At 56.6% G+C, this 68,570-nt stretch overlaps 3 protein-coding genes and 1 long non-coding RNA gene across 8 annotated transcripts in view; 2 read left to right on the top strand and 2 right to left on the bottom strand.

Annotated features, from left to right (window-relative positions):
• Positions 1 to 1,877, bottom strand: part of CROCC2 (ciliary rootlet coiled-coil, rootletin family member 2) — an 81,666-nt gene extending 79,789 nt beyond the window's left edge. Inside the window, 2 exon segments of the mRNA XM_017860653.1 lie at positions 620 to 748; positions 1,661 to 1,877. Coding sequence (XP_017716142.1) covers positions 620 to 748; positions 1,661 to 1,877 — 346 coding nt within the window.
• A 9,114-nt stretch (positions 1,878 to 10,991) lies between these two features.
• MAB21L4 (mab-21 like 4) lies at positions 10,992 to 21,110 on the top strand. 4 transcript variants are annotated; one of them, XM_017860702.1, is made up of 6 exons: positions 10,992 to 11,084; positions 11,933 to 12,418; positions 16,095 to 16,320; positions 17,678 to 17,831; positions 19,153 to 19,509; positions 20,611 to 21,110. In XM_017860702.1, exons 2-6 carry the CDS (start codon positions 11,935 to 11,937, stop codon positions 20,701 to 20,703), a joined length of 1,314 nt encoding a protein of 437 aa, XP_017716191.1. In that variant the 5' UTR covers positions 10,992 to 11,084; positions 11,933 to 11,934; the 3' UTR covers positions 20,704 to 21,110. The 4 variants fall into 4 exon arrangements, with proteins under 4 accessions (XP_017716191.1, XP_017716192.1, XP_017716189.1 ...); XM_017860703.1 differs by lacking the exon at positions 10,992 to 11,084 and having other exon boundaries at positions 11,153 to 12,418; positions 19,291 to 19,509; XM_017860700.1 differs by lacking the exon at positions 10,992 to 11,084 and having other exon boundaries at positions 11,153 to 12,418.
• Positions 21,111 to 23,094: 1,984 nt separating this feature from the next.
• AGXT (alanine--glyoxylate aminotransferase) lies at positions 23,095 to 33,788 on the bottom strand. The gene is given in 13 exon segments (XM_017860652.1): positions 23,095 to 23,492; positions 24,055 to 24,183; positions 24,572 to 24,811; positions 24,813 to 25,063; positions 25,066 to 25,228; positions 26,011 to 26,096; positions 26,836 to 26,933; positions 27,988 to 28,072; positions 28,995 to 29,065; positions 30,262 to 30,362; positions 31,007 to 31,071; positions 32,334 to 32,526; positions 33,236 to 33,788. Coding segments are annotated over 13 exon segments (1,821 nt in total). The 5' UTR covers positions 33,467 to 33,788; the 3' UTR covers positions 23,095 to 23,384.
• Positions 33,789 to 40,922: 7,134 nt separating this feature from the next.
• Positions 40,923 to 43,684, top strand: LOC108521099 (uncharacterized). 2 transcript variants are annotated; one of them, XR_001883122.1, is made up of 3 exons: positions 40,923 to 40,959; positions 41,683 to 42,600; positions 42,996 to 43,684. It is a non-coding gene; the product is annotated as an uncharacterized LOC108521099 (long non-coding RNA). The 2 variants fall into 2 exon arrangements; XR_001883123.1 differs by having other exon boundaries at positions 40,950 to 41,035.
• Positions 43,685 to 68,570: the final 24,886 nt, after the last annotated feature.

The following is a 68,570-nucleotide window of genomic DNA, read 5'->3' as shown; positions in this document are numbered from 1 at the left end:
GGTAGAGGTCACCCCATGGCATCGCTTTGTCTCGTTGCATCACCTGATTCAAATATCCTGCCCTGAGTCCTCGTGCGGCCCTGTGTGTGAGCAAATCCTGTGTCTACCCTGTCACTCAGTCACCTGCACCAGCTGTGGCCACCTCTCTTTTCAGGTGACCTGTGCTGTTTGGATAGGGCCGTGTCAGCCTGCCGTGGCATAGTTTTGAGATGTTAAGAGCCGGGTTAACAAGCAACCGCAAGTAGGCCAGTTCGTCAGGGGTTCCCTGGGATCCCGAGGGGTCTGCTGGAGGTGGGGCCTGGCTGCAGGGGCCAGCAGCAGGTGATGGCAGCTCAGGGAGGAGGGATGTCTGAGGTGGGACGGCAGGCTGGGCTGTGGGAAGGAGGGAGGCCAGGGGAGAGGGACACGGGACAATTCCCAGCCACTGTTTGCACACACCAGGTGCTATGAAGACAGAACCAGAACATCTGGAAGCCACAACCGCCCACAAATGTGCAGCAACGGGAACACTGCCCCAGGGAGGCCCCGCTGGCCCCCACACTTTGCCACGGGAGGGCAGTGAAAGAGGTCCCAGAATGTCAGTGCCGAGGGCTGTCTGCCTGTCCCCACCCTGGTGTGCAGCCTGCAAGCCTGTGGCTGCCAGGGACGCTGGCCACCTGAACGTCCATAGCCAGCAGCGGCCCAGAGCTCTCTCCCCCCAGGCTTTCTCTCCAGGCTGGAGGCTGCCGGTGTGTGCGTACAGGTGTGCCTGCTTGCATCCGTGACTGCCTGCACGCTCGAGGCGAACACGTGAGCAAGTGGAAAGTGCCCCGGGAACCAGGAAGGTCCCGCCTGGCCACCCCTTCTGTGCCATGTCCAACCTGCTCTCAGGAGGGAGAAGGGAAGCGACCACCCCACTGACCTGGATCACGACGTCCAGCCCCAATGGGGGCTTTTGGGAGGCATCCCCATTGCCAGGTTCACTGGAGGCAGAGCTCATTGCAGGCTAGAACACAGGACCCCAGAGAAGGCCGGGCTCTGCTCCCCGGCAAATCTCCTCCAACTGGCCAGGGCCTTCCTTGGGGCACGGGCCCCACACCTGTGTGGCACCTGGCTCTGCAGTCCTGCGACCCAAGCCTGGGCACCCAGCTGCCCTCGCCCTGTGGGTGAGACAGTATGGCCAACTGAGCCCGTAGGCGTTGCTGTGGCAATCGGGACGCTGAGAGCTGGGTTTCCCTGGAAACAGGAGTGCAGGACCCTGTTGCTATGGGGACAAAGGAACGCTGTTGGCTGGAAGCAGATTTCCCCGGAGACCTGGAGACGCCCTGGGTGAAACTGTCTACCTGAGCAACGGCACCTGGGAGGAGCTGGCCTTTTCCCCCAGACACGCCCCCATCCCCCGCATTCGCTCCAACGGGAGCCGTGTGCTTGCTGGACACACGGCAGGCAGAGGCAGCACGTGGATCACTGGTCTCCCTTGATCTGGACTCACGAACTATGGCTTTTTAAAAACATTTGTCAAAGAATGTAGTGGTTGTCACAGGTGGTGGACTGAGGCCTGGGGAGGGACGCTGCCTGCCTGAGGGCAAAGGAAGCTCATCTTCCTGGCCTTGCACCTGTGAGTCCTCCTGGGGTCTGACTCCCACTAGAGCCCTTCAGAGTCATCTGCCTATGGACCCACCCTTGTCCCAGGAAGCTGCACCGTTTCCCACCCTCTGGAACCGGAAAGGACCGCCAGCCACCCTGTCTGGAGGAGAGCAGGCCCCGGTCTGCGTGCGTGGTAGCGGGTCTGCAGAGCTTGCCCACAGCTTCCCACCCCGGAGGCTGCCAGGAGCTGTTGGGATGCCAGGGCAGGGCAGCTTCCCATAGGTGAGGCAATGAGAGGGAAGCAGGGCCATGTCTGCCACCTCCAGGCCGGCTGTCCCTGCAGACCCAGAGCTCTGTGGCTCTGAGCCTGGGCCTCCCGGGGTCTCAGATGAAGTCAGGTGCCTGGCAGGCAGCCATGCCAGCGTTTCTGCCCCATTCCACTCCTCTGGGGCTCCTCATTCTGAGCTGGGACCTCCTTGAGCTGATGCTGGCAGGGGTCCCTCTGGGGAAGGGACAGCCACAAAGGTGGGCCCTGCAGCAGGAGTGGCTGCCCTCACGTGAAAGGCTGCCCTGTTCAGGGTCCTCTGGGGACGGGTACATCTCTGAGTCTCTCAGAGACCCGGGTTCTCGGAGCCAGCCCAGGAGACTGGGAGGCAACCTGCCCAGCAAGGCCACAGGGGCCTGGGCAGTGGAGGTGGATGCCAACTTGGGGGACCAGCATGTTTGTCCCTGGGGCTGCCGAGAGAGGGCTGAGGGCCCAGGCTACCTCCTCAGAGGCGAAATTCAAGAAGCAGAGGCACCTGTACTCTAAAGGAGCCCTCCTAGAGAAACGCCTGTGCTCTGTTCACCCCCACTCCTGAGGACAACCTCCAGGGTGGTCCTGCAGGGACAGGCCAGGCTCTCTGGCCAAACACGGCCCCATGGGCATCCGGGCTGGGCTTCACTGGACAGTCCCTGGGGGGCCAGGGGCCTGGTCAGTCCCTCTGAGCCTCGTGCTTCTGGCCCAAGCATGACCTCTGGCTCCAGGTCCAGACCCAGGACACCCACTCCATGGGCTGGGCCCCTCCCTGAGCAGCCTCCAGATCCCCCAGGCACCCAAGACTGCCTGTCGCCCACCCTCAGAGTCCTGGGCGGCCCAGTGGCCATGGAAAGCCCTGCCCTCGATGCTTCAGCCTGAGGTGGGAGGGGCAGTGTTAACCTGCTGGGGCTTCGCTGAACTTCCCTGAGGGGGGTTGGGGCTTAGAGGGTGTGGCCCTGGCCTCTGGTGAGAGTTCCTGCTGGGGGCAGGGTGGGTGGAGTGGGGAAGGGGCATCTGAGTGAACTTGTGGACGGTGGGGAGTGGCGAGGAGGCTGGGAGGCTGGTGTGATTTCCCATGAGGGCCTCTTCGATAGGTGGAGATAAGACCTCCCACGCCAGAAGCAAGTCCTGTGTCAGTCCTGACACAGATGCCCATGCTCAGGGGCAGGCCGGTGGCCTGAATGGGGGTGTTGGAGGGACGCCCTGACCTGAAGCTGTACATCCAGGCCAAAGGTGACGTGCACTGGGCCCAGCCAGGTGGAGGCACCCCGTGTGGCCTCTGCAGGTGACAGCTCTCAGGAGGGCTGGTGGCAGGGGCTCCCATCTGTTTTTAATTTTATTTTTATTTATTTATTTATTTTTGAGATGGAGTCTTGCTCTGTTGCCCAGACTGGAGTACAGTGGCATGATTTTGACTCACTGCAACCTCTGCCCCCCAGGTTCAAGTGATTCTCCTGCCTCAGCCTGTGGAGTAGCTGGGATTACAGGCACGTGCCACCATGCCCGGCTAGTTTTTGTATTTTTAGCAGAGACGGGGTTTCACCATGTTGACCAGGCTGGTCTTGAACTCCTGACCTCAAGCAATCCTCCCCTCTTGGCCTCTCAAGGTGCTGGATTATAGGTGTGAACCACTGCACCCGGCCCCGCCTGCATTTTAGAAATTCCTTCTGGCTGTGGAGTTGCCCCGGACAAGACCAAAGGTAAGGATGGGATTTTCTGGGTCCAGGTGGGCATCACCTGGGGCCTCTGTGCCATCTGGGGTGGGCATAGCCGCCTGCAGTTCAACCTCCCCCTGCCTGCGGCAGCTCCAAGTCCATGATTTTCCCAGATGACCTCCCGTGCCTCTTCCTCAGGCACTGGAGGGTTTGCCCAGGGAAGAGGGATTTCCTGGGAGAGTCCCAGTGAGCCATGAAGGTTGTTCCCTCCTCTTGGTGGGGCCCCAACCCAAGGCAGGCCCTCCTCGCCGCCCACCTCCTCGTAGCCTTGGGGTCCTGGCTGCTCCACCAGACACATCCTTGTTTCTTTGCCACCCAACGTCTCCCTTGACGCTGCTTCTCCCCCTTAACCCTGCCCCTCTGGCTGTGCAGGAAAGCCCCCGCCTGCTGGCCGTGGTCCCGATTCCCCCAGGACACTTTTCCAGGGAACGAGGGCTGGCCCAGCCCCGTGCACGCCTCCCAAGGCCTCACTGCTGGGCTCCATCATGGGGCTCCCAGACCAGGGCTGTGGCTGGACTAGAAGAAGAACCCACAGGGCAGGCCTTGGCCGGAGCCTGGCTGGGCCCCCAGGGAACGTCCTGGGACAGTGGAGGATGGGGTAGAGGGTCCTCCCCGGGTGCAGGCGCTCTGTGGGGTGGGTTCTCAGGGAGGGTGGGGCTCAGGGGGCCCTGCCCAGTCCTGACCCACAGCCTGATGGCGGCTGAGCTCTTGTTCTCTGGACCTCATGCCTCCCTCCCCGGGACTGCGGGAAGTACTCGGTACCCATGACTGTTCTGGTTGCGGTCCTCCTCGTCCTCCCCGAGCTGCCTGGCTTTCGGACGCTGAGGAAGAACCCTCCTGGGCTCAGAGGAACACCTGTCTGTAGATACATCATCGCCGGGTTTTGTCATTGTTCCCTTGAAACAGGAAACCTTGCTGGGGTTACAGCCTTATCTCCGTGGGGACAGTCCCCGATCCTGGCTGTGCTGGGCCCACGTGGGGACACAGGAACAGATGGCGAGCAGGCACAGACACACTGGCTGCCGGGCACCCACAGCCGGCCACGGGTGTCTTTTTCTGTCTAGCACCAGCAGGGGATGTGCCTCGGACAGAACCCAAGGAGACTGTGACCCAGGTCTGCCCCAGGGAGCCACGGAGCCACTCTTCTCAAGCAGTCACTGGCTGTCCTCTCAGACAGTCCGCTCTGCCAAGTGTGGACTCAGCTCTAGCCCTAGGGGGTGCAGAGTCACCGAATGAGCTGAGACAGTGACGGAAGGCAGGAAAGATTCCAGTGTGATTACGGCAGGATGGGCAGCCCTGGAGGCTGTGACGCTGGGACAGAGGGCGCCACATTCTGTCCACCGCCCACCCGCTCCGCCGAGCTGCCCTGCACATGAACTTTCTTCAGAGGGCATGGAAGTGCCACCCCATCCTGCACACAGCAGCGGAGTGGCACCATCCCACCCCCATCTGTCGGGCATGGACAGGAGGCCAGCTGAGGGCAGGGGTGGTGGCTGGCGAGGCAGGTGGTCTGATGCAGGAGAACAAAGCATTCGGCGTGATTGTCAAGGTCTCGTCCACTCTCCTGAGAGGGGAGGCCAGCTGGATACATGTACTGGGTTTTAGGGGGGGATCCAGATGGTTGTGGGGGCAGGCAGGTCCTGAGAGGTTCTGTGGGGTGGGAGAGAAGACCTTGCTCTTCACCCACCCTGTGTTTATCCACTTGAGGGGTTGCTGGTGGATGCTGCCATGGGCAGGCCCTGGGGGACCTGGGTCCTGGGAGAGGCTGCAGGGCTGGCTGGGGACCCTGCCTTCTGTCACTTTCTGTCAGCGTGGCAGAGGCTGAACACCACAGCACAGTGAAGAAAAGTGCCTGGGGAGGGGGCTCTTGCCTGGGGACCGGAGGAGGCTTGGGGCTACCACCCTGCCCACAGATCCAAAAATAAGAGCCCAAGCCATAAAGAGCTTAGAAGAAAATGTAGGGAAAAGCTTCATGACACAGGATTTGGCAGTGATTTCTTGGATATGACATCAAATGCACAGACAATCAAAGAAAAAAATAGATAAATTGAACAGCATCAGAATTTAAAACTTGTGCATCAAAGGACGCTATGAAGAAAGTGAAAACCCACAGAATGGGAGAAAATATTTACCAATCTTACATCTGATAAAGGATTAGTATTCGGAATGTGTAACGAATTCTGGCAGGGTGTGGTGGCTCACACCTGTAATCCCAGCACTTTGGGAGGCTGAGGCAGGTGGGTCACCTGAGGTCAGGAGTTCGAGACCAGCCTGGCCAACATGGCGAAACCCTGTCTCTACTAAAAAAATACAAAAAAATTGGCTGGGCATGATGGTACATGCCTGTCATCCCAGCTATGCAGGAGGCTGAGGCATGAGAATTGCTTGAACCCGGGAGGCGGAGGTCACAGTGAGCCGAATGGCACCACTGCACTGCAGCCTGAGCTGTGCCGTTGAGCTTCCCTCTTCCCGGGGTCCCTGCCCACCCCCTGTCCTGGGCTGAGCCTGCCTCCAGCTTCCTTCCTGCCTAAGAAAAATGAGTCTGCTCTAACATCTGCTCCCCACTGGCTTTTCCAGGTGAGGGATTAGCCCACCCTCAGCCCCAGGTAGCTCAGCTCCTCAGGGTGGTCCAAAGTAGCCCCCAGCCCATGACCCACAGGTGCATCTCCCCACCCCACCCACCCCACCACACACCTGACTGCTCCCCAGGTGAGCACACCCCAGCCCTCTCTGTCCACCTGGGGCTTAACTGCCCAACACCTCCTTCCTCCCCCAGCCCCTGCTCACCTGCGTGTAGGAGCCACAGGGCAAGGCAGGCTGTGTGTGTACACCAGAGCTCCCTGAGGCACAGGCTTCCTGCCTGCTACCCACTGCACTCCCACCGCACAGCATCCACACCCTCCCTCTGCCTCAGAGGAGGGAGGACAGCATGGGGGGACGCCTGCAGATACCTCCTTCTCTGAGAAGCAGACTGTGGGCCGCGGTGTTCCCTCTGGGCAGTGGTGGGAAGGACAGCCTATGGGCCAAGGGTGGAGGAAGGGTGAGGACTTAATTCCTGAGCTCTGCAAAAATGCTCCCGTCCTGTAACCTGGTGGAGGAGGCCTTCAAGAAATTGTCAGGGACTGAGAAGTCTTCACACCCTCAGGGGCTCTTTGCACCAGGTGCCGTGGGTGCTGTGGGCTGAGGCACAGTCTGCAGTCCGCTAACAGGGATGGTGAGTGACTCAGATGAGCCTGGGCCTGAGCGGGCAGCTCCTTAGACGCACCAGGGGACTGCAGGGGCAGGAAGAGGGTGAGGAGGGTGAGGGACGGCTGAGTGAGAAAGGGCGTGTGTGGGGGCAGGCGGTCTCTTCCTGTGGTCTCCACTGGGAAAACACCGTCCTGAGTGAAGCCAGGCAGGGTGCTGGCCATGGTCATGTCAGGTGGGGCGGGATTTCCCTCCTCCTCCCGGGGCCTCGCCTCCCTTCTCTGCAAGCCCTTGCCATGTTGGGGTTGTCATTCCTACCCAGTCTTTCCCTGGGCCAGGCAAGGGTTCCAGGGGAGCCCCAGGCAGGTGGGGGATCCCTGGAGAAGTGAGGTCTGCCGAACCTTCCCATGGCCTGAGCATCACGTGGGTCCTGCTGTGAAGTCCCAGCTGGAGCCACCTGGGATTCCACTGGGGATGCTCCTGGCAGCTGCTGCCTCCTCTGGCCTCGTCCTTTCCGTCCAGTCGGTTTCACTCCATGACTTGGACTTCCCAATCCCAGGGAACGAGCATGGCATGGCTTGGCCCAGGGCCACACGGGGTGCCCTGGTGGGGTTGGGCTGGCTTTGGTAGGAGGACTTGCTTCTCCCAGCAGTTATTTTCAATTTGCCAGCTCCTTCCTCACCTCCCTGGGGGTGACCACGGACACCTGCCTTCCCCAGGACAGGCTGGCTCAGTGGGCGGGGGCTGGACAGGCTCTCTAGGGCAGCCCCCATCACCCGCCCAGCCCAGGCCTCACACCCGGCTTCACCTCCCCGTTCCTGCAGCCCAACAGGGCTACTCCCATTCCCTAAAGCGGCCCAGTCCCTGTGCTTCCTCAGAACTTTCACCTTGAGTACCTGCCCATCCCACAGGGGACTCAAGCTGAGGCCCAGAGTGGCTCTTGGTGTTGTCCTGCCCCACTAGGTGGGGGCTGCAGAGGCCAGAGCAGGACAGGAAGCCCTGACCTTCTCAGCATGGGTGCTGCTGACAGCAGCTACGGCCCTGACCTTCTCAGCATGGGTGTTGCTGACAGCAGCTACGGCCCTGACCTTCTCAGCATGGGCAGTGCTTCAGAGGCAACAGTCCCTTCTTTGCTTTGCTCCTCCCAGTGGGGGTTCACCCCTACCGCTCAGAGCTGCTCTGAGGGGGCTTCCAGGCTTCGCAGTGGAAATACAGGGATCCCTGTTACAATCCAACTCCAGATCAACAACAATAAATGTTTGTGTGCCATGCAAGTTAGATTTGAACTTCAGATTAATCCTAACAACTGGGTGTCCTGCATTTTATTCGCCACCCGGGTGCAGAGTTAGGCCACGAAGGGGAGGCCTCAGGGGCCGGGCGTGTGGTCTGGGAGTCGGGGAGGCTGCAGGGGCCGGTCGTGTGCTCTGGGAGTAGAGGAGGCCGAAGGGGCCGGGCATGTGGTCTGGGAGTCAGGATGGGAGTTTGTGCCGCGTGGTGAGCATCGCCGCTTTATCCTGAAGCCCAGACGGGCCATGTCAGCGTGGAAACTGCTTCCCTGCAGAGGTGTCTGCATAAAGGGCGTCTGGTCTCTGGGCTGCTGGATTCTGTCTGAGAGCCTGTCTCCTGTGGATTCTTCACCGTCCATTGAGGACCTGGAGCCCAGGCCGGGCAGCGACTTGCTCAGGTCTCACAATGGTGCCAAGCTCATCCGCTCAAGTCTGACTTTTCTGCATCCGCACCTGAGCCTGAGCAGGCCTGGCAGGTACTCTGGTCACCTTGGCTGAATCGGACCACAGCGTCCTGGAGAGAAGGGCCCGATGCAGAAGAAGGGTCTCCTTCCCGGAGTACTTCCGGCGTTGGTGGCTGGTGTAGAACACAGATGGAGACTCCCATCTTGGTTGCTTTTGCATCCCTGTCCCTGAGGCTGCACAGAGCTGTGTCTGCTGTTCCCGAACAGGTGGCTGGGCTAGGGGAGGGGCAATGAGCATAGGTCCCTGCAGGCAGCGTCTCTCGGCTGGGCTCCTGGCATGTGGTCGTGTGGGGCTGCTGACTGCGGCTGGCTGAGGAACGGCCACCTCCTAGTCCCCAGAACCTGTGAACAGGACCTCATAAAGCACAGGAGACAGTGTGGCCTTATGTGGTAACAGACTGAACTGTGGGTGAATTGAGACCTGTGGGATGAGGAGATTATCTGGGACAGCCCAGTGGCCCTAAATGTTCTCCCCAGTGTCCTTGTAAGAGAAGCAGAAAGAGATAGCACAGCTGCCCATAGGAGAGGATCACGTGAGGACGGAGGCAGCAGAGATGGAGAGACGTGGTCAAGGAACGCGGCTGCACTGGAGCTGGGAGAGGCGGGAGCCACGCTTCCCTGGAGCCTCTGGAGGGAGCTCGGCCATGCAACACCGTGCTCTTGGACGTCTGCCTCCAGAGCTGTGAGAATTTGCTTCTGTCATTTTACCTCCGCTGTGGTCTGTCACAGCCCCGGAAACGCCCCTGCTGTGGGCTGCAGCTGCATGGAGCCTCCACAGCTCAGGGTGCGCCCCTGGTGCTTCCCTCGCTTCAGCCCAGGGACTCTGTTCAGGCCGGAATGTGTCCTTCCCACCCCGCCTTTTCCAGCACATCTGGGACTTCCTGAAATACAAGATCCATGCTGTGGCCCTGAGCGCTGCTGAGAGACTCAATCAATGCCCATCTGAGCATTTGCGGTTGCCACGGGTGCCAAGGAACCCCTTCTTGAGTTGCCAAGGCCCCATGGCACGTCTGGTCTCTCTGACTCTCCCCACCCTCACCATGCTGCCCTCCTGGGGTCAGAGTTGGAGTCCTGGGTGCACTGTGGCCAGTGGTTGCCTGCAGGCCTCTGGAGCACTTGGCTCTTTGTGGTCAAAGCTGCCCAGCCGTCCAGGGCGGGCGCCCGCAACCCCTCCGTCAGCAGCGGCTCTCCTCTCTCTCGCACGGGTACGGCTTCCCAGGGACCACTGCTTGCCCACAGTTCCCTGGTGTGGTCCACATGCTCCTGTGTGCCAGGCACCATGCCCAGCTCTAGGGTACACTGAGGAATGTGACGCCATTCCAGCCACAGGAAACTCACCATGTCATTCGCCACCCGCCAGAGGGGCCAAGGGGCAAGGATGGGGCCTGGCCCATCGGAGGCTCCGACCTCAGCTGGGGCACAGGTGGAGAGAGTGGGGTCCCTTGGGGCAACCAGCTGGGTTCGGCTCAGGAACTGGTGGGAGCCAGGAGGCCAGAGCCAGTGAAGGACAGGACAGGGTGTCAACCAGGACTGACAAGGGGGACAGCCAGGTGGAATCCCCTGCCGAGGAGAGGAGAGGGGGGCCTGGTCTTGGGCCCTTGGTGTTGACAGCAGCGGAGAGGGGGCTTTAGGGGCAAAGGGAGATGCAAAGCCTGGGGGCTGTGCCCGAGGGAGAAGGGCCCTGCTCTGTGGCTGCTGGAGGGAGCAGCTTGGGGCCTGAGGAGCCAGCCTTTCCCATGGCTCAGAGCCCCTGGGCACTTTGGGTAGATTGGGGTGGGGTCGGGGGTCTCCTGGGTGAATTCAGAACACTGGGAGGTTCCTGGGAAGGAGGAGCTGGGACACTGAAGGTGTCATCATCCACCTCCCCGCAGGCCAGAGTCCTGTGGAGACGGAGGACTGTGGCACACGGCTGTGTGTGGGGACCTAGGCAGGCCGTGGGTGAGGGCCTAGGACAAATGGGCCCTCGAACCTGAACAGCTGCCCTGGGGAGGGGGACACATGCTCTAACCAACTCCAGTGAACAGGAGTGGGCCAGCGTGGAGGAGGGATATCTGTCTCTTGACCGTGGGCTATCCTGTGAGGAGGTGAGCTCCTTGTCCTGGGAGGCATGGAAGCAGAGACCCACTCACTGGGCTGCAGCCCCTCACAGGGGCTTTCAAGCACCAGGAAGCGAGTGGCTGTTGCCCCTGTCCCACCCCCCCGGGGTCGTGGTTCTGCCCACAGCTCTGACTCAGGTGCAGCTGCCCAGGGAGAGAGTGGCCCATGTGCGGTGGCTGCAGGGGCAGCATCTCCACGACGCCGAGTGGGGCCGTCTCCACGTTTGCTGTTTGCAGACACCCCTGCAGCTGAGCACCCAGCGCACCCAGCCAGCTGGCAGGGCCAAGGGTCGGTGGGGCGGCTCCCTGCTGGTTGGGACTTGCACGGCCCTGCGCAGGGAGGGGGCGGGGCGGGCAGGGTGCCTGGCGCAGGTGCTGGAGGGGGTGGTGGGGCGAAGTTCTCCACCTGGGTGAGGTGAAGCCACGGAGGCTGCTTCTCTCCACAACCAGATGAGCTCCAGTTCCCAGGCTAGGTGGGTGCCAGCTCCTCTCAGGTTGGAGGCCGGGCAGGGTGAGGTGGGGTGGGGACTGGTAGCCCAGGGGTCTGGGGCCCAGATGGCTGGACGCACAGCTAGGGCAGAGGCAGGAGCCATGCCAGGACTGTGGCCTGTGCACGTTTGAGGTGTCTTCCTTTAAGCCGGGCACAGGTGTCTGAGGGGAACATTGCAGAGACGCAGCCTCCAGGTTCCCCGCCTTCCAGGCAGCCTTAGAGAGTCCAGGGCTCCCCCACAGCGGGGTCTGGGCAGCCACCGCCCTGCCTCCCCTTTCTCACTGAGCCATGGGGTGCCTTGTGTTCCCTCCAACCTGGCAGGGAGGCTGGGGCAGGGGGGCCTGATCCAGAGACCTGGCCCCTGGGCTGTGGGGAGGAGGGTGGAAGGAGGCCCATCAGGAATACACACAGGCTCCCCTCCCAGGGACGGCGCAGTCCAGCGGCAGGATTTCTCCAGGGACCCCAAGCCTGGCTGGGACAGGGGCCTGGGCCTAAGACGTGAGAGCTCTTCTGATGGGAGGGAGGAGGGTAACCAAGCCCAGCCTCTGCCTGCCCTGCACGGCCCCTGTGACATTCCCAATTGCTGGGGACTGACTCACCCCCACTTCAAAGGCCTTAAATAGTTCAGCTATTTAACCTGCCGCACTGTGCTGTCACTCTGGAATTCTGCTCTGCGGGAGCTGAGGCCCCACCTGCAGACCTGCTGCTTACCTGGGCAGGTGCCTCCTCCCAGCCCATCTGCACAGCCGGCCTGCGGAGCCGTCCTCAGGGGCCACTGGCCCTCACCTGCCACCACTGAAGGGATGCCTGCCCCTGCTGTCCCCACCTCAGCCATGGCCGTGCAGGTGCCCCTGTGGCACCACTACCTGCAGGCTATCCGGTCCCGGGAGGCGCCGCGTGCCCAGGACTTCCAACGCGCAGAGAACGTGCTGCTCACGGTGCTGGAGCGCGTGCATGCCCTGGACCCCCGCTTCATCGTGGACTACTCCCGCGGCCTGGAGGCCTTCCAGTTCGCCCTGCGGTCCTCTGAGGACCCGCTGGACATGGAGGTGCCCCTGTGGGTGGATGCCGAGGCTCTACTGATTGAGGAGCCAGAGGCCACCCAGTCGGAGGATGTCCCTGAAGTATGCCGACTGGGCGTGCCCAGGGAAGGGGCTGGCCTGGAGCGGTGGACCACCGACGATATCTTCACTGCCTCCTCGGAGAGTGACGCCAAGTGCCGTGGACACATTGTGCCCAGCAAGGTCCTGTGTGTCCTCAAGGACCTGCTGGTGGCAGCCATCGTACACTGCAAGCACCACAGTCTCATCAGGCCAGGTACAGGCACAGCCCACTGCACGTGTATCTGTGTGTACCGAGGGGCTGCTGTGTGGGTGCTCACAGGGCTGTACCTGCTCACTGTGTGGGTGTCTGCGTGCAAGTGTATGAGTGCACATGTGTGTGATTGCCGTGTATGTGCACACAGGGTGGCGACTGTCTTCTGTGTGTGACTGCATGCACAGGCGTGTGCACGTGTGTGACACTGTGCAAGTGTGAACAGCATCTTGGGGCACAAAAGTCGGGGGACCTCACTTAGGTCTTCCAGCTCCAAATGCCTCTAAAGACAGATGATGTGTTCCGTGTGGTGTGTGTTTGCACGGTGGTTTCCATGGCTGCCACTCGTCCAGTGGCTGGAGTCCGGGGCAGCTGCTTTGCTGGTGGATTTGCAGGAGGGTCCTTCACACAGCTGCGGGCCGGTGGCTCTGCTGCCTGTCACAGCCTGTGACCTCAAGGATCCTCGAGGCCGTCCCACGCCCACTTCCAGTGTCTGGTCATGTTGCACCAGGTGGGAGGGGTGTGTGTGTGCCTGCCTGCGTGCACATGAGTGCAGGGGTGTGAATGCGTGTGCATGTGTGTGTGCATGTCTTATCAGCTTGTGGCTGAGTTGCCTATTGGTGTCTTGAACCCCAAGTGGGCTCTGAGGCTGGGCTTCTGCATGGACCAGGGGTTGGCCTCAGTCTCTCCTCTGGGACTTTTTGTTTGTTTATTTGTTTGTTTTTGAGACCGAGTCTTACTCTTTCGCCCAGGCTGGAGTGCCATGGTGCAATCTTGGCTCACTGCAACCTCCGCCTCCCGGCTTCAAGCGATTCTCCTGCCTCAGCCTCCCGAGTAGCTGGGATTACAGGCATAGGCCACCACGCCCAGCTAATTTTTGTATTTTTAGTAGAGATGGAGTTTCACCATGTTGGCCAGGCTGGTCTTGAACTTCTGACCTCAGATGATCCGCCCACCTGGGCCTCTCAAACTGCTGGGATTACAGGTGTGAGCCACCGCGCCTGGCCCAACCTTTGGGGCCCTGTTGATATGATCCAGGGCAAGTCTGAGCCCAGGGCTCCTTCAGCAGGGGCTGCCTTGACAGCGAGGGTGGCTGAGAGAACTGGACTTGGCCTGTGCAGGGGCCAGGATGATGGGGACCCTGAGTAGTGCAGCCATCCTCCGGGGGATCAGGTTGTCCTGGAAGGGAACTGGGGACTGGAACAGAATTTGTCACATGTGAGTCACCACAGTCCTCACAGGGCTTTGTTGCCTCGAATCACCTCTCTGGTATTCATCTGACCCTCATGTCCTTCGTGAGGTCAGCGGGTGGGGTCAGCTCACCTTCGCGAGAGGCCGTGACCTGCTTGGGGCTGCCCAGTGCTGGGGCCTGCCTGGAGGCAGGGGTACCTTCTCTGAGTTCTGGGGAAGGGTGTGCTGCTGCCGCCGCACACAGCCAGACCTCCAGTCTGCATGCTGGAAGGCCAGGAGGGTGGATTCTAACAGAAGCCCTCCCCAGACCTGTCTGGTGCCCTGGGATGAGTGACTGACCTGACCTCTGGGGTGTCAGCTTCTGGTGCTCCCAGCCAGCCCTCACCCTGCCCCTGGCCCCTCGGGCTTCCTGCCCCAGCATCTTCTGAGCCTCTAATCATGCAGACTGTGGGGCGGGTATTTCTATCTTCTTGCCGACCTCACCTGGCCCTGTCCCCACCTGTGAGACAGGCCCACCCAATGGGGTGAGCAGGAGGCTGTGCCAGGCCCTGAGTCGTTAGGATTAAGTCTAAGCTGCCAGGCTCCTCACACCCCCAGAGTGCGCTCTGAGAAAGCCGACCCGATACTGCAGGCCGCGCCCATGGCCCCTGAAGCCGCGCTGGGCTGGGCATGCAGGGACATTCCAGGCATTGTTTCCTGACACTTACCTTAAAAGGGAAGTGGCAGCCTGGGTGACAGGGGTCAGGTTGCCCCCACCCTGGGAACCGGTGAGACCAGCCCAGGGCTGTGGCCTGTGGCTGGGCTGGTGCAGTTGTGGCTGCCTTCCAAGCTGCCACGTCATGGGCAGCGAGCGTGTGTGGGCCACGGCAGATGCAGTGTGTGGCCACTAGAGGCGGCTCTGAATGGCAGGCACCTCAGATGCTGGATTGGGGGGGCCTCCTTCTCTTTCATTGATGGGAACTGAGGCCCCTGTGGGATGGGCTGCCCAGGCAGCAGAGCCAGGGTTGCCCTGAGGTGTGTCCCAGAGGTGTCCCTAGAACTGCCCCGCGGGAGATTGTGGGTGCTGAGGTCCCACACAGCTGGCACCAGGCTTCCTCTGGGAGGGCCCCAGGGCGGTGGGATGGGGGGAAGGCAGGCCCCATGCTCACTCGTGATGGAGACCTTTCCCAAGGCACATGCCAAGATTCCCTTGGGGACACGCCAGCATTCTGCCTGGGCCCCGCTCCCTGTGACCTGGGCACCCCGGCTGGACAGTGCTGGGGAGGGGAGGGGCGGCCTCTCCCCTGGCCCCTGGGCCAGTGTTGGGCGGGGGCCGTGCCGGTGTCTGCAGTCACCCTGAGTGACACCTCACCCTCTTCATTCTCAGGTATTAATTTGTTTTGGGGGGGTTGGGTGACTGAGGCAGAGGTCAGAGGGCCCCTGGATTCACCAGAATGCCCCCAGCCCCAGCCCAATGACACCCTGGAACGGGCCCTCCGGGGGCTCTGGGCTCCATGTTAGGGAAGTGGGCACTGGGCTGGGCCCCGGGTGGGGTCTGAGTAGGGAAGGGGGTGGGAAACCTCTTGGCCAGAATGTGCCCCCCGTGGGGTGACAGAGGCCATGGGGCTCTCAGGCAGGAGCTCTCTGGGAAGCGTAGGACCCAGACCTGGTCAGGAAGAGCGGCTGAGCTCTCGCTGTGAGCCTGCTGGCCTGGGCAGCCCAGAAACACGGGTGGCCAAGCTGGCTCCCCACGACTGGCGGCCGCCGCCGCCTCTTCTCTCCATGGGAACTGAGTCCCGGCCTGGGCCTGTCCCTCCTGCCCCAGCTGCCCTCATCGCGTAGACTGGTCCGCTAGCTGGGTCCAACATGGGGTTCCTGTGCATGCAGTTGATTTGAGTGGAGGGGGCTCTCAGGGAAGCTTCCAGGGGCAGGGGTAGGGGGCATGGGGAGGAGGAGGCAAATTCTGGGGAGGAAAGGCCTAGCCTCGCTCCACCCTCTCCAGTTCTGGAGTGGGAGCCCTGTGGCCCCAGCCTGGACTACTGCTGCCTCCTTCCCCGCAGAGAAGGCAGCAGAGACACCAGGGCCATCGTCAGAAGGTAGGGGGCTGGGGCAGAGCGAGCAGGCTTAGGAAGGCCTGGGAAGGCACAGCAGGCGTGGTCCTGGGGTACGGGGTGAGGGCAGTGCCTGGCAAAGGAAAACCTCACGTCGGACGCTGCTGTCATCACTGATGCTGCAGGTCGCTGAGCTGACAGTTGTGCCGAGGATGGTCACCAGTGGCCATCTCCTCACTCATGGCATGGTGGCCAGCTCCTCACTCGGCTGAGGTCCAGGGATGCACGCAGGTGTCCAGGGTTGGGGAGCTGCAGCCTGCTGGTGGGGGCCAGCAGAGAGGGCTGAAGGGGAGAGGTGATGAGGGGCAGGAGCCAAGTTGGCAGCAGGAGGAGGGCTGTGGAGTGTCCTGGGCGGCTGAGGCGGGTCGAGGAGGAGCGTGTGACTTGGGTCTTTGCAGGTTCGCTGAACGCAGCCAGCCTGAGGGAGGAGCAGCTCCACCTGTCCTTGCTGGTGTCCAGCGGCTGGAGAACAATCAACTTCCACGTGGTGCCCGTGGTGAGAAGGAAGCTTGGGGTGCCTGCCCTGGAGGGGGCCCAGCAGATGCCTGGGTTCCCTGAGGGCAGCTTGAGAAGGATCCTCAGCCAAGGGGTAGACCTGGTGCCAGCCAGCACCCAGCTCTGGAGGTAGGTGCACCCTCCCGGTCACAAGGTTCCTGGGGAGTGGGCAGGAAGGGGCCACTGCCCCCATGCTCCCCCGGCCCCAGCCAGGAGCATCTGCAGGGTCCTCCATCTGCCTCTGCCCCCATGGGCACATGTGTTCCACTGAGATTACTGGGGTCTCTGGCTGTAGGGAGGGTGGAGATGTGTCCTCTCCCAAGTAGAAAGGGGCCTGGTGGCATCTGACGCTGGGTGATGAGAGACCTGGCTGCCCTAGATGGGACCGTCCACTACCCAGCTTTTGCTTGGGGCAGGAAAATAGCTGAGAGGTCAGGCAACCTGTCCAGGCAGGAGGGTTCCCAGAGAAGTTGAGAGGGTCCCCACACAATGGGGGTGCGTCCACATTGGTGTCTGTGAGAGGAAGGAAAGGGGCACTGGGCAGAGGCTGAGCTCCCCTGGAGACCTGGCCAGGGACCTCACCCCATCCAGACCTGACACCGCTGCAACAGCCCCTCGGGGTGGCTCACACCCCCTCACTCGCTGGAAGGATGGTCGAATCCACGCTCATCAGTGGGGGGCTTTGCAAAGCTGGTCATGCCCCTCCTGTGGTTTTCCCCAAAAGAGAAAGGCTCGGCGGAGCGCCAGTCACCTGCCCTGCATTCCCGCTGACCCGTTGGTGCAAGGCAGGGGCGGTGTCCAGGCTTGTGGAATAACTACCTGTCTGCCTGCCAAGGAAAGGGAAGGGCTGGCTGGGCAGAGTCATTTTTGCAATTAAATGGGAAAATGACACTTTTGGTGCTCCACGTCCCATAGACTTGGGGGAGACACTGGGCGCATGACTGTCCTCTGTTGTGGCTCCGTGAAGGGTGGGCCCATGAGGGTGCGGTGCCAAAGCTCCACCACCTCACCCCATCCAGCACGCGCACAGCAAGTCCTCTGGTATGAGCTGCTCCGAGCTATGGGCATTGGCGGGGCTGGGGTGTAGAGCAGAGATTCTGAGCCCATCGTGTGGTCACCACTGGAGGCTGCTGCCCTGGACTTCCTGAAGGGGCCATGGGTGGAGCTGTCACACCCCCGGGCTGGGTGGCTCCAACCTGGGCAGGTCTGAGAGGCACCTTCCTGTCTACATAAAGGGCCGGGTTGGCCTGGAGGCTCCAACCTCCCTCTGTATTCAGGGCCAGGGAGTCTCCATGAAAAGCAGGCGTGCACACTGCACAGCTGATGACCGCAGCTCCGGAGAAGCCTGGGGTCCAGGTTGGGTCCCACCAGCAGACGCAGCACAGCATGACCCCGGCCAGGGCCTGAACCTCCGGGGCTCAGGAGCTCCCCATGCTGGGGGCCAACAGCGGCGGGGGCTGACCCAGTGCATCTGTCTGGGCCCCAGGACCTCCACTGACTACCTGCTCACCAGGCTGCTGGGGGAGCTGGGCTCCCTGCAGGGCCATCGCCTGGACAGCCTCTCCATCCTCGACCGGGTCAACCACGAGAGCTGGCGAGACGGCGGCCAGACTGACGGCCTGACCTTTGGCCACCTGAAGGTACCCAGGGCGGGACTCAGGGGGGTTGTCTGTCAGCAGGGCCCAGGGGTAGGTGCACCCAGGCGAGTCCCTCCTGCCAGCCCTGACTGGTGGGCAGCTGGTATGAGCCCTGAGTCGGAGTTGGGGGGATTCTGAGGGCCTGTCCAGGTTCTGAGGTGAGGCCGTGGCTCATGGGGGTCATGGGAACGTGGCCGCAGGTGCTGTGGTGCTGCAGGCTGGCCTTCGCCATCCCTGGGCCATGACCTTGGCGGCCCTCCTGGCCCTGGGACACTGTTGGGTAGAAGCTCAGGATGGGGCCTCACAGAGCCCAGTGTTCCTGCCCAGTGAGCCTCCTCCCAGTGTCTGGGAGTGTCACCGGTTGGGACACCTCCCTCTGGGGTTCCCAGGAGAGCCCAGGCACACCCGTCTCTGCTTCCTGGGCCACAGTGCCATTCTGCAGAGCTCTGTCCTGGGGCTTTGTAATGTCAAATGCTGAGAAGAACAAGAAACAGGCAGGGGCCAGGGACTCCAACCTACCCCAACCCTGAGGAAGCAGGTGCCGTGCTGTCTTGGGGTGTCTGCTCGGCTGGCCGCTCCCTAGAGTGCGTAGCTGGCCGGGCGCCGCTCCACAGATGGGGCTGGCCCCTCCACCTGGCTCAGTGTTGAGGGAGAGGTGCCCCTTCTGGTGTTGGGAATCCCCAGGTGACCTCTGGCCACGCCCTCTCAGGCCTCCACCTGACCTGGAGCTTCCAGCCCCCCTTGAGGTCGGATGCGTGGTGGTTCTGAAGCCCCAAATTCAACTGCAGGGTGAGGGGCGGTAGAAGAAGAGGGTTTGAAAAGCCACTGTGGGACAGGGCCTGGGGCAGGATGGAGGGGAAGGGGTCTCTGGGGCTGCCCAGGTCTGTGGTTCAGGCCAGGGGTCGTGAGCACACAGACTAGGACTGTGACAATGCTATGGGCCCGTTGGGTTGGGCTGTAGGGGGTGAGTAGGAGCTCAAAGCAGCAGAGGGAAGGAAAGGCCCAGAGGATGCTGAGAGCTGCAGAGGCCCCCAAGGGAGGTCCTGGGGGGTGAAAGGAGGAGCTGGGGTGGGGCGCCAGGGCCAGAGCCAGACAGGGGAGGAGAGAGAGGGGGTTCATGCCTTCGGGAGCCAGCAGGCTGAGGGCAGCGGGTGGGAGGGGCCTAGGACTCTGACTGGGACGTGGAGGGGAGGGCGCACAGTAGGGAGAAGTGCGGGTGGGAGCAGGGAGGGGCAGCCAGGGTGAGGGTGGTGGGAGTGCAGGGTGGGAGTGCAGGGTGGGCCAGGTGGGACAGGAGGCCAGGGATGACCCTGCTGTCCCGCAGACGGTGCTGCTGTGGGCCTCCGTGCTCTTCCCAGCGCCCGAGGACTGGGCAGAGCTGCAGGGCGCCGTGTACCGCCTGCTGGTGGTGCTGCTCTGTTGCCTGGCCACACGGAAGCTGCCCCACTTCCTCCACCCTCAGCGCAACCTGCTGCAGGGCAGCGGCCTGGACCTCGGCGCCATCTACCAGCGCGTGGAGGGCTTTGCCAGCCAGCCTGAGGCGGCCCTGCGTATCCACGCCACCCACCTGGGCCGCAGCCCCCCGCCGCGCATCGGCTCAGGGCTCAAGGCGCTCCTGCAGCTGCCGGCCAGTGACCCCACTTACTGGGCCACTGCCTACTTCGACGTCCTGCTGGACAAGGTGGGTGCTGGCCACGGGAGCCTTGGGCAGGCCCAGGGGCGTGGGAGGGTGGGGGCGGAGCCCTGGCCCAGCTCCCTGCCGACTCTTTCCCGGGTCAGTGGCCCCAGAAATGCTGAGGCCAGGTCAGGGCTCAGATGGAGAGCGTCTGTGGGGACGTGTGATGTCTGGGGGTCACACGGGCCATGGGTGGGTCCCCTCAGGGCCTGGGGTTGCTCCCTGGAACCAGGGCAGTGGGTCTGACCCTGCTTCCGTTTCCCACCAGAATTGCCCCCCAGCTCACACTTGGTAAATGCTCAGAGCCCCAGCTGCCCACCCTGGAGTTCCATTCCTCCTGAAGGGCTGTGGCCTTACCTGGGCCCCACAGGGAACATTTTTTTCTCCCTGGACTCAAGAATCCACAGCCATGCTCCTTGGGACCCTGTGTCCCTTGGGCCACTTCTCATGGGTGCCTGGACGCTCCACCAACTGTCCCTCCCTGTGCCCCAGGCTCTGCCACCTCTGCCGAGCCTGCCCAGAGTCCACCCTGCTCCTCGCCCAGGGCCCAGCCCTCACCCTCATCCCAGGAACAAACACGGTCTCCTTCCAGGGCACACTGGGGGTTTCTCAGCCACCCTCTCCCGTGTCCTAGTCACAGTGAGGCCACAGGGTAGCTGCCCTCTGCTGGGCATCTCCTATCCTATTTTAGCAAACTTCTGCCTATTGCGATGCTGATGGCCTCCTGGGGTCTCCCCTCATGCCCAGCACTTAAGAATTTTTACCCCAGAGCCTGCAGATTAGGGGGCAAGGGCCATGCTCTGCTCTCAGCAGACCTGTGTGGGCAGGGTGGGGTGAGGGTGGGGTGGTCGCCAGAGGCAGGCTTCAAGCAGCACCCCGTGGGGCCTCCTCTGTGCAGGCCCACGCCAGGGCGCCGTGTGTGAGACGGGGCTCAGGAAGGAGCAGAGGCCGGGGCCGCTCTGCTTCTGGGATGCCCATCCAGGCAGACACCCGGGGCAGGAAGGCCCGGCATGGCCCAGGGACGGCCAGTCGTTCCGTGCTGTGCTCTTGGCCCTGAGAGCTGGCCGTGGGCTCCGGGGTCCTCGTAACCTGCAACCCTGCCTGTAGTTCCAGGTCCTCAACATCCAGGATAAAGACCGCATCTCTGCAATGCAGAGCATCTTCCAGAAGACCAGGACTCTGGGCGGCCAGGAGAGCTGAGCTGGGCCACCTGGTCCTGGCCACCTGTTCTCGGCTGCCTGACAGACTCTGCGCTGCGCCATGGGAGGCTCCTGGGACATTTGGAGGAAGGAATGGGCTTCTCATTGAGGGGGACAGTGGAGGGATTTTGTCCCCAGGAGTGGCCTCTCAGAGTCTTTCAGTGCCTGGTGGGGCATGGCAGCCCTCTTGGAGCACCTCCTCCCTGGGTCAGGGCCTAGATGCGGGTGCCAAACTCCACGTGGTGCATGTTGACCCAGCCACACGGTGTTGTTAAGCAAACAGCCTCGGCAGGAGACCTGGAGCTGAGGGCTTGGCCCTGCCTGCACTGTGTGCCATTCCTTGGAGAAGAAATGCTGTATATTTGGTCTTGAAAAAATGAATGTGCTGGGTATACACAGCAGAAAGGGGACTCTCCACTTTTTGTATATCTGTGTGGAAAGTATTTCCCCTAGAAGTAGAAGAGGCTCGTGTGCAGACGGATAGTTTTGAGTCTTCTCCATTCTCTGTGAAAGACCCCCCATTCCCCAGCCATCCCCCACTCCTACCTTGTTCTTAGAGCAAACTAAAGGCAACTGAGGGTGCACACACAGCCATGAGCCCACCTGCCAAGGACTAGTCCCATCTGCTTCTTCCCGTCCCCGTGGAAGTGGCCCCTGATACGGTTTGGATCTGTGTCCCACCCAGATCTCATGTCGAATTGTACTCCTCAGTGTTGGAGGAGGGGCCTGGTGGGAGGTGACTGGATCATGGGGGTGGATTTCTCCCTTGCTGTTCTCCTGATAGTGAGTGAGTTCTCATGAGATCTGGTTGTTTGAGTGTGTGGCTCCTCCCTCTCCCCTTTTGCTCTCTTCCTCCTTCTCCGGCCATGTCAGATGTGCCTCCTTCTCCTTCACCTTCCACTTTGACTGTCAGTTTCCTGGGGCCTCCCAGCCATGCTTCCCGCACAGCCTGCAGGATTGCGAGTCAGTTTCCTGGGGCCTCCCAGCCATGCTTCCCGCACAGCCTGCAGGATTGCGAGTCAGTTTCCTGGGGCCTCCCAGCCATGCTTCCTGAACAGCCTGCAGGATTGCCAGTCAGTTTCCTGGGGCCTCCCAGCCATGCTTCCCGCACAGCCTGCAGGATTGCGAGTCAGTTTCCTGGGGCCTCCCAGCCATGCTTCCTGAACAGCCTGCGGGACTGTGAGTCATTTAAACCTCTTTATTCATTACCCAGTCTCAGGTAGTTGTTTACAGTAGTACAAGAACCTCCTAATACATCCTCTCTCTCTGATGTAAGGTGTCCTCTCCTGGCATCTGATGCCACCTCCACTCTGTCCTTACCATTCTGTGTCCCCCGCACCTCACATTCTCTCATCAGCCCAGCACTGCCTGCCTGCAGCCGGTGACCTGCATGGGTCCTGCCTGTTGGACATTTCCTGTTCTCCACCTCTGACCTCTCAGGGGCATTTACCCCTCAGTGCCTGAGCCGCAGCTCACACCCTAAGCTCTTGGAGGGAACCTGCAATTCATGCAGCAGCAGCTCCCTGGAGCCTCCTTGAAAGGGACTTCTGGCCATCTGCCAGAGAAAGCGCACACTCACAACAGGAGATGCCCAGGCCCCTTGAAGGCTGCAAGATCCAGGGCCTGAGCCGACACCCAAGGGGACACAAAATGCCATTGCTCCTCCCCCGTTAGAATGGGGGCTGGTGGAAGGGCAGAATCATGGCTCCCACCTGATTCCTAATGGAATGGAAGGGCAGGTGAATCACTTGAGGTCAGGAGTTCGATGGAGACCAGCCTGGCCAACATGGTGAAACCCCATCTGTACTAAATAATACAAAAGTTAGCTGGGCATGGTGGTGCGTGCCTGTCGTCCCAGCTAATCCAGAGGCTGAGGCAGGAGAATCGCTTGAATCCGGGAGGCAGAGGTTGTAGTGAGTTGAGATCGTGCCACTGCACTCCAGCCTGGGCAACAAGAGTGAAACTCCATCTCAAAACAAACAAATAAATAAATAAATTAATTAAAATATGCCAGGCTGATCTATGGCCACAGAGGCCAGGCAGTCCAGGGGTGGGCACTGGCTGGATGGGAGCATAGGGGACCTTCCATTGGAGGCTTCCGCGTGTCATGGGCTCAGGTCCTGGCTGCGTGCTCTCGAGCACGCAGGTGCCCTTGTCCGTGAGAGGGGTCTCCAACCAGCCCTGTGGGCCGTGTGGTTCACCTGGAGGTGATGCGTGTGGACATTTGGGGGTGTGACATCTGGGGCTAGAGTGTAGTGACGGCACCTCCTCCAGGAGAGGATCTACCCTGTGGGCTCCAGGATGAGGAGTGTCCCCCTAAAGTCCACAATCAGGCAGCTGAAGGAGCAGAGATGCTCTCCTGTCAGACTGTTTCACAGACCATCCCACACAGTGAGGAGAGGTGGCCAGGCCCTTTATTAAACATTCCCGGGAGGCTCATGGCCGGGGAACTGCCACTCATTTGGAAGGCACTGGGTCCTGCGCCCAAGTGAACTGTTTCCAGGAGGTGCCGCTGGAGGGAAAAGGGCTGCCTGGGGCCAGGGAGGCTGCCTGGTTCTGCCTCCCGGGCTGGGTCAGTGGCTTGCCTGTCCCCAGGCCTGGGGGACCTTGCAGGGTCTGTTTGCTCCTGATCCTCCTGATCCCTTGGGCTGGTCATGGGCCGGGTGTGTGCCAGCCGGCAGGTCACAGCTTCTTCTTGGGGCAGTGCTGCAGGGCCGCCCCCAGGGCCTCCGTCACGCGGTCCACATTCTCGCGGGTGGCATTGCGGCCCAGCAGGCCGATCCGCAGCACCTGGGGGGCACGGGCCAGGCCGACGTCAGCCTCCCGCCTGGGACCCACCTGACCCTGACCAACGGCTGGCCAGAGCCAGGATGGGCTCTCCTGAGCAAGGACCACCCACTCAGTGTCCATGAGGGGAGCTGAGAGCCCCGTACAGGTCGCAGAGGAGGCCCCCGAACACCCAGGCCAGGGCAGGCTCTCCTCCCTCTGCACCCACAGCCATACGGGAGGGCAGGGTGGTGCAGTGAAGGCCCCTCCCCACTGCCACTCAGAGACACAGCCGGACCCAGGTGTGGGGCTTCCCGGCTGGTTCCAGGGTCTGCTCAGAGGGAAGGAAGGACGTTCCGAGTGGAATCACAAAGGCTGCACCTGGTGACCTCAGCAGGCTGGGGTGGGAGCAGGGGAGACAGGACGCACTTTACTGGATACCCCTTGGAGAGCAGACCCTTCTGGACGCTCCTCGGTCTGGGCTCTTGGATGACCCTGGCCTCCCCCAGACCTGGTGCACAGTCCTGCTCAAGGAGGGGTGGTGGGTTTGGTTTCTGCCAAAGGCCCTCGAGGCACTCCCTCTCACCTTCCCCGTGGAGGGCCCGAGGCCGCCTATGATCTGAATGTCGAAGTGGTCCAAGACGTAGCTGACGATGTCTCTCCAGTCATAGCCAGCGGGCACAGCTACAGCAGTGACCGTGGGCAGCCGGAGCGCCTGCAGGAGGGACCTGGCTCAGTGAGTGGGTGAGAGGCCCTACACGGGCCTTCGTGACAGCTCTTGGCTGGGGCCATCTGCCCTGGTTTCAGGCTACAGAGGAGCCGGGGGAGAAAGGGCTGGGGGAGAGCAGGGTCCCCACCCTTCAGGAGGCAGTGGATGGGCAACTTCCTACTGGGAGATCACAGGCCGTCCTGAGATCTGGCATCAGAGGCTGGGAGCTGTGACTTCATGGCTCCTGTCGATACTGCTCCCTGGACCTGGGGCCACACCACCCGGCAACCGCCCCCTCTTCTCAGGAGCCAGTGTCCCTCCTGAGGGAGCTGGGCAGGAGCCCCTCATCCTTCCCCATGGGTGCAGGGCTGCCCACTGCCAGGGGCCTCCTTACCGGGTCCTTCACGAAGAGCTGCAGCCCCAGCGCCTGCAGGCGCCTGTGCAGATACGCTGTGGCCTCGCGGTGCTGGCGCCAGCTGTTCTCCAGGCCCTGAGTGGAAGATGGCACCAGTGGGCAGTGGCATGGGTGGGGTAGGCAGGAAGCCCCGCCCTCTGTGGTGCAGGAGGAAAAACCTGACTCTGCGGGCCTTGGTGCAGGGGAGCCCCTGGAGCTCCCCGTTTGGCTTTGCCCAGGAGCAGGGCCTGGGACTACCCCAGGGCAGGAGGAAACATCTGGGTCTGGGAGAGACAGAGGAGGGGTCTGCAAGAGACGGGGTGGGGGGTCTGCCTGTGGCCCCGGAGGAGAGGAGGGGAGAACGCCTTGCATGGGGGAGGGGGTTGAGCAGGGAGGGGAAGGGTTGTTGGACTACACAGGGCTGGGGTGGATCAGGGCCAGGGCTCAGGCTGCTGGCTTCCAGGCTCCCTGTCCTCTCATGGCCGGCTCCCCGACCTGGCATCTTCCCCAGAACTGCTCCTGTCTCAGCTCCGGACAGGTGAGGGGTGGTCTTCCCAGCCCTGGGCCTCTCAGTGTCATCACCTCGGGTCCTCCCGGTCTCCAGCCACCAGCTCCCATGGCCACCCCAGGTGGGTCCCCCGGGGCAGCAGCTGCTCTCTACTCTGGCCCTAGCCTGTCTTCCCTGAACACGTGCCCCTGCAATCCTCACTCTGCCAGGTCCCCACGCCTCCACCCTTGACTGTGCCCTGGTCCTGTTCTCTCCCTTCTCTGCCTGACTCACAACCCCCACCCACCTTTACAACGCTAGATCCTCTCCCTGTGTGAGCGCTTGACCCTTCGCCTTCCCCCAGGGGTGCGGGTGGCATCCAGCTTACGGGGGTACCCTGGCACTAACCCAGCCCTAGGCAGTGGCTTTATGAGTGGACCCAGGAGAACTAACATGGCGGGCACGGCCTTGCAACCTCACGGGAAGCTTACTGCAGCCTGGGGACCCTTCCTGGACTCTGGACTGGTGGCTGGCAATGGGCCCTGTGGGACACAGGACAAGCCTGCAGGACCTTCCAGTCCCTCACTTTACATCCATGCCCACCTATCCGCAGGCTGCATGTCTCTGGCCCCTTCGGCGGCCTCCCCTTCTCTGAGCCCGCCACTCACCGGGCCTCACTTACTGCTTCACACGGCAGTGGAATGGTTGGGAGCGTCCACACTTGCCCCATTGCTGCATCTGTCCCTGGGGCTGTGTCCTCCCAGCCCTGCCCACAGCCAGTGCGCCCGGGGCCCGTCCTCTCTCCCCCCCACTGAGGGCCTCTCTCAGGCAGGCTCCCTTCTCTCTGTGCACCAGGAATGGTTCCTTCTCTGCAGGCCGTGCCCTCGACCATCCAGCCAGTGGCCCTATCTCCCTTCTATATCTCCCTCCTGTGGGAGTGCAGCCCACGCACCTGTTCCGCAATTGAGGGCCGAGGCTCGTCTCTCAGGCCGTACAGGCCTGAATGACGGGGATCCGTGTGGCGAGGTTGATGGTTACCTGGAAGGATACGAGGGGGGGCTTGGTCCAGCACCGATGGCAGGCTCGCCGCGGGGGGCAGACGGGGCATTTAGCTCTGTCTGCCCCAGCCCCAACAGCCCAGGCTCTCTGAGCACAGGCCAGTATCCCCCACAGAGGAGTCTCATCTGGGTTCAGAACTGTGGACCGGGAAGGCAGCTTCATCTGCCAGAGAGAGCATGGCTCTATGTGGGGCCCGGCCAGGATGCAGTGGGTGGTACAGGAGCAGAGACACGCACCACCGCCACCCTGCTGAGCCCCTCAGGCCCAGCGTGCCCACGAAGCCAGCACTGGCCCTCTGTGCCCACTGGGCTAGGGCAGCTTTCCTGGAGCCTTGTCCCTGTGTGTAACATAAGGGGCCTTGGGTTTATGGTCAAGGTTGTCTTTTGAGAGGGGGTAAACTGAGGCCCAGGAGTGGGGAGATATGGCAGGGCCAGGTCCAAAGTGCCCGAGGATGTGCTGGGACCTCTGAGCGGCGGGGACAGTGTTTGTGGAAGGGGCAGTGGGGGCCATGCCCTTGCCCAGAGCCTCGGGGCAATCGAGGAATGGGGAAACCCAGGGTGGGGCATTTGACTGCCTGATGCAGGTGAATTCTGGGACTCCAATTGGGGTTCCTGCAGCATGAAGGTGGGGGGCTCGGAGAATCCCTGAGTGCACTGAAAGGTCAGCGTCCCCCCAGCCAGCCATGCCCAGCCCCCCCACACCTTCCCGTCCCTGCCTCACATCCTGGGCTGGTCGTCACAGCCCCAGAAGTTGGCCAGCCACTTGATGTCCAGGTAGAAGGAGAAGGGCTTCGTCTTGCGGGAGTACATCTTCTTTCTGGGGAGGAAAAGCAGCCTGAGCACCGGCCCCTCAGTTTGGGCTGAAGGCCGGAGCAGTCTTGCTGGCTGTCCTGTTTCACAGGAGTGAGGTGGAGTGGGGCCCCCAGGAGGGCCTGCCCCAGCTGCATTTGTACTCAGGGGCCAGTGTGAGACCGGGCAGGTCCTGGGTCCCTCAGCTGTCCAGTCCCGCTGGCCCTTGGACCCAGCCTGCACCTCTGCCCATGTGGGTGTGACCCTGCGGGGGGCACCGAGGCCAGCTGCCTCCATTCGGTGTGCCCCTTTCTCTCCCCCAGCCCTTCCTACAGGGTCAGCCTTCATTTCTCACATCATCCAAAGGTGACTGCTTTCGGGCCCCAGGGCACACTGGCCAGGCTTGAAACTTTAAATATGTCCATCTCTACAACTCCAAGTTGGTGGGCCAGCCCCAGTCTCTCCCCAGGCTCCTGACTCACACCCAGCCGCCTCCTTCACCCTCCCCTGTGGTCCAGTGGGCATCTCAGACTTCCCATGTCCAACACCGAATTCCTGACTTCACCCCAAGGTCCTCTCTGCTCTGGGGAACGGCACCTCCAGTTGCTAGGCTGCAGCTGGATGTGAACCGCCTGTGAGGCCTGGCCCTCTTCCCCCACCCCTGCCTGGCCTGGCTCGGAATCTGGACACCAGGAGCGGGAGGTGAGATTGGGACTGCAGGGGGCACCATGTGTGGTCCACGTTGTCCGTTGGGGCAGCCCCTGGAAGCCGAGCCAGGGTGGGTCAGGGTGCTGGGCCCCAGGCCCTCAGTTCTTTCCTGGCCACACCTTGGTGTGAAGCTGGGAACTTCCAGAGCAGTGGACTCTGCACCCTGCACATGCCCACGGCCCTCCCCTCGCCTGGCCTCCCACTCCCCGTGAACGCAGTGCCTTTGGCCTCCCGGAGCGTGGGCAGAAGAGTGCCAGGTGCTGGAGGAGCCTGGGGAGCCCTTCCAGCCTGGCTCCTGCCCCTCCTGCCTCGGGCCACCTGAGCTCCCTGCAAGCCCAGCCCTGCACAGAGGTGAGGGTCTGTGGGTCACTCACTTGGCCTTGTCACTGAAGGAGATGAATGAGGTGCCTGGAGGGGCGTTCAGGACCTTCTGGGAGCCTGAGTACAGGATGTCGATGCCTGTAGATGGGTGGTTTGCTTGGGATGGGTGAGCCCCACCACAGGGCAGGCCAGTCCAGTGGGGTGCCTGCCTAGCTAATGGGCTGGTGGGCTACGACCCCACCAAGAATCCGTACATGATGGGAGGGGAGACATGGAAGGGAGTCCTGGGTTCGAATCTCAGCACTGCTGCATGGCAGCCATGACCTCAGGCCTGAGCCTTTTAGTGCAGCTTCTCCCTCCGCTGTGCTGGTCCCCAGGGACAGCCCCGCCACCCCTGGCACCATGTCCCTGGGTCCCTCCCCAGGTCCCTGCTTTCAGTAGTAGTTTGAGGATCAGCCCAGAAATCCCTCCCTTCCTGCCTGAGATCTCCCAAATCAGGAGGGGCTCTGCAGAAACAGAGAGGCTCCCATGGAGTGGGCGGGCAGGCACCGTAGTGGGTGCAGGGTGCAGGCTCTCCCCCTAAACGATGGGCACAGGAGGCTCCTTGGTCCCCTCGGCCGGCCTGGCTGAGGTTCCCTGCAAGGTGATCCTGTGCAGTGGTGCTCACTGCTATGGGCAGCCTGGCGGGGTGCAGGGTGGATGTGAAACTGAGCCTCTGGGGGTTGGCAGAGGGGTCCCCTACACCTGATTGACTGGAGCCCTGGCCCTTCCTCTTCCCACTGCTTCTACTACAGCTCTGGGGCCTCTCAAATGTCCCCCACCAGCTATCCCCCCTGCCAGTCCCCATGCCTGGATCTGAAAGCTCAGTGGAAACACTGGGGTGCCGGGTAGTTCATGGAGCTGCTCTTGCCCCGGTAAGGAGTGAGAGTTTCCCTGGGCCTGGTGGAGATGAGGCCGAACCCGCAGTGTTGGCTGCCAGACGCGCGCTTCCAGCAGGGCTTCCTGCACGCGGAGCCCCTGGCTGCTTGGGCTGGGTAGGGCCCTCAGAGCACACCCTTACCTTGCTGGTCCATGTAAAGAGGGGTCCCACCCAGGGATGCCACCGAATCCACCAGGAGCAGGCACTTGTACCTAGAGAGGGGGGATGGAACAGAGGGCCGCAGGTGAGGCAGGGGCCGCTGGAGGGCTTGGGCCCCAGCCTGGATGGGGTTTCTGAGCCTCAGGCTGGTAAGAAAGGGGGGTGCCTCCCACCTATACCCCAGGAGTTGGCCAGTTGCCTTCTCCTGCCTGTCAGGATCCATCAGGACCTGTGGCTCTTCCTTTTCCAGCCCTCATCATTGGAGCAGAAGGAGCTGGGGGAGTGAGGGAGCATCACGGCCCTGGTGGGACCCAGCTGCAGGGCGCTGCGGCGGTGCTGAAGAGGGTCAGCCGGGCAGTCTGTGGTTCCCCAGGGACAGCAGGCACATGAGGGCCTGTGTGGACCCCAGGGACCAGGGTGGCACCAGGCTGGGCCTCCCTCTGCCAACAGCTGCTCGGCCCAGCCACTGGCCAGAGTCCAGGGCCGGAGGGGACAGAGTCCCGGAACAGCACAAACAGCAGCACCGCGAACTCTCACCCTCCGAACTCTCACCCTCCTCCACCTTCATGTTTTCTTGTAAAGAAAAAAAAGATACAGAAAGTATCTCGTGCTGGCTGCAGGTGGGGACGGCCTGGGTGTTGCTGAAGCCAGCCAGGTGATGTTTGTGAGCTTTATTCATGGCCACGGTCCATGCAGCAAGCTGTCCGGGCTGGGGGCCCTGCTGAAGGATCCTCCCTGGCCGTGGAGTTTCTCTCCTCTGTCCTGTGCTCAGACCTGCCGACCGGACCGCTAGGTCCCGAGGGGCTCTGTCCCCATTTCTCAGGAATCCCATCTGACTCCTTTCAAGGCCCTGCCCTGTGCACCCCCATGTGGGGGTGAGGGAGGCTGGAAGAGGGAAGTGGAGGGCATCAGGCAGCTTTAGTGCCCTTGGAATCTCGGGGCGAGGTGGGGACAGGCCCTGGCAAGATCTGGAGGTCTGCGCCAAGCCCTCTTCAGTCATGCGGACAGAGGTCAGTGGGCACCGTAGGGGCACTCGGCCAGGGAGCACCTGAGCCTGCCCCGGGGCCTGGGGGTGTCTTTAGACTCAGCCCAGAGCAAAGAGGACCTGGGAGGTGCTTGCACCCCACACCATGTGACAGAGGCCGAGGTGGGGACCAGGGGCAGAAGCGCCAGAGAGACCAGTACCTACCCCTCCCCACAGCCTGGCTCTGAGCTGTGCTCCTGCCCACCGCCCTGGGGCCAGGTTCACCTGTGGCAGAGTTCCCCGAAGCCGTCAAGGGGCTGCAGCACGCCGGTGGACGACTCCCCGTGGGTCAAGAACAGCAGCACCGGCTTGTGCTGGGCCAGGCCCTGGGGAAGCAGGGATGGCTGCAGGCGAAGCTCAGAGGGGCAGGGGCCAGGACCCCCCCAACAAACCCCCCATGGGTGGCGCAGCTCCAGGCAGGAGGGGCTGGGTGTGCTTCAACCCCTCCCTGACAGTGTGCATGCGAGGAGGAGGCTGGGGCATCTCCGATTTGGGAGGAGGGCTTTTCCAAGAACAGGACTTTTGTGCAGAGATGGAGGAAGGGTGGCCCCAGCCTGCTGCCCGGCCTGTGAGGGCTGTTGCTAGATGGACGGAGTCCCCACACTCCAGGTAGGTTGAGGCTGACTTCAGCCCATAGGGTGGAGTATCCTGAGTGTCAGGGTCATGCTCTGCAGCCCTGACCACAACCCTGCCTCCTGCCTCCAGCCCCTCTGGCCCTGCCCACAGGACCAGGCTCCTGACTCAGTTTCCCTGCCAGACAGAAGCCTCCCTACCAGTCTTCCCACCATTCCCAGGTAATGGAGCCTCCCCTGTGGCCACTCAGGAGATGCTAGGATGGGCTGAGGGCCAGCCATGGGCCCAGCCTTCCGGCTCTGATCCCACCCCCTGGCTGGCCACTTCCAGGCAGCCTATGAGCCAGCATGCCCCCCAACCTCCTTCCAGACCTGACCCCCACCCGGGGTCTCCCTACCTCCTCCACCTCCTGCAGTGTGTAGTGGCCTCCAGGGTCCTTGGTCATTGGGTGCACTCGGGCTCCTGGGTGCGGGACAGAGTGGGCTGTGAGTGTCCCGCACACACTGCAGAAGCCAGTGTTGGGCACCCATGGCCCTGCTGAGCAGGGGGGCCCTGTGAGGGCTGGATCCCACCCTGGCTGCCTGAAGAGGAGGGTGCACTCTGCCCAGTGAGAGCCTCTCTGTGTGTAGAGCCAGGGCCATCTTGACCCCCGACTGTTGGAGCCAAGGCTCCTGGGGTGCTCTTGACAGAGCTCAGCTCAAACACCCTTTCTCAGGTCACACTGGCCAGCACCTCCCCAAGCAGAGTGAGCTCCCGGGGGTTGGGGCCGCACCTGGCCCAGGGCTGGCACAAGGAGTGCACCTGGCCCAGGGTTGGCACACCACTGGTGTGGTGGATGACAGAGTGAAGGATGAGGGGTGAGTGAGGAAGCAGTCTTGCCCTCTGTTGGAGCTGGGGACTTCAGGAATCAGGCCCTCGTCCCCTCCTTCTCTCTCCCCTATCCTGTGTGCTGCTCGTGGCCAGGGTTGTGGGAGGGGAAGAACCTGCAGCGGAGGGTACAGAATGGGGACAGGGGAGGCCATATACCGCAGGCATCTGAGCCTGGGTGCCCTGATGTCCACTTGGGGTCCTGGCCTCTGCCGACCCTGGGTCCCCTTGAAAAGTCTGTGGACTTGGGATCGGGACCCTCTTGGCTGTGGCGGTTGGTTGAGTATTAACCAGCGTGGCCATTGTGGAGCTGGCCAAGCCGATGTCCCTCAATGCCACAATCAAGCACTAAACCCAGGGCACACTCCTGCTCCTGTCTCTCCCAGAAAAGTGTACTCCAGAGGCAAGTACTCTGTCCATACCTCCGTATTTTGTAGATCACATCAAGGTTCCAGAAGGGGGGCTGCTGAGATTTGAGGGGAGGCTTCAGCTTCTGAAACCCCACCCTGTCACAGAGCAGAGCTGGTGCCTGGGGCCCTGGACAGCAGCTCTCAGGAGTGTGTGCTGGGACCAGAGGCTTCCCTGCAGTGCCATCCCCCACGCGCTCCAGAAACAGCTCGAGGCGACTGGAGGGATCGGGGCACCTGTGCTACTCCTAGCCCTATCAGAGTCAGGCTCCATGAGTGCCCTGACACCACCTGGAGGAGGCAGTGGGCTGAGAGGAGGTACGTGCGTGCAGGGCCACAGGGTGGGTAAGCGCTCACCCAGGGACAGGGCCGCCAGCTTCAAACAGAGGGAGACCAGGGAGGCCTTGAAGGATGGAGCCAGGGCCGTCCCCACCTGGCTCTCTCCCTTACCCATGCGCTCCCCGACGTCCATGGCTCGCTGCCCCCAAATGCCATTGACCCCGACCAGGAAGGAATCCCCAGGCTCCAGCACATTGACCAGGGCGGCCTCCAGGGCACAGTGTCCGGAGCCAGTGATGACCAGTGTGAGCGGGTTCCTGGTCTGGAACATGTACTGGATGCCTTCCTTGATCTCATCCATGATCTGCGTGTGTGTGGGAACAGGGTGAGACCCAGGCTCCCCGCCCTCCGAGGCAGGAGGGGCAGGAGCCAGGCTGGAAGGGCTCCCCAGGCTCCTCCAGCACCTGGCACTCTTCTGCCCACCCTCCGGGAGGCCAAAGGCACTGCGTTCACGGGGAGTGGGGAGGCCAGGCGAGGGGAGGGCCGTAGGCATGTGCAGGGTGCAGAGTCCACTGCTCTGGAAGTTCCCAGCCTCACACCAAGGTGTGGCCAGGAAAGAACTGAGGGCCTGGGGCCCAGCACCCTGACCCACCGTGGCTCGGCTTCCAGGGGCTACCCCAATGGATAACGTGGACCACAGATGGTGCCCCCTGTCTGTGATCTGTGTGTGGCTGGGTAGAGGGTGAGACCCAGGCTCCCCGCCCCCCCGTCTGTGATCTGCCTATGTGTGGGAACAGGGTGAGACCCAGGCTCCCCGCCCCCCCTCGTCTGTGATCTGCGTGTGGCTGGGTAGCGGGTGAGACCCAGGCTCCCTGCCCCGCTGTCTGTGATTTGCGGGTGGGAACAGTGCGAGACCCAGGTTCCCGGTCCCCCCTCGTCCGTGATCTGTGGGTGGATACAGGGTCAGACCCAGGCCCCCGCGAGTGAAGAGACAGTGACCTCTCCCCTCGTCCGTGATCTGCGGGTGGGAACACAGGTGAGACCCAGGCCCCCGAGTGGCCCCCCGCTCCTACCTGGTACATCTCCTTGTCCATTGGCCCGATGATCTGCATTCCCCCGGCCGACATGATGCGAGGAGCCAGGTTGGAGGGACCGGGCCCCAGCAGGAGCCGCTTGGGGATGGAGAGGGGCTTGAGCAGGGCCTTGGGCGGGGGCACCAGCAGCTTGTGAGAGGCCATGGTCTGCACCCAACCTGCCGCTTGGGGACCTGGGTCTGCACTGGACTTGACCAGAGCCTGGAACATTTCCCGGTAGGCGGGACACAGAGGTGAGAGGTGAGGATTGGTGGACAGGCTTCCACGGCAGCCCTGCCTTTTGCTTTTGTTCCCTGAGCCTTATCTGTGCTTGTCCTGCGGGTCAGGGTCAGGCAGCAGGGGACTGAGCCCTCAGGCAGAGGGATCCTCCAGGGCTGAGTGACAGAAAAGCAGCGTGTGACAAAGGTGTCCTCACCCCAGCCCTCCTCGCTCACCCTCTGAGTCCTGCACGTCCAGCCCCTCCGATTCTGCTTAGCTCAGAGGTCAGAGAACTGTTTCTTAAAGGGCGGGAGCACAGATCGTCGAGGCTTTGCAGGCCCTGTGGTCTATGTTGGAACAACTCAACCCTGCCGTGTGCTTGCAAAGCAGCTGCCAGTGGTCTGGGCGTGTTCCCATAAATCTTTATTTACAAAAAGCAGTGGCAGGCCAGACTGGACCCATGGAGTGCAGTTTGCTGACCCTGGCACAGCTGATGGGAAGGCTTGTGAACCAAAAATAAAATTTGAAGACCTCCCGGCAACCGTCTGAACGGGCTTCCCTGTCCGCCGCGGCACTCTAAACTTTAACCTGGAAGACGTTCGGGCCATGCCACAGCATCCCCCGCCAGCATTAACATCGACGCAGGCCTTAAGTCTGATAGGAAGCGTTTACCATCTATTTTCTCTCTAAAGCCCGCTACCTGGAGGCGCCGTCGGCTCTCCACAGCCTCTATTTCATAACCCAGACACCCCTTTCTGCTGATACAAACTCTTCAATCAGTCGACAATCAGAACATGTTTAAATCTCCCTATGACCTGGAAGCCCCCAATTCGAGTTGTTCCAGCCTTCCAGATGGAACCAACATTCGATCGATGCTCATGTCTTCCTAAAATGTATAAAAGCAAGCTGTGCCCCCATTACCTTGGGCACTTGTGGTCAGGGGTGCACCCTTGAGCTTGGCAAGGATGTCCCCCCTCCTGAGGCTATGCCGCGGGTGCATCCTTAGCCTTGGCAACAAAAACTTTCTAAATTAATTGAGACCTGTTTCAGGTACTTTTTGGTTTACAGGCTCAATTTAGCAAACAAACCTGCACGGTGTACAGACACACACAAGGCAGGGAGTTGCACAGTGAGTTTCGGCATGCTGCATTCCAGAGACGTATAGAAATTCTAGTTATGTATACGTTTTAGATTGAAAAGAGGAACCAGGTGCCGACTTCAGATAATAGGGAAGTCTAATTACTTCTACATTTCCCAAATACAGAGGTTCCCCCCACAGCCCCCGGGGCCTGCCTGATGGTCACCACGTGATCTTTGCTCTCCTCAGTTTCCCTCTGACAACTATCTTGGTGAAATCTCTGACCCTTCCTTTTCTGCTATGCTCATGTCCACCTGCTTCCTGTTGGGGTCTCAAGAAAGGGGAACTGGCACAGTGAAGAGGGGTGTCCAGTGCGTCTGGCTACTTCCTGCTGAAAGGGAGTTCGGGTGATAGGTCATGTTTTTCCCTTTCTTGCTCTGGTCGTGAAGGGAATAAAGGGTCATGAAAGCTTATGCATGGAGGTGCGTGACGGGATTCCGTCAAGAAGCCCCACGTAAATCGAGCTGCCGTTGCAGGCCGGTATTGGGACTGCATAGCCGTCTGCAGGTGGAATTGTTGTCATCTGGAACATAGAAACTTAACGAGAGCATTAAAAAAGGCAGGGACCAACTATGAAAAGAAAAATCGCTGAAGAGAAAGGTCTGAGGAATGGGAGAAGCCAAGGGGTTTTTTGAAAACCAGTCAGGAAAAGTTTGGGCCCAGTCTTGGTTACTTTGGGAAAGTGTGTGTAGCCATTTGGCTTGTTTGAAGATTTCTTGGGCATTGGTTTCCACTTCTCCAGAAACATTAATGTAGGTGCAACAGGTCCTGTTGATGACAGCACAGACCCCTCCTTGTTCAGCTAGGAGGTAACCCAGAATCACCTGTTACCAAGCAGCGAACTCCTGCTGGCAACTTGTAGAGCTGACAGACAGGTGCCAGCGTTTGCTATTTCAAGGGAGGCAGTAGGTTCTCTTAGTTGTGATTTCCCGGTAAGTAAAACCTCCCCAACGGGTAAGAGTTGTGATAGTTCCCACAACTCTGGTCACAATAAGTCTCAGGGCCCTTTTCCTTCTGAATAGAATTCTGAATTGGAAATGATGTTCAAGACAGTGATTTGGGTGGGAGCTGTTGTTCCCAGACTACAATCACCATGGTGTTGAGAATGATCAAGGTGGGATAGGGCTAAAGCTGGAAAAGGGTTTAAATAGTTATTAGCGAGGCTGCTTGGCCCTAAGAGCCCAGGAGGGCAGGATGATTATTTTGATTAAAATGTTGGGAAAAAAGGAAATGGGCCTTTTGACAGTTTTAAGAGGCCTCATATGGGGGAAAGACTATGTTTTTGTGCTGAGGGAGGAGGTTTAAAAGCAGGCGGGTGCCAGTGCATGGTGTAGGATGTAAACTAGGTGGCACGACGGTTATTTCCTGCACTGGTTACATCATTATAGTAACATACATGATGATATTAGGAGTGCAGGGGGTGGTGTATACTGGGAGCCCCGCTATATTGGTCCAGTTTAACGGCTTATAAACTGGCAGTGATGAGATAGAGTCGGATTTTTTTTTTTTTTTTTTTGAGATGAAGTCTCACTCCGTCGCCCAGGCTGGAGCAAAGTGGCATGATGTCAGCTCACTGCAACCTCCACTTTCCGGGTTAAAGTGATTCTCCTGCCTCAGCCTCCCGAGTAGCTGAGATTATAGGTGCCCACTACCACGGCCGGCTGATTTTTGTATTTTTAGTAGAGGTGGGGTTTCACCATGTTGGTCAGGCTGGTCTCGAACTCCTGACCTCAGGTGATCCACCTACCTGTACCTTACAAAGTGTAGGATTACAGCTGTGAGCCACCGTGCCCGGTCAGAGTCAGAGTTCTGACTGTAGGAGGCTAAGGCCTCAAATGGGTCAAAGTTAGCCACATGAGTGTTATTATAACAAGGTGTACATCCCAAAATAACATTACGAATTAAGGCAGTTTCAGTGATATTATAAGTATGGATGGTGGGGGAAGGGACGTGATAGCACCAAGAGGGAGATGATTTCCAGTTTACCAGCACAGAAGGAAATGGTCGGGGTGGGAAGGAGTGGTGAGAAGAATAATGAAACCCCAACAGTATGGTTTGGTTGGAGACAGGGTGCGCTTGCAAAGAAGAATCTACGTGGCTTGGAGTAGCGGGTTTTGGACGGCAAAGCCAGCCACACAGAGGATTTTCTCCTCTCACAATAGCATATGAGATGCTGCAGATGATATTGTCAAACCAAGAGGATTGGGAAGTTTTTATATGAGAGATAAAGAGAAAAACTTGTAAGAGAGAAAAAAGGGGTCTCATTGTTCTAATTCAAGGACGGTTACAAAAGTTGTTCCAAGTGTAATTAGAAAAACCACTTTGCAAATAAAAATCTAGCGCAAGCTGAATAATTGTATCTGGGTCTTGAGAAATGGGGGTTGGATGAAGATTAAGTAAATTGGCTGGGCGCAGTGGCTTATGCCTGTAATCCCAGCATTTTGGGAGACCGAGACGGGTGGATCACCTGAGGTCAAGAGTTCAAGAACAGCGTGGCCAACATGGTGAAACTCTGTCTCTACTAAAAATACAAAAAAAAAAAAAAAAAAAATTAGCCAGGCATGGTGGTGGGTGCCTATTATCCCAGCTACTTGGGAGGCTGAGGCCGGAGAATCACTGGAATGCGGGAGGCGGAGGTTGCAGTGAGCTGAGATCGCACCATTGCACTCCAGCCTGGGTGACAAGTGTGAAACTCTGTGTCAAAAAAAAAAAAAAAAAAAGTGAATTGAGGATAATCTCAGAAACTTGGAGGACCTAGAAACCCGTCTGGAGCACGTAAGGAAAGGACAAGGGAGGGGAAGGAAAGTGAATGATAAAGACAGCCAAAGGCTTACGTGGTATCCTTTGCTTCTGAAGAGAGGTTAGCGTCACCTGGTTGTCTGCAAAACAAACATCATAGATCTTCCAAGGGCTCAGAGTATAAGCAGACTGGAGTTCTCGTGCTGGGGCGGACTTTATGCGGCAAAGGTGGACCCAAGGGGAGAATCCCTGCAGTTTGACAGCTGTGGGAGAGGCTACGAGGACTTGAAAGGGTTCAGTCCAGAGGGCCGGAAGGGCTTTTCTGTCTTGAGGCAAAGTTTTTAAATATACCCAGTCCCCCAGGTTAACAAAGGGCTTATTTCTGATGAGGAGGGGTCGGATTTTGGACAAGATTTGTCCTGGTATGCAGTAGTGGCCTGGATAGTTTGCCAGGGAGGCAACATATTGAGACAGATAATGAGCCTCTGGGTCAAGTAATAAGTCCGTTTGTAAAAAGGGACATCCAGAAAGAATTTCTAAAGGGCTAAGGTGGGTTGAAACCTTTGGGAATTATTCTGGATCTTAACAGGGCAATAGGAAGAAGAGTTATCCAAAACAGTTGAGTTTCTATAGAGAGTTAGTAGAAGGGTTTTCAAAGCTAGATTGGCCCTTTGATGACTGTGGGTGGTAAGCAGCATATAAGTGATATTTTATTTGGAGGGCCTCGCTGATTTCTGGAGTAATAGAAGAAATACAGGCCAGGCCATTGTCTGATTGGAGGGATTGAGGGTCCCCAAATCAAGGAATAAAGTGTTCTAAAAGAGCCGTAGTTACTTCTGAGGCTCTTTCTGTTTGAGTGGGGAAGGGTTTAGTCCAGCCTGTGAAAGTGTCTGTAAAGACTAAAAGGTATCTGAATCGCTTACGCGAGGGCAGAGTCAGCTTGCCAGTCCTCCCTGGGACAGGCCCTCTACGTTGAATAGGTTGGAGGAAGGCCAGGGAGTTCATTGCACCCTCAGGATTTGATTGACAGCAAATTGGGCAGGATTGAGAAATGTCCCACAGAGTTGGGGTTAGGCCCTTGAAAAAGAGGGTCTCTGAAGGCTTGTAAAGTTTCCGCTCCCCGGGTGGGTAGCTTGATGGAGATTTTAGAGGATTTTCCATCGTGGAGCCTCAGGGAGGAGAAATTTGTTTTCAGAGTTTTGAAGCCATCCCTCAGGAATGAATGTGAAACCCTGTTTTAGTGTCTTTTGTAATTTTTGTGGGGTGTGCTGGGGTTTTGGTGGGGTTGGGTGGGGAAAGAGGGTGGCCCAGCAGCTGGTTTAGTTTGTTTATCTGCTTAATTATTCCCTTTGGCAGGATTCGAGTTATCTTTCTAATGAGCCGGACAGTGAAGGATTTTGCTTCACTGTCTTGCTAGAAGACATACAGTTGGGAAATGTATGTCTTCTAGCAAGGTTGAAATTTCAGGGGCATGCTGAATAGGGGTGTTATGGGCTGTGAGAAGTGCATGGTTAGTGGTTGTGTTATGGGCTGTGAGAGATCCTCTTTCCTTACAGTGGCTGCATGGACACGCGTCACGTGACACGCACAGGCTGAGTCAGGATGTAAGTCACTTGAGCTTTATTCCAGTCCCCTGTTAGAGAGCTGTGATAAGGGATATTAGTTCAGCTTTTTGAGCCAAGGTGGTTCCTCTGGGTAGAGGACCTGATTCTATGACTTTAGTTAGGCTAAGTATAGCACAGTCTGAAATGTGTTATCTCCCTTTAAAATGAACCTGCCACCATCAGTGCACCAGGTGGAATCAGGAATTTTACGTGCAGTGTCCTTTAGATCAGCCCTAGCACTGCACGTAAGATCAATAGTTTCTACACAGGAACGTCCAAGAGAAGCCATAGGTTTTATAGAGAGTTCAGGAGTTTGCAAAAGAAGTGATTGGTACTTATGAATTCTATTATCCGAAATCCAATAGAAGGCCTTAAAATTTAGAATATCCAAGACCTGATGAGGGGTAAAATGGTTAAGGTTTGTCCTAGAGCGCTGTTTCTGAGGCTCCTTGGACGAAGAGGGCCACCGCTGCTAAGCCTCGTAAGCAGAGGCGCTATTCCTCGGATACCAAGTAAACGTTTTTAAAAATATGCTACAGGGAGCTTAGAGGGCCCCAGATCTTGGGCTAAAACTCCCAAAGCACTTCCCCTTCATTCATGTACATTCAGAAAGAATGGCTTGGTCAGATCTGGTAAGGTTGAGGCCGGGGCTCAGATGAAAGCCTGTTTTAAAGTCCTTAGAGCTTCATGTTATTAGCCCACGTGATAGGTTGTTCCTCAGCTCTTTTGAGGGTTTCATATAAAGGTTTTGCTACTAATCCAAAGGAAGGAGTTCATATTCTGCAAAACCTGGCCATACCCCCTAAGGACCAAAGCTGTTGTTTGGTTCCTGGAGTTGTCATGTTTAAGATAAGATCTTATATTTCATATTTTATTTTTAAATTTATTATTTATTTTATTTTATTTATTTTTGAGACTGAGTTTTACTCTGTCGCCCAGGCTGGAGTGCAGTGGCATGACCTTGGCTCATTGCAACCTCCGCCTCCTGGGTTCAAGTGATTCTCCTGCCTCAGCCTCCTGAGTAGCTGGGACTACAGGCACCTGCCACCACGCCCAGCTCACTTTTTTTTTTTTTTTNTCCTCATTTGTGACATGTAAATAATTTCTACTTATAGAGTTGTTTTAGGCATTATTCTTGATCTAGTATTCTGTATATTTCATATTTTATTTTAAATTTATTATTTATTTTATTTTATTTATTTTGAGACTGAGTTTTACTCTGTCGCCCAGGCTGGAGTGCAGTGGCATGACCTTGGCTCATTGCAACCTCCGCCTCCTGGGTTCAAGTGATTCTCCTGCCTCAGCCTCCTGAGTAGCTGGGACTACAGGCACCTGCCACCACGCCCAGCTCACTTTTTTTTTTTTTTTTTTTTTTTGTATTTTTAGTAGAGATGGGATTTCACCATGTTGGCCAGGCTGGTCTCGAACTCTTGACCTCAAGTGATCCGTCTGCCTCGGCCTCCCAAAGTGCTGGGATTATAGGTGTGAACCACTGTGCCGGGCCTAAGATAAGATCTTTATAAGTGCTAGAGAGGCTCTTTGTGCTGGGAGTTAAGATAAGACCCCAAAATTGAACACCTGTGTGGAGATTTGTACCTTAGAAGGAGATACTTTGTACCTATAATCAGCAAGTTTGTTTAGTACTAATACTGTGTTTTGGTCTGGAGCAGCTTTGCTAGGACTACAGATTATAGGTCATCTACATACTGGAGTAGATTGCCATCTGGGAGAAGTTGCAGTGTGGACAGGTCTTTAACTAGGGCCTGTCTAAAAAGGTGGGAGCTATCTCTGAATCCCTGGGGGAGAACTGTCCAAGTTAACTCTTGAGCTATTTGAGTATCTGGGTCTTGCCATTCAAAAGCAAACAAATATTTGCTATCTGAGCATAGAGGAATGCAGAAAAACACATTCCTAAGATCAGGAACTGTAACACAAGCTGTGGCGGAGGGAATCTGTCCAAAAAGGGTACAAAGGTTTGGGCCAACAGGATGAATAGGAATAACAGCTTCGGTGATGACTCTAAGGTAGGAGCCATCTGGTTTCTTTACAGCTAAAACAGGAGTGTTGCAAGGCGAGCTGCGCGGGTACACTCATCCACGGGTTAGACATTTCTGTTGTTAGAGGTTTTAGCCCTTTTCATGCTTCTGGTTTCAAGGGGTATTGGGGGGTTCTGGGGAACTTACTGGGATTTTTAAGTTGAATGACGACAGGAGCAGCTGATATTGAACGGCCAGGAATAGTTTTCCAAACCTCAAATGGCACTTGTTTTAGAATGTGAGGTTCTATAGATTGTAGCAGCTCTTTTGGTGATGTGTGAGTTACAACAGCGAGAAGGTGAAGCCTTAGCTACAAAGTAGCTTGTAATTTTGTGAGTAAGTCATGCCCTAATCATGGAACAGGGCAGTTTGGCAGGACTAAAAAGGAGTGGGTAAAGGAATAGCCTTCCGTTTTACAAGGGAGTGGTGGTGTGAAGCAGCCTCGTCGGTGTTTTCCATCCACACCTGTGAGGAAAATGAAGGACGAGCGCATTGGGCCACAGTAAGTGTTTGAAGCTGAATAACTGGCCCCTGTATCTCCGAGGAACGTTGCCTCTTGTTCAGTCTCAATCAGATTTCCCCAGGGCTCCTCCATCGAGACAGAGAGGTTAGGGCCACACAGCCCCGTCAGTCATTTGGAGAATGACTTTCAGAGGCTTGGAGAGAGTGAGAGGTGCCATCCTTGCCCTCATCCTTGTCTTTGTTCTGCAGGACTCCCTTGTTGGGTAGGTTGGCACGGCTGTGGCTGTGATGGCCCAGAAGGAAGATGTGTCCCACGCCCTGTCGTGGGGGAGAGAGGGAAATGCACGCTTCCAACAACCCTCTTGTGTGCAGTAAGGACAGGGTCCTGGGGGCAGCTTGTAACTCAGAGGTTTGGGATATTCTGTACTCCGGTGTCCTGGATTCCTGAAATAATGACAGGCCCTTGTTCTGCTAGTGTTATAGGGACAAGCCTTGGGGTTAGTAGCAAATGAAAAGAATGTGCCAATGCTGTTGCCATGTCAGTAGCTTGACCATGCCATTTTTCCTCCTCCAATTGAGCCTTGGCCCTCAGGGGTTCTGGGGTCTAAGTTGGTGTATTTATGCATGGACTACACCAGTCTAGTTTGGAAAAGAGCAGGGGTTCTCAGGTGGCTCCTGAGTGATTTCTCGTAATTTAGAAAAATTAACAAGGTTTATTAGATTTTTTTTCATTCCTTCCAACAAGTAAGTTATAATCTCATCTGCCCCTGCCTCTGTCTGGACCACCTCAGCAGCCTGGTATTGCCAGTGGGTTCTGTGTTGGGGACAGATTTTTCCCAGCTCTATTAGCATTAGGATTATGAGCGTGAGCTTTATCTGCCCCAGCTTGAGCTAAAGACCATATGTGTGATTTTTCTTCATGGGAACAACAAGTAGTTAACACCACAAATATGTCTTGCCAGATTAAATCAAAGACAATAACTAAAGCTCAAAATTCTTGAATGAACTTAGTGGGATCCTAGCTAAATGAACCCAGTGTGGATTTGAGAAAGATCAGACATTGGAAAAGGGACATGAACTCGAATTGTTCCCAAATCTCCGTTTGCCACCTTGTGGAGAGGTAAAACGCTTGTGGGATCTTCTGAGGACTCTTTGCTAGTGGCATGTGTGAGTATGTGAGAGGGATAGAGTATCTGGTCATGGGGGCAGGAGGGTTGACTGGGGGATGGAGCAGATGGAGAGGGTGCAGGTGAAGCGGGAGCAGGCTGCAGAGAGTGTGATGGGCAAAAGGAAGGGTCATCTAAGACATCAGAATCGGGGAGGGAGGAAGTTCCTTAGAAGCATATGTGACAATTTCTGTGTAATTTTGGGTTTTGGGATAAAGCCTAAAAGACTTGACCACATGGGACCTCTGCATCCTTTCTGAGATTCCAGCAAAATGAGTCTAGTTGTAAAATAATATTCCAATCCAGGGCCCCATTAAGAGGCCAATATAAATTATTGGGGAGCATATATTGAACCCCAGATATATTACAAAAGAAAACTATATGCTTCCTTTTCAGAGTTTGTGGGTCAAAATGAGACCAGTTTTGAAGAATGCAATCCAAGGGCGAGTAGACGGAATTGAAGAATGAATTGGACCCATGCTGGGTTCACATCAGGTACTGCAAGATTCCCGAGGTGTCCCTGAGGGACTTGGACCTCGCCTCTTTGGCTCACTCTATTCGGGGGCGTCCACCACAGATGGAGGGCCTGCCCTTGCCTGAATGACCACTCCAGGTGTGCCCGTGTTTGAGTGGTCAGCTCAGACCTAAGGGGAAGGAGAACTCACCCGTAACTTGGGATGCGGTTTACGCCTGAAGTGGAATCCAAAAGTGGGTCTGCAACCAGTGGGGTGTGTCTGCGCAGAGTGGGGGTCACTGCTGCTCGTTTCCAAGGCGTGGTTTACAGGGCATTAAGTGACAGTGGACTTGCCACCCCAAAGGGCAATAGTAAATTCGCTCTTTTGTCTTGGCCTTGAGGTAACACCAGGTAGCGCCCTTGGCCAGAAACCCTCAATTGCCGAAGAGTACTCAAGCTGGTTCCCTGGCGGTTTGAAAATAGAAAAGAACCCTGGCTAATTCCTCACCCCTAAGGGCAATGATGGAAGGATATCTCTTCTCTAGGGCTTCAGGATCCCACTGAAGAGTGGTCTTGGCCAGGGCCCTCAGTTCCCGAGTAAAGAACCAGATCATCAAGGGAAGCAGGGAGGGAAAAGGATAGAATCGGCCGGGGTGCGGTGGCTCAAAGCCTGTAATCCCAAGCACTTTGGGAGCCGGAACGGGCGGATCACGAGGGTCAGGAGACTTGAGACCATCCTGGGCTTAACGTGGTTGGAACCCCCGTCTCTACTAAAAAATACAAAAAACATAGCCTGGCGACACCCACGCCCCCCCGGTGGCCGGCGCCCTTCAGTCCCGTACTTGGAAGGCTGAGGCGAGGAGAATGCGGTAAACCCGGGAGGCGGAGCTTGCAGTGAGCTGAGATCTGGCCACTGCACTCCAGCCTGGGCGACAGAGCGAGCTCCGTTCAAAAGAAAAAAAAAAAAAAGGGAAATGCCCACTGAAGTCGCCACATGCACCAACCCAGGTGCCGGGCGAGGTGTTGGAGTCCCAGCATCGGGAAGTGCCGACTCGCTGGGCTGGTAAGAAGAATTTACAATGACAGCATGGGTTTGGAAGAGAAAGTTTTATTAGGAAGCAAGAATGCCTGACACGCAGGAGGGCAGTGGGTGCCTCCTGCCGGAGGACTCGGCACCACTGCCCGGGATTTTCCCTTAGCGAGCCATTCTCGGACCTCACGGCGGGAGCTGAAGGGTGATTCGCCACCCCCGCATACACATGCCTTACATTTGTAGACATTCTGGTGCCTTAGTTGAGCGGCAGGGGGTGCACCTGAGTTTCATCAGCCATGCATTCCAGAGCATGTATAGAAATCTAGTCTTCTACTTATTAAACTTAGGTTTGAAAGGCACGGCATCGCGAACCCCGGTCCCCCACCACTTTAGGACTGCAGGAGACGCCTTTACATTACTTCTACAATTCCTTCCCACAAATACGGAGCTTTGCCTCTGGATGGCCTGGCCTGATGGTCACCAGGTCGGTCTTTGCGCCTCAGCCAGGCTCACAGGTTGTGGAGCTGGCCTCTCTGCCAGCAGTGCTCGCTCCTGTCTCTTGCCTCAGCTCCCCGGGTCCCTCCCAGGGAGTCATCCCAATATGTCCATGTCCTCAGCTGCCATCAGGCCCACTTCGCCCCCACCTGTCACATCACTTCTGTTGACTGGCTGCTCCTCCCTGGGGCAGGACCCCCTCTATGCAGCTCATTGTGTGCCCGGCATGGCATGTGTGAGAGCATAGAGGTTCTGGTCACAGAGTTGGCTGGGACTGGTCCTGCGAGGGTGGGTGACCAGGCCCTCGGGAAGCCAGAAGGTGTCTGTGTGCTTTGTTCCAGGGACGCAAGTGTTGTGTCGCATTGTCCTCTGTCAACGTAACCTGGAGAAGCTGTTGCAACCACCAAGGGAGGGTGTTTCCTCAGGCCAAGAGCTTATTGGGAGCTTAGGAGCTACTGACGACAGCAAGCTGCAGGGCAGGTAACCGACCTCTGTCTCCCAGGAGTCCAGGGGATAAGGGCCACCTGGACAGGTGCCCAGGCCATTCCAGCCAAGGCCAGCAGCAGCAGTGCCCTGGGAATGGCCTCTCGCAGCTGTGAAACGGGAGCTGAGGGCACCAGCTGCTCAGCTCACCTGCCTTTCTGGGCCCTGGGGTGGGCCTGGGCTGGCAGGATGGGGTGTGAAGTCCGGGTCAGGAGCCGGGACTGGCCTGCCTTGCCCTCCTGGGCCGGACTGACCTGGGGTTGTCTTAGTTCCCCAGACGAAGTCACCAGTGGAACCAGCCGGCCTGCTACCTGACACACAAGGTCAAGAACTGAGTCTCTTTTAAAAATTTAACTTGTTTTGTTGTAATTTATATAAAATAATGCAAACAATTTCTTTGGGTCTGATGCCCGTCTCACTGAGGCAGGCGAGCCCGTCACCCTTAGGTGCTCTAGGGAGATGATGTGTGGCCTGCCAGTCTCACGGTGCTCTCGCTGCTCCTGCCAGGCGTCCCCGCCGTGCACCATTTTAATTGAACCCCGGCTACACCAGCCTGTCGGGACATCCAGGCTGCAGGTGGCCATTGGGGGCATTCGCCCTTTCACAGGCGGCAGCTGGGTTCCAAGAAAGGGGAGGATTGGTGTAAAACCCACTGCCTCAACTTGAGGGCGGGACCCCTGGGCCATGGGGCTTGTGCATGTAATGCAGTGGTGCCTCGGGGGTGTCCAGCACAAGTTACTCCCTCCAGGTCACGGCCTGAATGGCAGGAGTGTTGGTTCTGGCAGGTGAGGGTCCTGCTGAACGGATGTCACCCAGTGGCTCCTGATGATACGCCACGTCCTGGGGTGCATGTTTGGGTGCTGTACCCGGGTCTGGTGTGCCATGAGGGCTGCCACACATGCCTATGCTGTGACCCCATCCCTGGAACAACCCCTCCCATGCTGAGCCTGCTGCTGCGTCCCTGCTTAGCACAGGTGCCTGTGCCCAGGACTGGGCGTAAAACCAAGCCCTGTGTGGACAGCCTGCCCATGCTAGGCCAGGAATCCAGCCGTGTGGAGGCAGGGCTGTCCCTGGACCTCTTATCTATGAAGTGGAGTAAAGTTCTCACCTGGGATGACAGGGCAGATGTCAGGGGCCACGTGTGATCACAGTAATGAGGGTTGTGGTGGACAAATCCGGCTCTGCCTCTCCCACCTGGGCCAAGGCCGCCCTGATGCACTGCCCCCTCCCCATGTGACCCTGGCCAGACTGATGGTCCTCCCAGACAGGGGTCGGGGACATGTGGAGCACCTCCCTGGGAGTCAGCACAGCCCCCTAAATGCTGGAGGACTCAGAAGCCATTTCCAGGCGGCCTCCAGGGCTCCTTTCCCCAGCCTCTGGCTGTGGCGAGTTCTTGGCATTGGTGGGTGGGGTGGGGGCAGGAGGTGGTGTAGAATCCAGCACTGTCTTCCTGGCGTTCACTCTGCATTCCTAGAGGAGAGGAAGCCTTGGCCCCTCAAGACCTTCCCAAGCCCATGCCACAGAGATGTGAGCAGAGACCCTGTGTGGGATTGGACAGGACAGGCCTGGCCCCCTTCCTGGAGGTGGCTGCAGGGGGCAGGACAGGTAGGGCCACCTCAGCTGTGTGACCCTGGCAGCTGCTTATCCCACTGGGACCCCACGTCCTCATCTGCACGGCAGGGACAGGCAGTTGGGCAGTGAGGGCCACGGTGACTTGTGGGGAGAGGGCAGCTGCCCACTGCCGCAGTCTCTGGACTTTGCTCCTGGGCCCGCCACTTGACCCCCAACACCCTGGAGGGCCCTAGCACCCCAATGCCAAGACAGCCCATCACCCTCTTCTCCCAAGTGACCATAGAATCCGAACCAGAAAGTGGAACAGCTGATAAAGAGGCTGCCCGGGCAGGTGTGGCCTCAGACTGTGAGGGGCTGGCCCCATCTGCCGCCCCTGCCCCGCCTTCATGAGGCCAGCGTTCTGGATACTGGGGAGCTCCGCTGGGGAAACAGCACCCTCCACACATCTCAGCGGCGAGCAGTGGGTGCGGGGTACATTGCAGCTCCAGGAATATCGTGTCCTAGTCCTAACTCCTGTGAAAATGGCCTTGTACTGGGGCCTTTGCTGATGTGATCAGGTAAAGGGCATGCTGGATGAGGGTGGGCCCTAGCCCAGTTGAGGTCGGAGGCCAGCAGGACTCATTCTCCAGACTGGACTGAAGACAGGCCAAAAGCAGCAAGCAGCACGGAGGACATCCTCTGACCACCCTCACTGCCCATCAGCCAGAACACCCGCACCAGCACCAGGACAGTTTACAACGGCACGGCAATGCCCGGAAGTCACGGCCCATTTCCATGGCAACAACTGGAAGTTACCGCCCATTTTCTAGCAATTTCTGAATAACCTGCCCCTTCATTTGCATGCCATTAAAAGAGGGTATAAATATGGCTGCTGGTCACCCATGCGGCTCCCTGCCCATGGGTAGCCCCGCTCCACCGGAGCAGGCACGGAGCTGCGGCACTGCCACTGCCTCCCCGAAGCTGCTTTCTTTCACCGCTGGCTCACACTTGAATTCTTTCCTGAGCAAAGCTAGGAATCTCCCCTGCATCACAGTGACTGGTGTCCCTCTGAGAAAAGAGAAAGCTGGATACAGGCACAGAGGCAGACACACAGGGAAAAAGCCATGCAGCCAGAGACAGAGCGGGGTGGTGCAGCTGCGACAAGGAGCCCCGGGGCTGCTGGCAACCACCAGAACCTAGAGGAGGCCAGGAAGGACCCCCAACCCCGGGAGGCTTCAGAGAGCGTGGCCCTGACAGCACCTTAATTTTGGACTTCTGGCTTCCAGAAATGAGAGAGAAAAGGTTTTTGTTGTTTTACATCACCCAGCCTGAGGTCATTTGTGTTGCAGTCTCAGGAAGCTGCACAGCACATCCATGAGCTCCTAATGCCTGAATTCACCAATGGCCTTTGTCATCATCTGTAAGAGCTGTCTGCCACAGAGCGCTGGCCACCGCCCCCACCAACTCCCGTCTCTCCAGGGCCCTCCAGCTTCATGTTGGTCACGTGGCCTGTGCCCGGCTCCTCAAAGGGCCGCCAGAGTCTCATTCACACCCTTTCCTTGTTCTTTCCATTCTGAAGCCTCCTAATGTAGCAGGCGAGCTGCAGACAAAACTCCCCGGACCCCGGATTAAAGAAGGAAGAGGTTTTTTATTCGGCGGGAGCGTCGGCAGACTTGCGTCTTAAGAGCCGAGCTCTCCGAAAAGAAATACTTGGCCTTTTAAAGGCTTACAACTTTAAGGGGTCCATGTGAAAGGGTCGTGATAAATCGAGCAAGCGTGGGACACGTGACTGGGGGCTACATGCATCAGCTAACAGAACAGAAAGTTTTACAATGCTTTTTTCATACAGCGTCTGGGATTTACAGATAACACAAGTAGTTTAGGTCAGGGGTTGATGTTATTATTACTACTTTTTTTTTTTTTTAACTCCTAGGGCCGGGTGGTGGTGCCAAGGTTGTCTGGCTAGTTATCTTACTTTTGTTTCTTTCTCTCTTTCTTCCTGTCTTGTGAACAAGGCAAGGTGTGGGGGAGGAGGGCAGCAGGAGTAGGAGTGGTCTCCTTCCTTACTAAGACTTTTGAGACTTTGATCCAGCACATGCACACATGTGGGAACGATTCTTTGGCCACACCAGCCCGCAGAAGGAGACAGTTCTGAGAAACAACTGGGCGCTGTGCAGAGCTCAGACCGTGGCAGGAACGTGCGGTGCATCATGGCCGCCCGTTGGGTGGCAGGAGCTGAGTGGCCACAGAGCAAGGCAGGCAGGTGCCCATGTGCAGCCCCAGCATGTGCCTGTAAAAACTTTTAAAACACTCCGCTCTTCATAGAAAAATGTAGAAACAGCCCCACGTGGCAGGGAAGGCACCAGCCCTGGGAACTCCTGCCGGTTCCGGCCTCCCGAGCCTGACCCTCAGTGAGGGCTCCAGCCCCAGCTGGGACATGGTTGTTCCACAGAGGCCGGCACGGATGCCGTTGAGGAGAAGGGTGTCTGAGCAAGCTGGGTTCTCCTTTGTGCATGGCCCACACTCACTCACGAGCCTCTCCACCTGGAATTCTGCCCTGTGGAGGGGGGATGTCCACGCCCACCCTGGCCTGCATCTCAGGGATTTTATGAGCATCAGCGGGCATAACATGCCACAGTGAAACATGCCCAATTGTGCCATAGAAGGATGTTGATGATTTCTTTTAAATAAACATAAAAATTGGCCTTCCCAGTCTTAAAACTTGAGAAAGCTACATTTGTCTTATCTGAGTTCCTTTCTCAGGAACTGGCCCTCAGCCCTCCCAGGTAGTCTGAAGGAATGGAGACTCACCAGATCATGGCATCTAGACAAAGAGATGCCAGACCCTTCCCCCGTCATGGCTGCCTGTCAGGCCACCTGCTTCCTCCTGACCAACTCCTCTTCCTCACTCTCCCTCGTTCCTGTTTTCCTGCAGGTAGTTACATTTCTGCTCTGCAAACCTCTAATTTTAGTTGATCGGGGTGATGGATTTGAGATGCATCTCCCACCTCCTTGGCTGCTGCTTCCCATTAAAGCCTTCTTATTGGCTTTCTGTGTGGTGAGCAGCAGGACCGAGACCAGACTCCTGGTGTTTCGGTAACAAGAGGACACTCGGGAAACTACAGCCGCGAATCAGCTCAGCCCTGATGCCGATGAGAAGCTGGTGGTCTTGCCCTTCTCAAGGGTTTTCCCAGGAAAACCAATTTGATGCCTACTTGAGATGCACTTTTTAAATTGATTTTTTTTTTTTTACAATAAAAGTATTGTATGCTCTTTGTAAATACTTTGTTTGTTTGTTTGTTTGTTTGTTTTGAGATGGAGTCTTGCTCATCACCCAGGCTGGAGTGCAGTGGCGTGATCTCGGCTCACTGCAAGCTCCGCCTCCCGGGTTCACGCCATTCTCCTGTCTCAGCCTCCCGAGTAGCTGGGACTACAGGCGCCTGCCAACGTGCCCGGCTAATTTTTTGTATTTTAGCAGAGATGGGGTTTCACCGTCTTAGCCAGTATGGTCTTGATCTCCTGACCTTGTGATCCACCCGCCTCGGCCTCCCAAAGTGCTGGGATTACAGGCGTGAGCCACTGCGCCCGGCCTGTAAATACTTTTAAAACATCAAAATACGTTGCTTAAAAAATTAAATACCTTAAAAATGCCTTAATACCCTCTATTTAGATGAGCCCCCCCCCCTTTTTTTTTGAGACAGAGTCTCGCTCTGTTGCCCAGGCTGGAGTGCAGTGGTACAATCTCAGCTTACTGCAACATCCGCCTCCCAGGTTCCAGCAATTCTCCTGCCTCAGCCTCCCAGGTAGCTGGGACTACAGGTGTGCACCACAATGCCTGGCTAATTTTGTATTTTTAGTAGAAGCGGAGTTTCACCATGTTGGCCAGGCTGGTCTCGAACTTCTGACCTCGTGATCCACCTGCCTTGGCCTCCCAATGTGCTGGGATTACAGGCGTGAGCCACCACTCCCAGCCAAAGCCCACTTTTACAACAGTGGGGGTGCGTGTCAGTTTCTCATATTTATTTTGCCACATTTTGGTCCATATAACTGAAATCATTCAATACGCACTGGTATTCGAATGGAGTAAACACCAGAAGATTCTTGGGCCCCAGTGGAAGGTAACAGAAAGGACAGATTGGTGCTGTGCACTGTGTGACCCTGGTGGATTTATCAGTGTCTACTATCCCACAAAATTTTTGAAAGAAACAACTGAAGTCATCTGATAGCACTTAAAGAGGCAGCGTCGCTACCCATGTGCATCAGAGTGATTTGGCCACAGCTTAAATCGAACGTTCTACCAAGGCGTTTCCAGGGTGAATCTCCTTTCTTTGGATCTGCTGGATGCCAGGAGAGCGGTTTATCACCCTCGTGTAGGGAAGGGTGACAAGCAGGCTGGGGTGCTCCCTCGGCACTGGATTTTGGGGGTCCTCACCACCCTGGCGGATCAGAGGGGCCACTGCGCCTAAGCTGTCTGTGCAGACAAGCAGTTCTGCTGGGCACCTGCTTTCCTCCCGGGGATCTGGGATCTGCAGGCATGCCAGGCAGAGGGTGCGCCATGACCAGCCCCAGAACAGCCCTGGCGCTGAGGCTGTGAGGCACAGAAGGGCTTCCATGGTTGGAACATGTCACACGCGTCACCATAATGCGGTGCTGGGGAAAGACATGCATCCCGTGGGCTGCACCTGGAGAGGACGCTGGAAGCTTGCGCCGGTTTCCTCCATGCTCTGCCCCGTGCCCTGCCCTGTGCTGACTGTGTGTGTGTGTCCTTTCCTTGTAAAAAATCAAAGGTCAGCAAGTCCTCCTGGAGAATTGTCAGCCTGGAGCCCTGGCTAACCTGCACAGCCACCTGTTTCCACCTCAGGCAATGGTGTGGTTTCCCTCCACACGGCTGATTCTCGTTAGAGCCACAGTCACCGTCCTCTGTGCTGACAACCTTGTTCTCCCGTCCCGGGAGAGTTCTGAGGTTTGATTCATTAATTCATGTTTTTGTTTATTCACCATCATTTATTGATAATGTTCCCTGGATCAATCATAAGAGAATAAACGATCATGAATAAAACAGTGAGAAAAACGCACAGGCTCATTGCTCCAAAGTGCTGGCCCAGAAGCGGGGACCTGGGCAACCACGTGGTACGACCTCAGAGGAGAGGTGGCCACGGCAGGGAGTGAGCAGGAGGGAAAGGAAGACTTTCTAGTGGAGGCCATGTCTGAGCCAAGATCTGCCTGGGGAGAAGGGTTAGTCTGGGCATGAAGGTGGGGCCCAGAGCGGCCAGGCCTGCCAGACAGCACCTGCAAGACCCCTGGGGGCAGGGGCGGGTGCAACCAGGATCAGAGGAAGGACAGTGTGGCCAGGGGGAGGCTGCAGGGTGGCCAGAGGGTGTGTGGGGGCCACAGGAAGGATTTGGGTTTATGCTGAGAGCCCCACGGAATCATGGGAGGATGGACTCTACCTACAGCAATGGCAGATCACAGCACAGAGAGCCTGGAGTGTCTACTCGGGAAGGCAGGCGCCAGCTGGGGCTGGGAGGTGTTTTGTACTGAATTGTGCCATCCAAAATGTATGTGTTGAAGTCCTTCCCTCCAATCCCTCAGGATGTGACCGTATTTGGAGATACGGTCTTTAAAGAGGTAATTAAGGTTAAATGAGGCTGTTAGGATGGACCCTAATCCAACCCAACGGTGTCCTAATAAGTAGAGGAGATTAGGGCACAAACACAGGGGGGATAGCCATGTGGAAACACAGGGAGAAGATGGCTATCTACAAGCCCAGGAGAAAGGCTTCTTCTGCTTAACCCCTTCACAACTCTGCCCCTCGTTCCCCAGCGTGTGTGCTCTAAACAGTCCGATCCTCCACTGCTCCGGAAGCGTGTGGCCCTGCCACTCCCGGGTGGGCGAGGTGAGGATTACAGGGCACAGAAGGCAGAACGTGCGGGGCCTGCGGGTGTGCGAAGCACTCAGCACACAAAGCCGTTTTCAGCATGAGAGTTAAGAGCGTTGGGCAGTGCCCGGAGCACGGGCATCTTTTTGACCTGAGCATCCACCCTGTGGGGTCCTGGCCAACGTCTGAGCCCCTGGGAGACCCCACGAAGCTCTGCCCAGATCAATGGCCCTGACACAGCAGCTCAGGCTTGACATACACATCAGCAGGAAGCCCAGGGGATGGAGCTGCCAGTGGAGCAAGGACCGGCGCAGGGGGGACGGGTCTGGGGTCAGAGGTCACCACCCTGCCCGGGGAGCTGCCAGCCAGAGAGAAGGACAATGTGCCGGTCTCCGAGGAAACAGTGACACCCAGCGGCCGACTGCGGCCCCACCGCAGGACACACAGGGTTCTGGTTCTTCCTGATGGTGCGAGTGACAGCTGGGATGTCCACGTGGGGCAGGAGGAATGGCAGAAAGGCCCAAAGAGGACCTGCGTCTCCCACCCCGTCCCTGCCTGGAGCAAGCTCTGCCTGCAGTATGTGGGCAGACTCTGCAGCCCGCCTGGGCCTGCAGCCTCAGAGAAGCCGCTGGACACTGACCCTGCCTTGGGAATCCCGGCGGGCGAGCTCAGCCTTGGTGACGTGGCAGTGGCCTCCTGCAGCACAGTCCATGGGGCTGAGGATGGTGAGAGACAGTGACAGGTGACCTGGATCTCGGGGAGGGACCCAGCGGGCCAGGGCCGGTGGGGGCTTCTCGATTTGCAGGAAACTCAGGGGACAGCAAGGGGAAGGATGCCGAGTCACGGAGGGACCCCACCGGTCCCTGGCCTCCGAGGCCTCTGGGGTGGGAGCAGCCTGCACGTGGGGTGGATGCAGCGGGGAACGGCCGCAGGGGGCCAGGAGTTCAGACGTGACCAGAGGACAGTCAGGAGGCAGTCAGGTTTAAGCAGGCAGGGACTTGTTTGTGGGCGTGACCAGAGGACGGTCAGGAGGCAGTCAGGTTTAAGCAGGCAGGGACTTGTTTGTGGGTTTGTTTTTCCACCTGAATGACTCAGAGGGTGTCCAGGTGGCTCTGACGGGGGCTGCAGTGAAAATGCCTGTGGGGTCTATGTGCCTCTTGCCTTCTGTAGCCCAGCCAGCCTGTCTTCATCTCCCCATCCAGCCTTGGTGCTCCCAGTGCCCTCTGACCCCCGTCTGCCACCATTCGTCATCAACAAGCAGCGGATGGGGCTTTCTCATGCGGGGCTCAGGCCCCCAGACCAGCCTGACCACCCTCCCTGGCTGGGCCTGCCCTGGGTGGCGCCCACCGCCCTCCACTGCTCGGGCACTGTGTCTTCCCTGCTGTGAGTGCGCTGCTCTGAAGGCCCCTAGGTTGGGCCTTCTGGTCATCCCCAGGGGCTTCCACAGCCCGGTTCCTGATGGCACTCGGCATAGCCATGGGCCCTGCGCATCGGGGCTGCTTCTCAGCCTTCTCGACAAGCTCAGTGCCTGGCTCTGCCCTCAACCTGCAGCATGTCCCTGGGCAAACCCCATCCCTGGCCCAGCCTCCACTTCTCCTCAGGACAGTGGGTTGAACTGAAACTCTGTAAGGTCTGTGGGGTGAGCCCTCTTGTTCCTCCCTCAGCTTAGCCCTGGGGTAATGGGGTGAATCTTCTGTGGGGCAGGAAGCCGAGCCTCCTTGTGAGGGAGGAGGGAGCCTCCCACTGAAGCACACGTCCCAGCAGTCCCATTTTAAAATATCTTCTAAGTAACGAGGATGTTCTCCAGTGGCACAGACTTGAGGACTGCGAAATTGTGGGCGCCAGCACCGGTCTCAACAGCCGGCAGCGTCCTGCTGTCCAGCTTCTTTTCTCAGGACCCCCTCCATATTACTCGTTTAATTTTGCTGAAGATTTAAAGCAAACCCCGACAATGTGTTCTTGCACCCAGATCTTCCAGTGCACACCTAAACAGATGGACCTTTTTCACACAGCCTCAATGCCATCGTCACACTTAAAAAACTAATCACAATTCCTTCCTATCGTCTGGGAGCCTGGCCATAGACATGCTTGCCCAGTCATCTAAAAAACATCTTTTTAAAGAATTGAGATGTAAACAAGGTCCCGTATCACATGCTGTGGGGCCCAGGACTCAAGCTTTCGTGTCAGTGGTGCTCCTCACCCTCTGATGTAGCTTGGTTGTGTCCCCACCCAAATCCCATCTTGAATTGTAATCCCCTTAATCTCCATCTTATATATATAGGGAGAGACCTGGCGGGAGGTGACTGGATCATGGGGGCAGTTTCCCCATGCTGTTCTCGTGATAGTAAGTGAGTGCTCACAAGATCTGACGGTGTTATAAGGGGCTCATCACCCTTCGTTCCTCTCTCTTCTATCTCCTGCTGCCTAGTGAAGGACAAGTTTGCTTCTCCTTCTGCCATGATTATAAGTTTCCTGAGGCCTCCCCACCCATATATAACTGTGAGTCAATTAAATCTCTTTTCCTTTGTAAATTATCCAGTCTTGGGTATTCCTTTATAGCATTGAGAATGACTAATACACCCTTTAACGTGCAACAGTGCTGCTTAGCCTCTAACACACAGCGGTGCTCCCCACCCTTTAACGCACAACAATGTTCCCCACCCTCTGATACGCAGTAGTGCTCCCCACCCTTTAATGGACAGCAGTGCTCCCCACCCTCTAACGCACAGCGGTGTGCCCCACCCTGTAACATATAACGGTTCTCCCCACCCTCTAACTCACAACAGTGCTCCTCACACTCTAATGTACAATAGTGCTCCCCACCATCTAACACACAGCGGTGCTCCCCACCCTCTAGCACACAGCAGTGCTCCCCACTCTCTAACGCACAGTAATGCTCTCCACCCTCTAACGCATGGTGGTGCTCCTCACCCTGTAATGTACAGCGGTGCTCCCCACTCTGTAATGCACAGCAGTGCTCCTCACCCTCTAACGTACAGTGGTGCTCCCCACTCTCTAATGCACAGTGGTGCTCCTCACCCTCTAACACACAACGATGCTCCCCACCCTCTAACACACAGTCATGCTCCTCACCCTCTAACGCACAGTGGTGCTCCCCACTCTGTAGTGCACAGCAGTGCTCCTCACCTTCTACCACACAACGGAGCTCCTCACCCTCCAATGTACACTGTTGCTTGTCACACTCTAATGCACACCCATGCTCCTCACCCTGTAACGCCTAATGGTGCACCTCACCCTCTAACGTACAGTGGTGCTCCTCTCCCTCTAATGCCCAATGGTGTTCCTCACCTCTAATATACAGCTGCAGTCCTCATACTTGAATGGGAGCAAATGTCCATGAGGCACTGCACCAAAATGCCCATTTTTATGGGTATTTCTTGATGACATGCTAAACAAAGGGTCGATTATTCATGCCTCCCCTTTTTAGACCATGTAGGGTAACTTCCTGATATTGCCATGGCGTTTGTAAACTGTCATGGTGCTGGTGGGACTGAAGCAGTGAGGATGACCCGAGGTCACTCTCATCACCATCTTGGCTTTAGTGGGATTCGGTCGGCTTCTTTGCCACAACTTGTTTTATCAGCAAGGTCTTTATGATCTGTATCTTGTGCCTACCTCATGTCTCACTTTATGATCTGCGTCTTGTGCCTACCTCCTGTCTTATCCTGTGAGATAGAATACCTAACTGTCTGGGAATGCAGTCCAGTAGGTCTCAGGCTTGTTTTACCCAGCCCCTATCTAAGATGGAGTTGCTCTGGTTCAAATACCTCTGACATAACTATGTGCTAAACTTGTGTGGAATGTATCAAAGCCCTGTTGTATTAGTTCCTTCTTATGCTACTATGAAGAAATATCTGAGACTAGGTAATTTATAAAGGAAAGAGGTTTAATTGACTCACAGTTCCAGATGGCTGCAAAGGCCTTAGGAAACTTACAATCACGGTGGAAGGGGAAGCAAACACATCCTTCTTTACATGGTAGCAGGAGAAAGAAGTGCAGAGTGAAGGGGGAAGAGTCTCTATAAAACCATCAGATCTCATGAGAACTCACTATCATGAGAACAGGATAGGGGAAACTGTCCCCATGATTCAATTACCTCCCACCGGGTTCCTCCCATGACATCTGGGAATTATGGGAACTACAATTCAAGATGAGATTTGGGGGACACAGCCAAACCATATCACCTGGTAAGCTTCCCAAACCTTATCTATATGAATAGCCCCCAGAACTTCGGAGTGCTGATTCCCATTCTTTGGAGTCTGTGCTCCCAGGTGGCTGTCCTCATGCTTTGTGCTCAAGTTAACTGTCCATTTCATCCTGTTTTCTGAATCTCTTTATTTAGGGTTGACAGGGAAAGAATTGGCCATGGCGCCTGGCACACGGGCAGCTCCTGGCAGGAGGCCAACTGTGCCACAAGTCTGGCCAGTGCTCTCTGCAGGGCTGTGTGGCTGCCCACTGCCTGGGCTGCCTGGCCAGTCCACTCTCTCAGACTGTCTCACCAGGGTCCAGACTTCCTGTCCCAGGAGTTCCTGGGCAGCGGAGAGGGAGAGGAGGAGGCAGGCCTGGAGGTTCACGTTCCCCCAGGATCTGAGCTTCCACCAGGAAGGAAACCAAAATATATCCCCTGCAAATAGACTTCTTTGCCGTATTTTGAGATGACTGTTCAGAGGGCCTGAAAACAGAAGCAGCCCTGCAAAACTTTCTTTTGTGGGGAAATTTGCATCTGTATAGAAAACCTGCATTGATGCAGTCAGGCTTTTGCTGAGGCCCTCATTTGTCTGCGTTTAGGAAAGATAAGCTGAGAGTCTGTGTATTAGCCTGTTCTCATGCTACCATAAAGAATTGCCTGAGACTGGGTAATTTATTAAAGGAAGGAGGTTTAATTGACTCACAGTTCTGCAGGGGTAGGGAGGCCGCAGGAAACTTACAATCATGGCAGAAGGGGAAGTAAACACATCCTTCTTCACATGAAGGCAGGAAGGAGAAAGAGTGCCAAGCAAAGGAGGAAACCCCTTATAAAACCATCAGATCTCATGAGAACTCATTCACTACCATGAGAAAAGCATGGCAGTAATTGCCCCCATTATTCAATTCACGTGTCAAGTTCTGCCCTTGACACATGGGGATTATTATAATTCAAGGTGAGATTTGGGTGGGGACCCAGAGCCAAACCATATCATTTCACCCTGGCCCCTCCCATATCTTGTGTCCTTACATTTCAAAACACAATCAGGCCCTTCCAACAGTTCCCTAAAGTCTTAGCTCATTCCAGCATTAACCCAAAAGTCCAAGTCCAAAGTCTCATGTGAGACAAGGCAATTCCCTTCTGCCTATGAGCCTGTAAAATTAAAAGCATGTTTGTTGCTTCCTAGATACAATGAGGGTACAGGTGCTGGGTAAATACACCCATTCCAAAAGGGAGAAATTGGCCAAAACAAAGGGGCTACAGGCCCCATGCAAGTCTGAAATCCAACAGGGCAGTCATTAAACCTTAAAGTTCCAGAACGATCTCCTTTGACTCCATGCTTCACATCCAGGTCATGCTGATGCAAGAGGTGGTTGCCCATTGCCCATGACTTTAGGCAAGTCTGCCCCTGTGGCTTTCAGGGTACAGCACCCCCCGCCCTCCACCCAGCTGCCCTCATGGGCTGGCTATGGAGTGTCTGCAGCTTTTCCAGATGTACAGTGCAAGGTGTCGGTAGATCTACCATTCTGGGGTTTGGAAGATGGTGGCTTTATTCTCACAGCTCCACTAGGCAGTGCCCCAATGGGGACTCTTATGTGGGGGCTCTGACCCCACAGTCCTGCCTGTACTGCCCTAGTAGATGTTCTCCATGAGAGCTCTGCCCCTGCAGCAAACTTCTACCTGGACATCATGGAAATCCCATACATCCTCTGAAATCTAGGTGGAGCTCCCCAAATCTCAATTCTTGACTTCTGGGCACCCACAAGCCCATTACCACATGGAAGCTGCCAAGGTTTGGGGCTTGCACCCTCTGAAGCAATGGTCTGAGCTGTATGTTGGCCCCTTTTAGCCATGGCTGGAGTGTCTGGGACAAAGGGCACTAAGTCCCAAGGCTGCACACAGCAGGGGGCCCCTGGACCCAGCCTAGGAAACCCTTTTTCCCTTCTAGGCCTCTGGGCCTGTGATGGAAAGGACTGCTGTGAAGGTCTCTGACATGCCCTGGAGACATTTTCCTCATTGTCTTGGTGATTAACACTCAGCTCCTCGTTACTTATGCACATTTCTGCAGCTGGCTTGAATTTCTCCCCAGAAAATGTTTTTTTTTTCCTATTGCATAATCAGGCTGCAAATTTTTCAAACTTTTATGCTTTGCTTCCTCTTGAACAGTTTTCCACTTATAAATTTTTTCCACCGGATACCCTAAATCATCTCTCTCAAGTTCAGCATTCCATAGATCTCTAGGGTAGGGTCAAAATGCCACCAGTCTCTTTGCATAGCAAGAGTAACCTCTATTCCCGTTCCCAACAAGTACCCCATCTCCATCTGAGATCACCTCAGCCTGGACTTCATTGTCCATATCACTACCAGCATTTTGATCAAAGCCATTCAATAAGTCTCCAGGAAGTTCCAAACTTTCCCACATCTTTCTGTCTTCTGAACCTTCCAAGTCTCTAGGAAGTTCCAAACTTCCCCATATTTTCCTGTCTTCTTCTGAGCCCTCCAAACTGTTCCAACCTCTGCCTGTTACCAAGCTCCAAAGTTGCTTTCACAGTTTTGGGTATCTTTATAGAAGCACCCCACTCTCTGTGGTAAGAATTTATGGTGTTACTCCATTCCCATGCTGCTTTAAAGAACTGCCTGAAACTGGGTAATTTATGAAGGAAGGATGTTTAATTGATTTACAGTTCCACAGGGCTGGGAAGGCCTCAGGAAACTTACAATCACGGTGGGAGGGGAAGCAAACATGCCCTTCTTCACATGATGGCAGGAAGGAGAAGGAATGCCAAACAAAGCCCCTTATAAAATCATCAGATCTCGTGAGAACCCACTCACTATCAGGAGAACAGCGTTGCAGAAACCACTCCCATGATTCAATTATCTCCACCTGGTTCCACCCTTGACATGTGGGGGTTATTAAAATTCAAGGTAAGATTTGAGTGGGGACACAGAGCCAAACCATGTCAGTCTGTCACCCTTAAAGGCTAGAAGAAGCGTTTACCATTTGCTAGCTATGAGGTCCCATAACCTGGTGAGTCTGGCCTCCTCTTCTCCCCCTCCCATAACCTGCCATGCCACTGGGATTTGTTTTTGGCTGTGCTTGAGCCTCCATTCTTTCTGTAACCTGTCCAAAGAAAAACCAAACTCTAAAATATTTAAAGAAGTTTCTTCTGAGCCAATATGAGTGACCACGGCCTGGACAACAGTCTCAAGAGGTCCTGAGAAAATGTGGCCGGGCAGCTGGGTGGCCGGGCAGCTGGGTCACTGCTTGGTTTTATACATTTTAGGGAGGCAGAAGTTACAGGGAAAGACATAAATCAATACATGGAAAGTGTACATTGGTTCTGCCTAAAGAGGTAGGACATCTCCAAGTCGGGGTGCTTACAGGTCATAGGTGGATTCAAAGATTTTCTGATTGACAATTGGTTGAAAGAGCTAAACTTTGTTTAAAGACTAGAAGTCAGTAGAAAGGCAGGCTTGGGTTAAGATAAGGGGGTTGTGGAGACGATGGTTCTTGCTATGCAGATGAAGCCTGCTAGGTCGCAGTCTTCAGAAAATAGAAGGTGAATGTCTCTTTTCTGACTTTGAAAGTGTCAGACTCTCATTTAATCTCCCTTAGATCCAGGAAAGGCCTAGAAAGAAAGGCCTGGCTGCATTAATGGAGATTCTCTACAGATGCAAATTTCCCCCACAAAAGACGGCTTTGCAGGGCCCTCTCAAAATATGTCAAAGAAATATGGTTTGGAGTAAAACATTTTGATTTCCTTCAGGGTCTGCCATCTGTCATGTGAGGCTACACCAGAGTCAGGCTGGAATTTGGTGTCTTATTGCCACAAGGAGTCTGCTCTGTCACTCTCATGATCTCCACTTCAAGGTTAATGCTACCCAGCTATGCTTAAATCCCAACAGGGAGGGGAATAAGGTATTTCTGACTCTACTTGCTATCATGGCTGGGAATTCAGCTTTTCAGGTTTCAGCGGAGTCTCTTTGGTCAAGAGGGGGTTGTTAGATATAAGGTCTAAATTTCTCTTCAAAGAATCAATATGTCAGTATGTTCAATTATTTGCCTTCTACTGTTAAACTTAACTTCCTTGTAAAGCAACCTTTTTCGATTACCTACTCCACCCTGACTCATTCTGATTACCTACTTCACCCAGACTCATTCCGATCACCTGCTGCACCCTGACTCATTCAGATTACCTGCTCCACCCTGACTCATTCCAATTACCTGCTCTGTCATAACCATTTTTCCCCACCAAAACACTCACCCTGTCACTCCCTTTAAATCAGCCAATCGGAATTAGTTTAGCCAATAGTGAAATTACATAGTAGCAGGGGCCACATGCTTTAGGGATAAGAACCCCTTCCCCTCCCTTGTCCAAGTGTGCGCTCACCATTGTTCCATCTCTAAGTGTTTACCCTTCTATAGAAGTAACTTGCCTTGCTGAGAATTAAAAAGAAAATTTTATATTCGAGTGCTATTCCTTTTGTGGCACCAAACTTTATATTTAAGTCTAGTCAGTTGGTTGGTCTAGTCAGTTGGTTGAATGGGCTTAGGACTTTATTTTTGGTTTACAAATCTCAAGGTGGTATAAAAACAGCAACTATCCTGCCTTTCTTTGAGTTCTTTTTTTTTTTTTTTTTTGAGATGGGGTCTTGCTCTGTCACCCAGGCTGGAGTTCAGTGGCACCATCTAAGCTCACTGCAGCCATCACCCCCCAGGCTCAAGTGATCCTCCCACCTCAGCCTCCCAAGTAACTGGGACCACAGGCATGTGTCCCCAAGCCCGGCTAATTTTTTTTTTCTTTTAGTATTTTTGGTAGAGACAGGGTCTCACCCAGGCTGGTCTCAAACTCCTGAGCTTAAGCCATCCGCCCACCTCAGCCTCCCAAAGTGCTAGGATTGCAGGCATGAGCCACCGTGCCTGGACTCTTTGAGTCCTTATATTTCCCTGACTCCTGTGCACGTTAATACGTTTGCATGCCTTTTCCCCTGTTAATCTGCTTTCTGTCAGTTCATTTTTTCAGGGAAACTTCAGAGGTGAAAGGAAAGATTTTCCTTCTCCCTCTTACAACCCCAGTAGGCTTGAAGCCAAAGGCCTCACCTAACTCCTGATGGGACAGGAGAGAGTGCTCTAGGAAGGGTCACCCCAGGCGAGAGACCTCTCTTCCTCAGAACAGACCCCCAGGTTCCTTTCCCCAAAGTCCAGCCCAGACCTTCACCTGGTAGCCCTGAGGGCCAGCCCCCAGCCCTCATCCGTCAGGGCCCTAGGAATATCCTATCCCCTCCTGGGCTGCCCCCAGACCTGGTGCCTGTGGGTGGAGAGGTGTTCTGAGGTCACAGGCCTCCTGCTGACCTCTCCCCGCAGGTCTTCGAGTCCCTGAGACTGCAGACGTGGACCAGGAAGCTGCAAGGAGGCCGGGAGATGGGGGACTCTGAGCGTAAGTTCGTTCTTGCTGGCCCGACCAGAAGCACAGGCCACAGGCAGATCCTGGAAGGAAGTAGGCCCTCCCATGCCAGATCCATCAGGGAAGGACTGAAACCAGAAGCCCAGCTGGGAAGCTGGATTTCTGTCCATCCCAGAAGCCCAGGAGTCATGTGAATGAGCCAGCGGCGTGCCCTGTCCTCCACATTTTACAGAACTCAGTCAGTCTTTGCAGCCCCTTGAGGAAATTCTGTTATTTCCCATTTACAGATGAGGAAACAGAGGCATGGAACAGGGAGTGACCTACCCAACGGTCCCTCCCATAAACGGAGAAGAGCAGCCAGGGAGGCTGGCCTGGAGGAGATGGGGTCACATGGACCCAGGCACCTATGTGGCTTCACTGACGGAGCTTCAGCATGGAGATGGGGCTCCCTGTGCTCAGCCCAGTGGGACATGCCTTGGGAGTGTGTGTCCAGGCACCCTGAGAAGAGGCGCGTCGGCCACCTGGCCACAGCCAGATCTTTCCAGGGAGTCCACACTTCTGTGGGCACCTGGGCCTGGGCAGGGACGGGCTCCCCCATGCGGAGGGGTCTGGGCTGCAGCTCCTGAGGCACACTCGCCCTGTTGGGAGCGCCTGTCTAACCTTTCCTATCATTTTTAGATGCATCCCTGGTTCTAATTCTTTTTCCCAGCAGGTGGCACTAGGGAGGCTGTTTGGAGCCCTCCAGGCCTGTGAGCTCAGGCCATGGATTGCTGAGATCCTTGCTCCCCGCTGACCAGCCCAGGGAACTCGTGTCCAGGGTGTCTGCAGCTCCCCGTCAGGGTCCACACAGGGTGTCCTCTGTGGGTCACGACTGCCCCTGCTGTTGCCAGAATGACTCCTCCACACCTCCCCCCTCAATTTCTCCAGTCATGGCCCAGTGATTGCACCTGGGGTTGGGGGAGACAGAATTTGCCTGGAAGAGATGCTCAGTGTAACCAGCTCACAGCCACTGAGCCCCACGTTTGCTCTCAGAGACAGCTTTGCACACAGCAGCATTGGCAGCATCCGGACTGGCCTCCTAGCTCCCCACACATCCTCTCGAATAACAGATGAAAAGGGAATTGATCCCCAGACTCCTTCCTCCAAGGTCAACTTCTCTTCTGCCAAGATCTAAGGAAAGCTTCCCTCTCAGCTGCTCCTGCTGCTGGTTCTGTTTCTGCAGGTCGTCTTCTGACCTTGGGTCCGAGTTAAGTCCCTTGCGTGCTGTGCTGCCTTGGGTGGAAGCAGAGCTGCAGACGCTTTGAGATGGAGCCTGAGTGGCAGAAGGGTCATCAGAGGTTGTGGCCTCTAAAAGACTCTCCAGTTTACAGATGGGGAAACTGAGGCTGGACAGAGGGATCCCTGCCAGGAACCACACAGCTAGCATTGGGTAGATACTACCTGGCACCTGGACCCAGGTGTGCCCCCTCCTGACCAGGACAGGAGCCGCCAGTGTGGGCTTCAGGGAAAGTCACTCTCTGGCAACCGGCACCAGGAGCTGGGGCCACAGAAGGGGATGAGGGGAGAGGGAGAGAGGGCAGCTCTGCGCAGGTGGCACCTCCTTTTTCCCAGGAGCCACAATCCCCTTCACAGTGCAGGGCTCTGGAGGTAATTCTGACCAGTGGCTCCAACTCAGGCCGAGCCCCGGAACTCCGGGATGCATTTAACAACACGGTGGTCAGGCCCAGTGCACCAGGTGCCCAGCTGCCTCTGAGAACCTCTGATGGAGATGAGGAGGCAGAGGCCCTGGGATTAGGAGATGTGTCCAGCTCAACCCTCAGTGCCTTCCTCTGAAAGTGCCATGGGGACACTGCAGAGGTTTGTGAATGTGAGCATCCTGGAACTCCAGGCCACACTGCGGTGAGGCGCAGACCCAATGTCAAGCTTCAGCTGTGGGCGAGAGGCCTCTGGCTCAGGACTGACTCCGAGTCATCCAACCGTGTGCGCACATGGGCTATCCCCGCTGACGGCTGCCCTGCACGGTCAGGGATCGCGTCACCAGCCAGCATCCATCTGCGGCATGCAGGCTTGGGGAGCGGGGAGCTGCCTCTGATCAGGCTTCACTGCAGGGCCTGGCCTCTCTGCTCAGCTGGCCTCCAGTCTCCAGCCGCGCCTGGGCCCCTGCTGGCCGAGGGTGTCCCGCATCCATCAGACACAGCCAACTCTGGCTGCGGGCCTCCACGTGGGTGAGGCGTCAGGAAACAGCTGGTTCTCACTGATTTACCCACTCACTCGCCTGCTCCGCAGTTTCTGTTCTTAGGTTAGGTTTTAGTCCACTGGGCTTGTGCGTGGAGCAGGGAGGGTTTCCGACTTTCCCTCCCCAGAGATCCTTCACCCAAGTGCAGCTGAGAAGGTTGAGCCTTTCCCCTGTTGGTCTGAAATGGCGCCTTAGCATGTGCTACCTCCATCATTTCTCTTTTTGTTGGTTCCCTCGCCAATACTGAGTTGTTTGAACTATTATGGCCTTAAAGTTGATAGGCTGATTTGCCATAGGATAGGTAAGACTCCTCTAGTAATTTCTCTTTGATTTGCTTCAATTTTCTTCTCATTATCCACCTTTTTTTCTTTTCTTTTCGACAGAATCTTGCTCTGTTGTTCAGGCTGGAGTGCAGTGGCACAATCTCAGCTCACTGCAACCTCCGCCTCCCAAGTTCAAGCGATTCTCTGCCTCAGCCTCCCGAGTAGCTGGGATTACAGGTGTGCGCCACCACACCCAGCTAATTTTTATATTTTTAGTAGAGACAGTGTTTCGGCATGTTGACCAGGCTGGTCTCGAACTCTTGACCTCAGGTAATCTGCCCGCCTCGACCTCCCAAAGTGCTAGGATTGCAGGTGTGAGCCACGGCGCCCAGCCATGTCAATGTTATCTAGATTTTCACTTTTTATATATGTATTTAATTTTAAATATTTTGTTTCTATAGTTATATCCTCTTGTCATTTTCAAAGAACCAATCCTTTTCTTTTTTTTCTAACTCTAATTTTTGTTTATTTTCTATTTCATGACTTGGGGTTTTGTCCTTTATCCCATCCTGTTGAATCGTGTTCTTGTTGTTCATCATCTAGATTCTGAGGTTGAACATAGAGGCCAATCATTTCCAACCTTTCCTGAATTCTTATCAATGACTTTAAGCTTGAACTTCCCTCTCACAGCACAGTGGCTGCATCCCCTTGGTTTTGATAGAGAGCATATTCTCATTTTCATTCATTTCTAGAAAGAGTGCAACTTCAGTTATATTTCTTCATTTAACCTAGTACGTTTTTTAACTTCCAAGGCATTAGACTTTTTTTCTTGACTATACTTTTCTTGCTTACTTTTTGTTTTATCACTTTAGGCTCAGAGAACAATAACTTGTATAATTTCTTCTTTGAATAAGTCATTGGTATTTTGAGGGGCTCTCTCCCTGGTTATGTCAAAGATGGTGGGCTTTTGAGAAAGACCTGCATGTACCCACATGTGTGAGGGTTCCGGCAGGAAACTTGTTGCTATGCTCCAAGGGCACAGCTGCAGAGAGTTTGGTGACAGGCTGCTTACACAGGTGTGGACAGGGCTGGGGACTCACCCAGGGAGGTGTGGGTGGCATTGGGGTGTTTGCCAGTGCTAGAGGGCATGAGGAGGGAGCCAGTGGTGGAACTGGACAGTGTCATTCAGAAACTAAAGCCCCCAGCAAGAACGCAGCCTGTCTGGGGTGATCTGAAAAGGGGTGGCCAGGAGGATCAGCCCCCTCCCTCCTTATCCTCTCCTCTTGCCCTCCAGCCCTGGCAGTCTCTCCTACTGGCTGAAGCCAGAACAGAATCTGGAGACACCACCCTCTCAGGACATAGGGGCAGGGACAGGCTGAGGAGGTAGGAGTAGGTCCGCACAGGGGAGAAGTACGCCCAGCACACCCTGGGCACCTCCATGGCGTGAGGTCCCTGGCTTCCCTGTAAGTACTTGTGTAAGTGTCTGTCATCAGAAAGATGGCAGGCTGCCCTGGGCAGGACTGTGTCTTACTAGTTCCATCAGGACTGTGTTTTACTCAGTTCCATCAGGACTGCGTCTTACTGAGTTGCATCAGGACTGTGTCTTACTCAGTTCCATTCCTGCCAGCATCTAGCACTGTGGTCAAGTCCTCTACGTGCAGTCCCCAGAGAACCTCTAGTCCCCAACCTCCTGCTCTGTGTGTAGGCTGACAGCAGAATCCAGGCGCAAGTCACCGGGGAGCACCCAATTTGCTTCCTCTCCTCCTCAGCTAAGGGTGAGCAGCAGGGGTGACCCCAGCTATTAGCGCCATCTAGCAAACAGCACAGTGACTATACAGAGGGGCAGCCCTTCCCACCACCACAATGCAGCTCCAGACACAGAGGAAGCGTGGGGTTTCCAGGGTCTTTGTGGATGAACAGAAAACAGAAAGAGAGAAAGAGGAGTAGGGGACTTGGACTGACGTGTCAACAGCCAACACTTCCTTCTGGTCCTGGTCCCCAGGAATCTACCGGGAGCAGCTGCCTGCTGACACGGCTGCACTGCGATGGGATCTGGCCCCAGCCCAGTTGCTGCTGGCCAGACACTGAGTCAGCACCCGGCTGTCCAGTGCGCCACGAGCAGATCCTGGCAGAGCTGTCCACATTGTGCAGATCCCTGGTGGGCCTCCTGGGCCAGAGCCTGGGGATCCATTCACTTGGGGCCCTGCCAGTCTCCACCCTTGGTTGGCTGGGGGCTGCCCAGTCTGGTCCCCACCCACCCAGGGCTCTGGTTTCTGAGTCTGGGGCCCAGCAAAGTCCCTCTCCTGCCGGTTATTTCACTCCTTCCTGAAATGGGATCATGACCCTGGTCCTACCTCTGAGTGATTCTGATGTGAGATTAGGGATTGTGCAGGGATGGGGCTGTGATCCTGCAGTGATGGACTCCTGGGCCTCCTCCCAGCCCTGCAGAGTCCAAATCCCCAAGGCAGGGGCTGAGGAGGGCGAGGCTAACAGAGCCCAGGACTCCTGAGGGTCCTGAGCCCTCCTGGGGCCTCCTCGCTCTCGTGACTTTGCATCCTGGCCTCTTCCCACCCACCGGAGCTCTGAGGGTCTCAGCCTCTCCACTTGACGTCTTTCTTTCCCACTCGTGCGTGTATACACACACACAGACACAGACACACACACACACAGACACACACACACAGACACACACAGACACACAGACACAGACACACACACACAGACACACACAGACACACACACAGAGACACACAGACACACACACACAGACACACACACAGACACACAGACACACAGACACAGACACACAGACACAGACACACACACACAGACACACACAGACACACACACAGACACACACACAGACACACACACACAGACACACACAGACAGACACACACAGACACACACACACAGACACACATAGACACAGACACACACACAGACACACACACAGACACACATAGACACACACACACACACACCTCTTCCCAATAAACTGTCCCAAACCTAATGTGGATAAATACAGAATGTGGTGCAAAGTGTCTCCAAAAACGCAACAAGCCTCGGCCTCCTTGTCTGTCCGCTGCACTGAGACCTCCAGGTCGGGGAGTTCCCTGTGGTGTGAAGGGCACCTGTGTCATTTGCTGCCCAAGTCGGGCACTGTGAGAGTGAAAGGGGGCATGGTCACAGAAGCACAAGGCAGGACTGTCCTGCTGGGCCTGGACACGGGGTCACCCTCAGCAGCCCCAGGGTCAGAAACTGGCGCAACTATCTTCAGAAATCCCACGTTGGTGCAATTCATCATGGCTCCTCCTCACTCTCTTCCCCTCAGGATGACCCAGTTTTGGGTTTGGTCCTCAAGAATCTCCAATAAACATCTTCACCAGACCTGTTTCTTGGGGCAAAGGCTTGGTTGTTTATTTCTCTTTATGACTTCTATAAACATTTGGATTTTCAGGAGAAAAACAAGAAATAGGGAGTGGACACTTGTTCTTCCAGCAGAAGAATGGGAAGGGCAGTTCATTTGGCATCCTCTGTCCTGCGTCCTGGTCCTGACTCCTTTTTGAGCCTCAATTTCTCCATCTGTAAAATTGGGAGGAGGCCTGGACCCCAGTCCTAAGCACAGAGTAATGATCTTGAGAACACGTGTCCACTAAAACAGGATGGAACAAAAACAGTCGCTGTGAGCAAGCATTTGGAAGTGTGCAAGGAGGAAATGCTGCTTTGCATCTTCTCTCTGCCCATCTGATTCTCTGGCAGGCAAGAGGTGATCACAGCCAGGACTTCTCCTGATTGATGGCTGCCCACACCAGGGGTCCCAGGGCCCAGTCACACACAGAACCACTTGGCGTGCTTAACTAGGAGCCCCCATAACTCATGGAGAACAATGGAGTCAGGATCTCTGAGGGATACAGCAGGGTGATTCTGATCTGTAGCCAGGGTGAGAACCCTGGGTTAGAAGGT

The sequence above is a fragment of the Rhinopithecus bieti genome, unplaced genomic scaffold (assembly GCF_001698545.2).
Source record: "Rhinopithecus bieti isolate Rb0 unplaced genomic scaffold, ASM169854v2 scaffold_56246, whole genome shotgun sequence".
NCBI classification, from domain to species: domain Eukaryota; kingdom Metazoa; phylum Chordata; class Mammalia; order Primates; family Cercopithecidae; genus Rhinopithecus; species Rhinopithecus bieti.
Note: the sequence above shows the minus strand (reverse complement) of the source record. Positions and strands in the feature narration are given on the sequence as shown.

Bases quoted from the DNA above. Each gene is read 5' to 3' on its own strand.
- MAB21L4 (XM_017860700.1), top strand. From the start codon at position 11,905: ATGCCTGCCCCTGCTGTCCCCACCTCAGCCATGGCCGTGCAGGTGCCC. The intron at 12,419-16,094 runs GTACAGGCACAG...GGGTCTTTGCAG, and splicing joins CCACAGTCTCATCAGGCCAG to GTTCGCTGAACGCAGCCAGC. The intron at 16,321-17,677 runs GTAGGTGCACCC...TCTGGGCCCCAG, and splicing joins GCCAGCACCCAGCTCTGGAG to GACCTCCACTGACTACCTGC.